The sequence below is a fragment of the Mus musculus genome, chromosome 5 (genome assembly GCF_000001635.26).
Source record: "Mus musculus strain C57BL/6J chromosome 5, GRCm38.p6 C57BL/6J".
In the NCBI taxonomy this organism is placed as follows: domain Eukaryota; kingdom Metazoa; phylum Chordata; class Mammalia; order Rodentia; family Muridae; genus Mus; species Mus musculus.
In genome coordinates this window covers 139,778,736-139,840,672 of record NC_000071.6, presented here as the reverse complement: position 1 = coordinate 139,840,672, position 61,937 = coordinate 139,778,736, and the positions used below count along the sequence as shown (strand labels likewise).

Below are 61,937 nucleotides of genomic sequence, written 5' to 3'. Positions count from 1 at the left end.
GAGAGACCCTGTCTCAAAAAACAAACAAAATCAAACAAGCAAAAGCTGGTTTAAACAGCTCAGTAGATAAAGGCACTGCTACCAAGACCGAAGAGTTGAGTTCACTCTCCGGGACCCACACGGTAGAAGAAAACTCTCTTCTGCAGCCTCTGCACATGCACTGTGGCGCACACACATTAATTACAAAACAAAAGAAAGAATTTAAATGTGGTGGCCAAGGTCCGTCATCCCAGCTTTACTCAAAAAGTCTGCAACAGGAGGATTGCAAGTTAGAAGCTCCCTTGGCTGTGTGTGAGTTCTTGTCTCAGTAAAAATGAGTGGCTGAAGAGATGGCTCAGCCCTTCTGTGCTTACTGCACAAGCCTCAGGACCAAGCCACATCCCGGGACCCATGTAAAAAGCCAAGCATGCTGGCACACACTTGTAATCCCGGTACCAGAGAGGCAGAGACCGGCGAGCCCTGGGCTCTCTGCCAAGCCAGCATAGCCCATTTGGTGAGCTCTGGGCCAGCGAGAAACCCTGTCTCAACAAACAAGGTGGATAGACCCTGAGGAGTGACAATCAAGATTGACCTCTGGCCTTTGTGTGTACACATGCCAGCAAACACATCTGTGAGAGCAGGATACACACACACACACATCCCGGAGTATAACAGCGAAGCCAGGTCTGATGGCTAGGGTCTACCATCCCAGCTGCTTGGGAGACTGGGACAGGAAGATTTCGAGTCCTGCCTGGGATACACAGCAAGATCTCAAAAAAAAAAAAAAAAAAAAAAAAAAAAAAAAAAAAAAGATGGTGGCACACATTAATTCCAGCACTTGGGAAACATAGGCAGGTGGATTTCTGAGTTCAAGGCCAGCCTGGTCTACAGAGCACATTTAATTGAGTCCTTTGGGGATGCTGCTGGTGGTATCCACACAAAGCTATTGGAAACAAAGGTAGGGTCGGGGGTGGAGAAAGGGCTCAGCAGCGGCACTTCTAAGTGGCTGCCTAGGGTAAGGTACAGAGGAAACCTGATGACCTTTAATTGCCAAAAGTAGGCTCCATGTGGGGCCCTAAGGTGGGACGATGGATGGAGGTAACACACGGGCCACCAGCAGACACAGACAGACTGGTCAGAAGGGAAACAACACAGTACCAATCTCAAGCCCCACTAGAAAGCTGGCAGGTAGCAGGACCCCCTTCCCCGGGGGCTGGGGGTGGAGGCATGCAGGAACAATCACAGCTTTGTCCTAACCACAAGAGAAAAGTAAAACTCAAATGTAGATCCTGAATGAACTGGTTGGTTGTCATGGTGATGACATCCTGTGTGATGACAGAAGGACTGACTGCCCAGTGTCCACGGTTCATCTAATGACATTCTAGGGCGGATCTGGAGCTTGACCAGGGCAGGACTGGCCTTGGATGTAGGAGGCTCTGGGTTCCACTCCTAACACCACATCAACTGTGATGAGTAACTTATGCCTGTCATTTTAGCACTTGGGATATGGAGGCAGGAAGATCATGCATTTAAGGTCACCCTTGGCTACATAGCAAAGTTAAGGCTACAAGAGACTCTATCTATAAATAAATAAATAAATTAATTAATTAATTAATTAAAGGTAATACTCTAGGAAATGGGACTAGAAAACCCAGAAGGGGGTGCTGGAGAGATGGCTCTGTGGTTAAGAGCACTTGCTACTCCTGTAGAGGACCCAGATTTGGTCCCGAGCACCCACACAACAGCTCACAACCATCAGCAGTTGCAGAGAAACAATCACTCTTTTCTGGCCTCCTTGGGCACCAGGCACACGTGTGGTGCACAGACATACACACAGGCAAAACACTCACACACATAAAATAAAATAGATTTAAAACAACAACAACAACAAACCCAGAAAACACAGCAGGGTCACAGGGAGCCAGGGACTGGCTGCCTGTGGATTCACAGGTTTCCCAGAGAGAGAGAGAGAGAGAGAGAGGAAGCTGATTCTCAATTCACAAGGGCTGGGGATTGGAGGTGGGGGGGGGGGGGGGGATGCTTCACTATTCTGTGGCCTCTGCTGCCCCCTTGAGGTGATGTCTGATAATACATGCTCTTTACCAGGCAGGGGACCCTGAGGCTTTTTTTATTCAGGATGCCTGGGTCCACCCTTACTCCCTCCCTAGGTTCACCCAGGCGCTTATGAATGGACCCCCAGGCTCCAGGTCTGTCATGATTCCAGCATTTTTTTCTTTATTTCCCTCTTTTTCTGATTTCAAATAAATTATTACCTACATGACGGTGTGTGCCTCTGTTCCCAGCACTTGGGAAGCAGAGATACGTGGCTCCCTGTGAGTTCAAGGCCAGCCTGGTCTCCATAGGGAATTCCAGTCTATCCACAGCTGCATAGTAAACTCCCATCTACAAAATAAATGGAAATCGTAGCTATTCCACCAAGACCAGAAGTGTGAGAGCCCAGTTGCCCCTGTGGGCACAGAACTGCTACTGCCCAGGCTGTGCCACAGTAGACTGCTTGCAAACTGTAAGCCAAAACAAATGCTTCTTGCTCCAAATACATTGTACACACACACACATACACAAACACACACACACCCATGTGCCTGCATGCAGGACACTCTTATGTAGCTCAGGCTGGCCTCAAACTCCCTCATAGCCAAGAATGACCTTGCACCCCAGATTTTCCTGCCTCCCCTGCTAAGTGCTGGGATCACAGGACTGCAATGTCACATCTGGCGGGAACAAGCAGGTAGCATACATGTGAACATGCAATTGAAGACTCACCTGATTTCTGCCCCCAGTGAGCCTCAAATAATCTTGGTGGTATAATGCCACCACTAACCTTATCCATCAGGCAGGAGGCCCTAAATCTCCAAGACTCCTGGGCTTCTTGACGTCTCTTCTCCTAGGGATGTATTCTCTCCGTTCTTCTTATCCTTATTGCCTGTTGGTCTGGCTGGAAGGGGACTCTTACTGTCTTCACCCCACACTGTCAGAACCTGTGGCCACCAGCTCGGTATCTGTCAAAAGCCTGTAGAGAAGTGGGTGCGCAAGGCAGCCCTTAGGCCAGGGCCTCTCACAGAGTGAAAAGCAGAGCAAGCATTTCCCTTCTGGGTGGATAAGTGACTGGATGGGTGGGTAAGTGGATGGATGAATAATGGATACATGGATGAAGCAGGCAGATGGATGGCTTGGTGTGCTGTGTGTTGATGGGTGTGTACATGCATAGATGGATGAATAATGGGTAGCTGACTGGATGTGTGCATGGATGGGTGGACAGATGGATGGCTGGATAGGTGCATGGATAGATTTCTGGATGGATGGGTGGATGGATGGATGGATGAATGGATGGATGGAAGATGGATGGATGATGGGTGGGTAGGTAGATGGGTTAGTGACTTGAACACTTTCAAAGCATGCTCCCAACGGTGCAATGTAGGTACAGCCATAGCAAAGAGAGCTGTGTACTGAGGTATTGAGGCTGAGGGAATGTGGGCAGGTAGCATGTGCTATCAGAGGCCAGTGCGCATGCACACATGCAAACACACACACACACACACACACACACACACATACACACACACAGTGCTCTGGGATCTCTTATGGCACAAACAAACAACAATAACTGCCAAAGTCGGTTCACAGAGGACTCTGAGTTAAAGCCTGGGCTCCAGGGTGATCCCACTTGGGGATGGCGGGACATTTTGGAGGTCTCTGGGTCACTGGGGAGCATGCTTTTGAAGACTATGGGACCCCGGTACCTCCTGCCTCTCTCTTGCCTTCTGGCTCATGAGGTAAGTGGCTCTGTTCCACCATAGTCTCGGTCACTGCTGTGAACATGGATGTGTGCAAATGCCTCTCTGAGATTCTGTTGCAATTCTTGGTATGTCTACATTCATCTATGGGCACATACGTGTCGAGGTCAGAGGTCAATCCCAGGGTCGTTCATTAGGTGCTATCCACCTTGATTTTGGGGGCAGAGTTTCTCCCTTGGCCTGGGACTCACCAGTTCAGCTAGGCTGGCTAGCCAGTAAGTCGCAGGGATGTTCCTCTCTGCTTGTCCAGTGTTGGAATTATAGACACATACCTCCATGTCCGGCCTTTCTATGCAGTTTCTAGAGCTAAATCAGATCCCGGTGCCACAAGTGCTTTTTCATCTTAGTTAATTTTCTGTTGCTTTAAAAAAAAAAAAAAAAAACATACTCTGACAAGATTAACTTAAGGGGGAAAGGTTTTATTCTGGCCACAGTGTACAGTCCACTGAGGCTGGGAAGTCAAGGGTCTTGCAGCTGATGGCATTGTCCAGTCAGGAAGCAGAATGCCATGAGTGCAAGGCTGCCACTCTGCTCCCTTTCTCAACCTAGCAGAGGATGTAGGCTAGGGAATGGCACCGCCCACAGTGGAAGTCTCCCTACCTCAGCTAACACACCCAAGATAATCCTGCTCAGGCACGCCCAGAGGCCCATCTCCAGATTATTCTAGAAGGCAGTGGATGGTGTGAGTTGGTAGACTACCTACCTTTACCAACTTTAGTTGACTAAAGTGCATGTGGGAGACTCTAAGTTCAATGCCCAGCACTGACAAAATAAACCACCGAAGCAGGATTGAAGGTGTAGCTCAGTGGTAGAGCATTCGCCTCCCATCTGTGAGGCTCTGAGTTCTATTCCCAGCACTGAAAACAAAGCGAGACTGGTTACCCAACTGCTTTCCAGCACGCCAGTACTTCTTCACATGCCTGCCAACAATAGTAGGTGTTCCAGTTGACCTGCACCCTTGTTAGCTCTCAGCACCACTGGCTTGCCTTCAGCACCGTGCTTGTTTTGCACAGGCAGGGTTTAGCAGCAGCTGTCTCATGGTTGAGCATTTGGCGCTATGCTAACTTGCAACGCTGTCAACACTGGGATGTGGGAAAGCCTTCCTGACTCTTTGCAAAACTGTAGATATTCAAATGTGGGGAAAACCTTCCAAACATACAAAGACAGAAATCCCTTTTGTGAGTCCTTCTTCCATATAACCCCTGGGGTTCTGTTTCGTGACCAGAAAGCCCTGTGCTGAGCCTCCACCACTGCCACATGCACCTCTGCACCAGCCTAGGGACACACATGGGCCAATTTGAAGAGTCACATCATACTATCTCACTTCACAACACTGCTTTGCTCTGGAAAGAAAAAAAAATCAGTTTTGCAGCTGGACCTGCTGTCCCAGGCCTGGAATCTCAGCTCCTTGGGAAACTGAGGCAGGAGGATTGCAAGCTCAAGGCATACTTGAGCTACACAATGAATTCAAGGCCAGCTGGGCAACTCATCCTGTCTCAAGATAGTAAAGAGAGGGCTGAAGATGTAGCTCAGTAGTAGAGTTCCTACCTAGAATTTCCCCAGAGAGGAGCAAGGAACATGGCACCACAATAGATCACGCGCCCAGACTCCCCCAGTGAAGGGCTGGAGGGATTGATCAGTAATAGAGCCTTTGCTTAGTTGGCCAAGCATCTGGGTTCAAACTCCATCATAGTGGGTGGTGGAGGTGACCAAACAGGGCTCCAAAGCTACAGCCTGGGGCAAGGAGGGGGAGAGACATACATGGCGAATCCTTCTGTCTTGGAGATAGCTTTCCAAGGTTCTAGAATAATTCTATTGTCTTCTGAGGGCCTCTGTTCCCTCGTCTGTGAAATGAGCAAACAATAAGATGACCCAAGGTTTCTATGATTGCCTCAGTCCTAAGCAAATGTAAACTTCTGAGCTATGATCCCAGCCCCACTTTGGGGGAATTCTAGGCAGGGCTCCTGGAGCCACGCCTCAGCCCCTCCATATCTCCTGGAGGGGAAAAAGTACACTGCATTTAGACTGACAATCTTGACAGAGGCAATGAGAGTGGGCTTCCATGACAGGGAAAACAACGGCGGCCGCCTCCTCCTCCTCCTCTTCCTCTTTCTCCTCCTCCTTTTTTGGTTTAATTGTTTTGGGGTTTTGTTTGTTCGAGACTGGGTTTCTCTGTATAGCCCTGGCTGCCCTGAAACTCACTCTGTAGACCAGGCTGGCCTTGAACTCAGAGATCTGCCTGCCTTTGCCACACTAGTGCTGGGATTACAGGCACACCACATCCCAGCATGAAAAAAAAAAAAAAAATATATATATATATATATATATATATATATATATATATATTCAAATGCCTGGCCTCAAAGCCTCTGTATAACCCAGAGGAACCTTGTGCTCCTGGACGTTCTGCCTCTGCTTGCCAAATGCTAGGACTGCAGGTGTGCCACACCAGGCTCTGTTGTTTCTTGACTGTATGATAGGAAATGAAAATAGCCCAGGGCTGGTGAGATGGCGCAGCAAGCCTGCCAACCTGAGTCCAATTCTCAGGACCCATGTGATGGAAGAAAGGAATCAACCCACTCCTACAGGTTCCCCTCTGACCTCCATGTGTGCAGTGGCACAGTGGTCCCCATACACGTGTGTGTGTGTGTGTGTGTGTGTGTGTGTGTGTGTGTGCGCGCGCGCGTGTGGTGTATGTGTGTATGCACACATATTAAGGTCAGTGGTCAGAGCCAGGTGATGTGGAGGGTGCCTGTCATCGCAGAATTGGGATGTAATTGGAAATAACTAGAAGGCGAGTCATGAGTAGATCAGTGACTCATCGCCATAGGGATAGATGTTGCGATCTCTGACCCTCTGCAGGTCAGATCAGACCTAGTATGTGAATGTGCCTTGAGTGTAGGACTTAGCCTATTTCTGATTAGTCTCTCCCTAGAGCAGCTGTTTTCAACCTGTGGGTTGTGAGAACCTTTCACAGAGGTCACTTAGGGTCATAGGAAACACATTATGGCTCATAACAGTAGCAAAATTACAGTTATGAAGTAGGAATGAAAATAATTTTATGGTTGGGAATCAGCACAACAGGAGGATCTGTACTAAAGGGTCACACATTAGGAAGGCTGAGAATCCCTGAGCTAGAGCTTTATAAGCTGGACTTGGTTCTAGTGGAGTCCACAGTTCCACTCAGTGAAGCCCAGAACATCTCCGAGCAGGAGACAGGCAGGGCATTGATGAAGCTGAGTGTCAACTGCAGAGCCTGGAATGGGAGTGTGTGTGTGGGGAAGACATCCATGTACCCCCATTTATCCATCCATCTATCCATCCATCCATCCATCCATCCATCCATCCACCCATCCATCCCACCCACCTATCCACCAACCCATTCATCCATCCATCCATCCACTCACCCACCCACCCACCCACCCATCCATGCACCAACCAACCCACCCACCTATCCATCCATCTGCCCTCAGCTGCAGAGTGGCTAGCAGGAAGAAGACTCCTAAAGCCTGACTCCTCCTGTGTTACCTCCCTCTAAGCCATCATCCCAGCAAATCTGAAGGATGGAGCTGTGTCTCTGAAGCTGCTTTAAGGCTTACCAAGCATGGAGTGGGAGCTACAGAGGCCGTACGTACGGTTCCCACACTGCCAGCCCTTGTCCTTCTTTGAATTATTTTTATTGAAAAAAAAATTTTGAAACAAGATGTTTAAGTCGGGATTCTCTAGAGGAACAGAACGGTTTGTCAGTTTTATGTTACAGGGAGACTTACCAGACTGGCTTATATAAAGTGGTCTGGGAAGTCTGGCAATGACTGGCTCACTCCGAAGAGGATGAGAACTTGATACCCGCCTTGTCCATGCCCAGGCTGGATGTCGCCGCAGTCTCAGTCAGTGCTGAAGGCAGAGGGGTTCTGCAGAGGTCTTTGGTCCATGCTGGAAGGCTAAAGAAGCTGGGTTCTGGTGGTGGTGGCCGCAAGATGACAACAAAGTAGATGTGCTTGCTAGTGTGGCATGAAGGTGAGCAGGCAAAAGAGCAAACGCTTTTCTTTCTCAGACTTCTTTTTGTCTGAACTGCCAACAGAAGGTACCACCCACTGGCAGAATGGGTCTTTCCACTTCAATTAAAAGGATCGAGGCAGTCCCTTACAGGTGTGCTCAATGGCTTACCTGTTGGCTGATTCCAGACCCACTCACATTAACAATCAAGAATGATCATTTCTTTAAAGAGTCTCAACTAAGTAGCCCAGCTACCTAGAACTCATGCTTCTCGTGTCTTGGCCTCCCAAGTTCTGAGAATACAGGCGTGCCCACTGGTCTGACTCACCATGCTTCTGCTTGCAAATATTCATGAATAGAGACATCAGAGAGCAAGCCACAGATGTACTCCTGGGTCTGTGTGTCCAGCAGCAGCAATGGCTCTGTTGACCCGGGAAGGGATGGAAACTCTACCAAGCACATCTTGGATGTATCAGGTCCCCCGAAACGAAGCCTTTTGGCAAATGGTGTGTCATTTAATCCCTGAAAGGAGGAAGTGCAGTCACGGGCCACGCTCTGAGAGAACTTCCTAGCTTTGGTGTTCAGTGAAGAAGACTGATAAGGAGCATTACACGTAGGAACCCTTTGTATGAACTGACTGGAAGAAGTTGAATCACCGACAGGAAGCTGATGGTGGGCTCCAGGGACCTCTAGAAGCACCCAGGCTGGCTAACCTAACCTACTTAGTGAAGTCCAGACCAACAATACACCCTATCTCAAAACAAAAGGCGAAGGGGGCCCAAAGAAGGACACCTGAAGTTGTTCCCTGAAGCCATTTGATTGAATATCCAACGATAAAATAAAAAATTTTTAAAAATAATAAAAAAAGTAAATAGGTACAAAATCAGCACACTCCTCTTTATACAGAGTTGGAAAATCCTACCGGAGGATCATGGTTGAACTACCATCCAGGTTGTTATAAAAAAAAAAATTGTGACCCTATAAACATGCAGATCAACTCTGCAATTATTGTTATTTCTGTAGGTTAATCCTGACTACATTCATAACTAAAATGTCTAGAGTATTAGACAAATACTCTATTATTACCAAAATAAGGCCCCGGGCTCTGCTGAAACTGGAATCCTGGGAGCTTGTGAGTCACAGGCTATGGGTTCTGGGGAAACAGCCAGGTTCACTGTGGAACCCAGTTCTGCCTCTCAATCAGCTTATTTTAATTATTTTTGCATTTTTAATTTTTTGTGTGTATGGGTGTTTTGCTTGTATACGGGTGTGTGCACACGCCTGCCTGGTGAACTCGGACACCAGAAGAGGACACTGGACCTCATGGGGCTGGAAATACTGAGGATTGTTAGTGACCCTGTAGGTGTTGCCATTCAAAGTCGGTTCCTCTGAAAGGGCAGCCAGTCCTCTTGCTGGTTCAGCCATCTCTCTAGCAACCTCATTTTCTTTTTGAGACACGATCTCACGCATCCCAGGCTAGCCTTGAACTCACTATGTGGCCCGATCCTCCTGCCTTGACCTCCCAGTCAAGCAAGACAGACAGACACTATCATGATCTGTTTAAGCAGTGCTGAGAATCAAACGGGGCGGGGAGGGGGGCTGTATGCACGCTAAGCAAGTGCTCGTCTATCAACTGAGCTTCGTCCCCAGCCTCTCACGTCGACTTTCAGTCAGTCAGGGTGTCATTCGACAGCCTCAAACTTGCCATCTTCCAAACCTCAACCTCCCAAGTGCTGGGTTACAGAAATGGTCTACCACACTTGACCTTTATAAAACTCTCCGCCCCCACTATTGACACTATTAATTCCACTGTTGTCTTACTTTGTTTTTCTGTTGCTGTCATAAAATACCCTGACAAAGTCAACTTAAGCTTACAGTTCCAGAGGGATAATGCCCACTGTGGTGGGTTGCAGGCAGGGTAGATGTGGAGGCAGAAGCAGGATGCGGACCTGTCACATTGTATCCACTACTCAAAAAGCTGAGCATAAAGAGGAAGTGGAGTCTGTCTATAAAGCCTCAAGGCCCGCCTTCTGTGACCCACTTCCTCTAGCCAAGCTCCACCTCCTTAAGGCTCCTTAAGCATCTACTGCAGACCAAGTTTTCAAACACATGAGCCCAAAGGGGATATGTGGGTCCTGGGACCCACACAAAAAACAATAGGAGTGGCAAGTGCAGGCAACCACTGAACCATCCCTCCGGCCCCAGCAACAGCCATTTTAAATATGATTACTTAAGCTTCTTTCTAGCCTGGCCTTGTGACACACACCTGTAATCCCAGCACTTTGGAAACAGAGGCAGGCAGATCTCTGTGAGTTCAAGGCTAGCCTGGTCTACGTAGTGAGTTCCCCAAGACAGCCAGGGAGACATAGTGAGATCCTGTCTTGAAATAAAAATACATAAAATAAAACAGGGAAGGAGATGTCTTTCTTTCTGGTGCAACAATCCCTCCAACACACGCTGGAGAACAGCCAGAGACGCTATCTTTTGCATTTTAATTTATCCGTGTGTCTGATGTGTGCCTGGGGAGGTTCTCATGCTGTGTCACATGCTGAAAGTCAGAGGACAACCTCAAGTTTTGATTCTCACTACCCCCCTCCCTCTTGTTTGAAGCAGAGACTCTTGTTTGCTGCTGCATCCGCCCCTCGGACTTTTACGGGTTTTCCCGTCTGCACCTTCCATTATTCCTGAGAAGCACCAGGATTCCAAACACACATTACCTCACCAGGCTTTTACATGGGTTCTGGGGATTTGAACTCAGGTCTTCAAGATTGCAGAGTAAGGGCTTTTCCCACTGAGCCCTAAATGTGTGAACTCTACCACTCACCAGGTTAAACCATGGGGAAGTCCTTTTCCTGAAACAAGGCAGCTCAGCCCAACACACCCTTTAAAAACAAAACAAAACAAAACAAAAAAACAAAAAAAAAAAAAAAAACTCCGTTTTCCTTCAGACTTCTTCTTTATCATCAATAGCTCAAGATCCAAACCAGTCCAAAGCGGAGACCCCTCAGAGCTACTTTATAATGTGACCAGAACGCTGTCCACTTTCTTCTCCAGCCTCCCTTCTGCAGAGGTGATCAGCATGTGTCCAGGGCTTCCGTGTGCTGGGGAGGCAGAGTTCCTGGACCTCTGCCACAGAGAGAGAAGGCATACCAAGGTGCATCAAAAGCTTTTCAAGATTTCTCCAGGCAAAGCAACACGCCAGCAATTTGCTTTTGCTGTGTGTGGGCGGACGGGTGTTTAAATTTAGAACCGACAAAAAGACTTTGCTGAGAAATCTATACGCTCCTTGCTTCTTGAGTATTAGTGGCACGAAACCCTAATCTTCCCTCTTCACGTGCCAACTGTGAGAACGCTCGGAAACTCGTTTCCTCCCGATCTCTGTCTACTCCCATCATGCTTTGTATGCATGTCTTTTCTTTTACACCACCAAGAAATCATTTTGGAAGAAGCGAGCTTCACACGACTCAATGGAGCTTGGATAAGGAGTCATTAACTCAAGGAAAGAGAGGATACATTTATTGAGGAAAAATGCTTGAGCTGTCTAAGGACTTTAGTGTGTAAGCAGAAGTGTGGCTTTTTTCAGAACCGTCAGCAGCAGGCACAGAAAGGCTTCTGGGATGGAGTTTCCAGGACTATCAACCTCTGGGGAAGGGGCTCCAGGCTGCAGTTTCTCCCAGTATCTTCCCAAGTCTTTCCCAGTCAGTGAAACTTCTCTCAGGGAGACATGGTGGGGTTTTCTAGTTTGGGTGCAAGACTCACCCTGCAGGACAGGGCTTCCTCCTACTTTCCCCTGAGCCTCAGTGAGGATCAGGGGTTCCAGGCATTAGCTGGGACCTGATAAGGGTCAGTGACCCAGGTTCCAGCATCCTTTGGGTCTCAACAAGAGTCAGGGAGCCGGGCCAGGCATCAAGTTGAATGTCCAGGAAGGTGAGGGTGGGGTCAAAGCATTTTATTTTCAAAGGGCACTCACGGTGTTTCTGTCTTAGGGAGCTGCAGAGATTAAATGATCTAGGCATACTACAAAGGAATGGGTAAGGAAAATATGTAGTGTATACACAGTGGGGATTCAGCCATGAAGAAGAATGAGATGGGTCTGGGGAGATGGCTCAGTCAGTTAAGATCTGGCCTTGCAAGCACACACACACACACACACACACACACACACACAGAGAGAGAGAGAGAGAGAGAGAGAGAGAGAGAGAGAGAGAGAGAACCAAAAACCCAAAACAAACAAAATAGAGGCCATATTGAAAATCCAGGAGGTCTGGTACAGCCTACAATCCCAGCACTAGGGAAAGGGAACAAACCTAGACCTGATCCCCAGCCTTGCCGACAGCCAGCCTATCCTAATTAGTAAGCTCTAGGCCCTGGCTCAAGAAACAAGGTATAACGGGCATGGTGGCAGCCACACCTTTCGCCCAAGCAGAGGCAAGTGAATCTCTGAGTTTGAGACCAGCCTGGTCTACGTAATGAGTTCCAGACCAACCGAGGCTACACAGTGTGATTCTGCCTAAAGAAAGGAAATAAGAGAGAGTGGGGAGAAGGAGAGAAAAGAACAAAAGAAAGAAGAAGGGTAGAAGGGGCCTGAGGAAACTGACCTCTGACCTTCATACATATGTATACACACACACACACACACACACACACACACAGGAACCCACACACAAAAGAGTGAGTTTATGTTATTCTTGAAAGTAGATGAAACCGAAGATAATCGTGTTAAGCAAATTATGCCAGTCTCAGAAAGACAGACACCATATGTTTTCTCTGACTGGTGGGGCCTAGATTTTACATAGTCACACTGAACCGTGTGTGTGTGTGTGTGTGTGTGTGTGTGTGTGTGTGTGTGTGTGGTGTACATTTAAGAAAACAAACAGGAAGGAGGGGAGAAAAGGGAAGATAGAGGGAAGGGGGATATGCTCAATTTACAGTCTATAATTTTAAGAAAAAAGTGCTTTGATTTAACAGGTCACCATTAAGAGCACCACTTGTTGCTCTTGCTGAGGACCAGGTTCAGTTCCCATCACCTACATGGCAGCACATAACTGTCTGTAACTCCAAATCTAGGAAACACAACACCCTCTTCTGGCCTCTGTGGGTACTGCATGCACATGACACCATATACAGGAAGGCAAAAATACTCATGCAAATAAATAAACAAACAAACAAATACTGTTTAATTCTTTTAAGTATTCTGCAAGATGAACAATAATTAGTGTAAATGAGACTTGCTCCTCGATACCCACAAGAAAAAAGGAAAAAAATGAAAGAAAGAGGGAAGGAGAAAAAAATGATGGTTGGGATTTGGCTCAGTTTGTGAATGCTTGCGTAGCATACATAAACTCCTGGATGTTATCCCCACACCAGCAAACCATGTGTGGGGTGTGTTCCTGTCATCCCTGCACTTGGAAGGAGAATCAGGAGTTCAATATTTTCCTTGATCAACCTAGGGTACTTGTGACCCTGTCTCAAAAAACAGAAGAGGAGGGGGAGGAGGAGAAGAGGAAAAGAAGGAGGAGGAGGAGGAGGAGGAGGAGGAGGAGGAGGAGGAGGAGGAGGAGGAGGAGGAGGAGGAGGAGGAAATAATCCTAGAACTCGGGAGGATATGTGAGTTTGAGGCCAGCCTGGTCGACATAGTGAGTTCCAGGACAACTAGGGCTACACGGAGATACCGTGACTAAAAGAGGCAAAACTGACAGACAAACAGACGAAACAAGTTACTGTATATTAAGTGTGCCTTAGCCAAAGCCAGGTACACACCAAGTGAAAACAAATATTAAAATATTAATAATATTAAAACAAATATTATTTTGTGTCCACAGCTAGGACACAAAGCTCCCTACACAGGTGGTCAAGCACCGCCACCGAGATCCTGGAGCTCGGAGAGGCACACTGTCCCTTTAACACGAAGCCTGGACGGCTCCTTTGCAGCACGGAACCTTAGGCCCTGGGACTGCCGTGGCCTACGGACCTTAGGCCCAACGGACAGGAACCGGAAGTTCTCGCCGGGACTTCTGCTAAACCATTGCTGGCTTAGTTGCTCCCTGAAACCGCTTTCTGGCGCTGCTGGTGGGGTGAGCGCTGGTTGCCGAGGGTTTCGGTCCCAACTGCTGTCAGTAGTGATCCAGCCATCCCCAGTCCTGCGCCGTCGGGGCTCCCCGGTGAGCTCGGCCGTTTTCCTCATCCCTGATAATCTGGAAGTGGGACAGCTAGTCGCGGGGATGGCGGTCATCGCAAGCAGTGCGGCGGGACAAAGACGCTCACAAAAGCCCGCACGAGCATGCGCGCACTCGCTTTTGGGTTGGGGCGTGGTATTGATAACAGGGTCTCCCCCATGTAGCTCAGGCTGGCCTCGAACTGGGACTTCTCCAGCCTCAGCGTCCCCTGTCCTGGGATGGCAGACATGTGCCACCACGTGCAGCTTGGAATGGGCCGCTTGTCATTTCTGCTGTCGAGCTCCAGGTTGTGTCCGATTCTGATTGCTCCATCCCTTGTTTTCTTTTCTTTTAAAACTAAAGCCTCCGCTGAAGAACGGGACCATGGAAGACAAACCACTGGTAGTATCTAAACAGAAGACAGAAGTGGTGTGCGGTGTGCCCACCCAGGTGGTCTGCACGGCCTTCAGCAGCCACATCCTAGTTGTGGTGACCCAGTTCGGGAAGATGGGTACGCTAGTGTCCTTGGAGCCCAGCAATGTGGCCAATGACATCAGCAAGCCAGTGCTCACCACGAGAGTCCTCCTCGGGCAGGACGAGGTAATGGGAGTTGAGAGCATCTTTTTTTCTGCTGTCATTTGTCCATAGGGATATGGGGTGCCTGATAGGCACAACTCCATACGTACCCAAACTATGCGCAGTGAGCATTTTCCAGGGCCATTCTGGACTGAGGGTGTCCTGGCTGGCTCGAGTGATGCTTTTCCCAGCGTGTTAGCATTTTACTCAACACTCGGGGAGGGATTGATTTTTATGACATAGCCATTTCCTCAGTTTGACCCTGTCCTGATGGCTCTATGTTTATGTCTGCTTCTTGAGTCTTGACAACAGTTCCCTTTGCAGGCCTGTCTGTCTTGATTAGGAGTAACCAGAGAGACGGTAGGCAGAGGTACCAAGGAAAAGTCTTAATACTGCCTCCTGGGCAGTTCCCTCTGTCTGCTTTATGCAGTCCACGTGGTGCTCTGAATCACTGTTGTCCTAGCTTAGGGGGTTTGGGGAAAGCGTGAGACGCTGGCCTAGGTCTCTTAAGGAAAGCATTAGGAGCAGACAGTGTTTGTCCCCAGTGTGACTATACACACCTGTAATCCTTTCAGGGGGAGGCTGCGGCAGAAAAATTGCTACAAGTTTGTGATCAGACTGAGCTGAGGCCAGCTAAGGGATAGACCTTATTCTCCCTGCATAAGCAAAAAAGAAGGAGAAGAAATAAAGCAAACTACTGGTTATGGTGACATGCTGGCTGCTGTAGTCCCAGCACTTGGGAGGTGGGATCAGGAGAATCAGGGTTCAGTTTCATTCCCATAAGGCTTGCTTGGGCTACATGACACCCTCTGTTAGAAAGGCAGGGAGCATTGAGTTGGCTCAGGGGCTAAAGGGTATGCAAGCCTGATAGTCTGAGTACAGTCTCACAATCCCACAGTGGACAGAGAAAGCTGACTGCTACAAGTTGTATTCTTTTATATGTGTGTGTATATGTGTATATATATCATAAATATAATATATATAATATTATATATGATATGTTTATTATATTCTATATAGATACATAAAGATATCTATATAAAATGTTATAATAGTCATTTATAATTTTAGTAGAGCCTAATTAGCCATGTGCTCATGTTTAATCTTGGCACTTGGGAGATGATTGTAGGCCTAATCTCCATGGCAAGTTCCAGATCAGACAGGGCTACGTAGTGAGCTCTCATCTCAACAGCAATTAATACAGCTGTACATAGTAAGCTCTTGTCTCAACAAAACCAAATGAATGAATGACTAAGTAGCTCTCAGCAATGGAGACTGAGGAAGTGGCTCAGTTCATACAGTGCTTGCAAGCACAGCCTGAGAGTCCTCAGAACTCACAAGAAAGCTGGGTGTGGGGCTCAGCGTGGTGCAGACCTTTCCTCCCAGCGCTGGGGGCTGACTCAGGCCGGTCTGTGCAAGTGTGCGGCCAGCTTCATCTACATACCAAGTTCTAGCAAGGGCTGCTTGGAGAGACCCTGTCCCCCAAAGGGAAAACGAAGAAACCCTGCGGCGAGGGCGGGGACAGGAGGATCCCGGGGCTTGCTGGTTAGGCAGGCAGTTGGGCCTAATTAGTGACTTACAGGTCAAGAAGAGATGCTGTCCCAGAGTAGACGGCTGGTGTTCAGGATGATTCCTGAGGTTGTCCCCAGGCCGCCTCAGACGTGCACATGCTCACACTCAAAAAAAAAAAAAAAGGACAAAGAAATGAAACTGGATATGATAGCACATGTCCAGAAATCCCAGCTCTCAGGAGGCTGAGGTAGGAGGATTGCCATGAGTTCAAGGCCAACCTGGGCTAAATGAGTTCCATGATACTACAAAAAATGACAACCTGTCTTTAAAAAAAAAAAAAAAAAACAAAACAGAGCCAGGCATGGTGGCGCACGCCTTTAATCCCAGCACTTGAGAGGCAGAGGCAGGTAGATTTCTGAGTTCGAGGCCAGCCCGCTCTACAAAGTGAGTTCCAGGACAGCCAGGGCTACACAGAGAAACCCTGTCTCAAAAAACCAAAATAAATAAATAAAAACAGATGAGGTTTCCTGCAGTCACAACCCTGTCTTCCTCTCCCTCCCTCCCAGCCTCTCATCCATGTCTTTGCAAAGAACCTGGTAGCATTTGTGTCGCAAGAAGCAGGAAACAGAGCCGTCCTGCTGGCCATGGCTGTGAAAGACAAGAGCATGGAGAGGCTCAAGGCATTGAAGGAAGTGATCCGGCTGTGCCAGGTGTGGTGACCTGCCGTTAGCAGTGCCAGACACAGACGTATGGACGCTCGGTGAGCGGGGCCTTTGAGACCCATCTTTCCAGCGCCAGGAGAGAGCTCATTCCAGGGCCTTTAGTCCTCAAAGCTGGAAACAGCACTCAAGTCTCAGGGACTCTCCCTGCGTGGCTACTGTGTTCTGCCTTGGGCACTGGAGCGGGGCTGGGCTGCAGCAGCTGCATCCACTGAGTGGAAATGAGCGGCCGGTTATGAGGACAAGTAATCCTGGGTGTGCAGGAGCACTTGTGGGAAGATTTTTTTATTAAAAATAAATCTAAAGTACTTGGCTGGCCTTCTCAGTGATCCTGAGACATCATGGGCATATGTTCTAGGTTCACTTCAGGACACCTGAGGTGGGAGGGAAACCTGTTCGGCAAAAGTACAGTACGTGGTTGCTGGGTGTGAGGTAGATCCTAGGTGTGCATTCAGCCAGCATTGGGTGCCGTCCCTCCCGTGCTGGGGGCATGGACCAAGCCTCAAGTTACAGAATATGGTGAGAGACAGACATGCAGACACTGGACATGCAGCAAGCAGAGCAAAGGTGGCCATGCTGGTGGGTCCCTAAGGATGAGCTGGGTGGGAGAGCCTGGGATGCGGGTGGCAGGCAGAGGCAAAGGGTGACCCTGAGCTCAGAGAGGAGGAGGGGTTCCGACATTAGGCTGGCATTTGTTCCGAGTTGCCCTGTTGGTGCCCATCCCTCTGAAGAGTGGCATCCTGAGACCTGGGGTCTCCGGCCACAGGGATGGGGGTGGCCCCTGATCACAGTTGAGTGGGAATTTCTGATTCCAATGGAGAATCTGCTCTGACATTCTCATGGTCACCAGTGGAGAGGAGACCACAGAAAGGCCGGGTAGAGAACCTTTCTCTAGGTCCAGGGATGACCAGTAAGCTTGGCTGGCCACTTTCCACTTAGGTTAAGTCAGGACTAGCTGGCCTCAAGTCTTGATCCTCGTGCAGGTCGATGCCTGCTGTGTACTGAGTCCTGTTCCCCTTGGGAAGCTTGGGACCTCTCCAGGGATAAATGAGGAGGGCTGTAGGCTGAAACCAGGTCACCTGGGATGGGAGTAGGGACTGCAGACTTGACTCGGGATCACCCTTTGGTCTCTTGCCTCCCAACACCCCACGGATTTCCCATCCATCGGAATCCACCTGCATGGCCACCTTTTCTCTGCTTACCACATGCCCAGTGTCTGCCAGACTTCTGGAAGGTGTCACTGCCTAGAGCAGGAGTATCCCAGAGCCTCTGAAGGCCCTGTTCCTACCGCAGCTCCCAACCACCACCTCATCACACCCCCATTCCTGATAGGCACCTCCCTCACACCTCTTTCCCCTTAGTCCATCCTTTCCCAGACCCTGGGTAGGCTGGTGTTGGGGTCTGGCACCCACCCAGGTGCCCCTTCTGTAACCTCTTACCCATCACTCCCAGTTGCCATCAGCCTCTGGAGAGCATGGACCACCAGGAATCTCCCAGGCCACTCAGATGAAGGAAAGACCTGCATTGGGTACACACAGTTGGCAGATCCAGCCAAAGCAGGACTTGCTCAGGGAGCCCTGTGCGGTGGCTCTGTACAAAGGTCTCTGGTATCAGCCTGCGATTATTCAGATAAACAACCAACCTGCTAGCCCCAGCCTCACTATCTTAACAGATAGCACTCTGGGCGGGGCTCAAGGCCAGGTCCAAGTTCAGGTTTGTGCCTTTCTAAGCAGACAACAAAGCCAGATCACATGGCCCCATCTGGTGACCCATCACATCCCTTTCAACAACTTATCCCTGACATCTGCCTGCCTCCAAGAGGCCAGGCCTTGCAGCAGCTGCTCCCAGGTGGAGCAGCTGGACACTTGCCCTGTTGCTCCCAGCCACGGGGCCCTGTGACAGCTCGGGTGCTGCTGCTAGCTCCCTCGGTTAATAATGCTCAGGAATGCTACTTGTGCCTCCAGGCTCCTGGTCCTGTCTCAGCCATTTCCTTTCTAGCCGTCCTCTTGGGTCCACCACCACCCCAAAAAGCAGGTGGTGGGAACACCTGATCCTTAGGGTCAGAGTGTATTCCACATAAGTGACAGCTGTGGACATGAAGGGAGCTTCACTCCATTTGTGTGTAGGACTAGAGGCTGCATTCCCCGGGAAGGGGTACTGAAACTCTCCTGTAATTGAATCTGTTCCCTCTCCAAGCTGGGCAGTATTTACAGCTGCTCCGAGCTGTCTGTTGGCCATAAAACAGACCAATACCAGATGCCTTAATCATCTAAGCCAGTGCCCCTTGCCCAGACCTGTGTGTAAATCAAACAAGCTCTACTGGAGAAGACACTTGGCCAGGGCTTCCTCTGCTACCACCATAACTCAGAAGAGATCCGTGTCACCCAGAAGAGATCACGGTGCCAGCAATTTCTGGGTAGAAAGTATTTCTGTGGATAGAGGGCCCGCATGTGGCGCACACCCAGGGTACATCTGTAAACTAGCACATGAAAGCATGAACTTGGGTTCCTGTGTACCTGTCACATGCTACAAGGCAGGCTGCCTCCCAGGGATTAGGAAAACTGTGCCCATCCATGTTCAGCCAGTGAGTTGGCATTGTAGAGGTGAGGAAAAGGTAGCTGTCCTTGGGAGTCCATGCAGGTGCCTTTCCGGGAGCTTGACCAAGCTCCACCCTGCCCCCAGTGATCAAGTGAGCAGCACACAGGGCAGGCCAGTGAGCTGGTCTAGCTTGAGGTTGAGGACTGGCAAGGCAAGAGTTCCAGAGCTGGGGTGAAGGGCTTACCAAGCATGAGGGCTGGACTTCAGATCTCCAGTACCCATGTAAAAGCCAGGCAGATGAAACAGCTGCCTGAAATGTGTGTGTGCGCGCACACACTCCACATACAGAAAGGGGGGGGGGGAGAGGGGGGAAGGAGGGAGGGAAGGAGGATGGATGGGTGGGTGGGAGGATGAATGGAGAGAGAGAGAGAGAGAGAGAGAGAGAGAGAGAGAGATGGTAAGCCTCAAGTGAGTACTTGGAGCAGAGGTCAATGGGGAGTAATGTCAGGAGCCTACATGCACAGGGCATTACCACTATAGCTTACAGTTTGTCACCACATGTTAGGCTTGTCTGTAGGGTCAAAACTGTTTGGGTCAGCTGGAAGTGAGAATAAACAGACTGTACAAGAACCAGGAGATGAAAGACCCCAGAGCCCTGCTCAAGTAGGAGAAACCATTAGACACAAGCCGGGCTCAGTCAGGCCCCAGGCCCCAGAGCCCACTGCAAAGTAGATAGATACCTTGCATAAGGCTGCATGGAGCCCTGAGCCCATCTCCACCACACAGACACAAAGGCCTCCATCATGGTGGGCCTGAACACAAATAAAGGCACAGGGATAAAGAATGATTGGAAGGAGCAGGGAGATCAGGCCTGGTGGCAGGCACCCTTTTATCCACTGAGCCATCTTGCTGGCCCAGTACGAAAGATTCTGATAGTGCCCTGACCCACTCACCTTCAAAGTTCTTCCATGCCCCTGGCCCTAGACAACCATGGTAGGCACTTACTTAGCCTATGTCTCCTGTTGCCAACTGTCCTGTGACAGGTATCAGCGACCTTGATCAGAGGTTAGAGGTGAGGTAGGCCCTCTACCTCCTTCAGGTGCTTCAGAGGTGAAAGGAGAGCAAGCCATGTGCATAGAGGGAAAACTGGAGTCATCTCTACCCTCAGTATATGTCACCAGCATCATGACCCTACCTGAGAACCCAGGTTGAATCTGGAGACCAGCTCCCACCGGGTTCATGGTCACAAACCTGTCTAGGCATCACAAGCTCTATGGGCTAGGTCTGAGGGCACCACTGACCGGGACAAGTGTAGAAAGGCTGATCCCAGAATCCTGGATGAGAGAAGGTGTGGCCTGGTGAAGGGTGTAGTCCAACAAGGCTGTTGGGCAGGCAGGGCAGGCCAGGCAGGACTGGGAGGAGTTTCTGGGCCTCTGAGAAGCCATGCTTGGGCAGCAGCAATAGTGTCCTAGGGGCCTGGGCTGCCCCAGGTGCTGAGACGGAGGACAACTGAGGGCTGGAGACCACACTGAGGCAGGACTTCCTCCAGCCCAGAAACTACAGACTGTGTACCGAGAAACCAAAGCAACGCACCAGCCCAGTGGGTCCTGCCAGCCGCCCAGAGCCACCAGGGAGGTGAGCTGTGTGGGTGTGGGTGTGCATGCTTGTGGGGCTGGCTCAGCAATAGAATGGTGTCCGAGCCGGGGCCCCATGACACCAACAGGGTGGGGTGAAACTTGCTGCCAAGATCCAGTAAGCACCATGCCCTCCCGATCCAGCCTTCTCCTCCTGTGTCCCAGACACCCCACTTACCACAAAGGGTCTCAGACACAGGGCAAGGATTTGCCCATCTCTAAGTGAAGGGCCCCCAGGTCCACACCCAAGTCTGGCATCTGGCTCTGGGGCAAAGTCAAGCACAGACAGGCCCTGACGGATTCTCTAAAGACTATGAGGAAGGTCTGGAGAGGAAAGGTGGGCACAGGAACGAGGAGGAGGCACAGCAGGAAGATGGGCAAGGAGCAGTGTCCACACATCACCAGGATGGCCTACCATGGGGTCGAGGGCCATGGGACACAAACAGGCCATAGTCATTCCCATGGATGGAAGCCAGGACTCCACCTGCACTCCATCTGATACCAGGGTGGCTGAGCTGCCTGGACCGAGTCTCATGTCTTCACTAGCCTGGTAAGAGGGCTGATAGCCATCTGAGAGTAGCAACCTAAGTCCCCACACTGAGTGCCCGGACCCCTGTAGGACCATAAACAGAGATTCAGATACCCTGGGGAAACTGAGGCAAACCTTGGTCGTGTCGAGCTTTCTGGGCCTTCCTCCTTTTCTCAAGGCTGATCCCCTCCAAGAGAGAGGCCACATCTGGCCACCAGGAGGTGCTACATATGCATTCTAGATAGACTCAGGCAGGTATACTGGGAAGCCTCAGGGCAGAGGAAGCACAGGCAGAGAGAGGGAAAGGGAGGCTCTATGGTTCCCCAACATGGAAGGCCACCAATCTGGACTCATCACCCAGGCTTTCTGGAACCTATAAAGGTAGAAGGGGGCACAGAGAGACACCCATGACCTCTCGACCCACCTGAGCACCTTAACCCACAAGAAGCTAGCTCCTGGCTTCCATCTCCACCCTGCCACACCTCCAGTGTGAGTGCTATTTGAATTGGGGCCAGAGCACTAGTGGGGACAATCTCCCTGTGGTCATAGTGGACCCTAGCAGAGGATCCCGAGGATTGGGAGGCTAGCCTGGGGTCAGTGGATGCCAAAGTTGTACTGCCCGCTCTGCAGGACCTGACCTGGACTTGTCGGCTCAGCCCACTGATACCATTGGCAATGGTTTCTTAGGAAGTGGCCCCGAAGCCCCAGGGCAAACAGAGCCTGGCCCCTACTCTGGAGAGGGACTAGATAGCTAACAGGAGACTTATCACTGGCCAGCCTGAAGCCAGGAGTAGGGGCCTCAGCAAGCATCAGAAGTGGAGGCCATGGGGCAGGATTGAAAGTGAGGGACAGGCAGAGTGGCTCTCTGACGTCCCCTGTTCTCTCAATACAGCTTTCTAGATTGGCCAGGACTCTGGTGTCCTGGTCACAGGGAACAGTGGTCAGAGGTTCCTCTGCCCTATCTAGGCTAGCAGGTCTATCCTGATATGCGCGTGGCCAGGGTCCAGCCCTCTATCAGTATGGCCTATGATACTAGCCTCTGGTGAGGCCTAACTCAATAGAGTGTGAAAGAACAGGAACAAGAAGCTAGCTAGCTTCTCTCCTGCTGCTCTGCCCTGGGACCCCTCACTTTGTCAGTCCCAGCTCCCTGGTGGTGTCTGAGCTCAGCATGACACAGCTCCCCCCTCTCCGGAATGTGAGCCTATGTGGAGAGTATGGACCCCCCTCTCCAGCCAAATTATTTGGCAAGCCCTTCCCTGGTCGCAGAGCCAGGCAGCAAAGATGGTCCCAAGCCCTAGCCATGACAGAGATGTATGTACCAAACACACACTGTGCACCCAGCAGGTCATCTCTACCCCCACCTCACGTGCCCCAGTTGTGAGGCAGGAAAGGGGATCCACCACATGATGGAGATGAAGGGTGTCATCACCTCCATTAAAGCCCATTTCAGATCCTGAAAGTGGTGGCGCACACCTTTAATCCTACCACTTGGTTGAGATAGAGGCAGGTAGATCTCTGAGTTCAAGGCCAGCCTGGTCTACAGAGTGAAGCCAGGACAGCCAGAGCTATATAGAGAAATACCCTGTCTCAAAGGGGAAAAAGAGCCCATTACAGAAGTGGACATCCTGACCCCTCTTATCATGAATGATACCCTCACAGCTTGCCCAAAACCATAAAGTTCCACGGGGAAGATGCTGCAGTGACTACAGGTGTCCAGCAGGGGGCAGGCACTGCTGAGATGAGGTGGGGTTTGGGGCAATCTTGACATCCAAGAATGGGTGGGATTTCTGTGCCTTGCCAAGAAGGTGGGTCAGACTGTATCTCATCTTTTCTTTTCTTTCTTTCTTTCTTTCTTTCTTTCTTTCTTTCTTTCTTTCTTTCTTTCTTTTTTTTTTTTTTGGTTTTTTGAGACAGGGTTTCTCTGTGTAGCCCTGGCTCTCCTGGCACTCACTTTGTAGACTAGGCTGGCCTCGAACTCAGAAATCCGCCTGCCTCTGCCTCCTGAGTGCTGGGATTAAAGGCGTGTGCCACCACGCCCGGCTTCATCTTTTCTTTCCAGCAGCCCAGAGGCAGTCATTGTTGACCTATCTTGCAGATGGAAAAACTGAGGCCCAGTCACACCCAGAATTCTAGAGTGTCTGACAAGCCTGATGATCAAAACTGTCCCCACATTACCCTGCCTGGATAGAGTGGACAAGAAACAACAAACAAACAAACAAACAAACAAACTATGCCAATGGGAATAGAGGCCAGTTGGGCAATCCAGTTCCTGACTAAACCCACTTTACGTGTGGGAAAACTGAGGCCTAGAGAGGCAAGGGGGTCCATGGTCATGGGCAGGCAGGATAAGGCTGAGGGCTGAGGTCACTTCTGGAAAAGACTGCATGAAGTTGGGTAGAGATGGCAGGGGTCCTCACAACTCTTGCCTTCAAGGCCTGGGATAGGTTTAGACAGACTCTCCAAGGCCTTCCTGGGATGACAGAGCTAAGCATGAACACAGCAGGCATAGGACATCTATGAGGACCATAGGAATGCCCCTGGGTCTGGCCTCCACACTGGCAGCCATGACTCAAGGGGCTTCCCAAGGGTCAAGGACACCTTTTTGGTGCTACTGGCCCTGTTTCTAGCAAGCAGGCCTCCCTGCTTCCCAGGCAGGGAAGTCCTCCTGATGTCAAGTCATAGTGCTTCCTGCTGTTGCCTCAGTCATTCTGTCCATCTGGCCTGAGGTAGAACCTGGGGTTCATTCATCTCTTGTGCTGGGTTCTAGGAACAAACCTTAACAAGGTCCAGAGAAGCCTCAGTTTCCCTTTTTTTTTGCAGCGGCAGGAGTGGTACAGCAAGGTGAATCGCAGTCCCTGCAAAGCCCGAAAGCCATTGATGCCATGGGCAGAGCTGGGTTTGGCCTTCAGCATTGTTCCCAAGGATGACAGCCTGTCCCCACACACTGAATGGTGTCTCTGTGGGGTAGAGTGGGACTAGGGGTGGGGGTGCCTTTGGCACAGTAGCAATTCCAGCCAGGAAGAGATCCTCAGGCCAAGGCCATCACAACTGGGCCATCCAGGCACAGTGCCAGATTCCAGAAACTCCTACTAAGGACAGATAAACACACAAACGGATCTCAGAAGAAAATGTACAGCGATGGGATTGGGGAACACGGTGGTTAGAAGTGACAGTTTCCCTGTGCAGGGGCAGTTGTATCTGGGAGGAGAGCCAGCCTAGCTGCCGGAGCCATGGCCCATGCAGGGCCTGCGTGTCAGGAGTGGATGGTGCCTAGAATCTATGGTGGAAACCATGGAGGGAGCAGTACGGGAGCAGGGAATTGACAGAGCTCAGCCTCAGACTGTTGTTTGCTTCTGGAGTTTCCCAGACACGTGATAACACACACACACACACACACACACACACACACACACACACACACACACACACATACACACCCCAGTGTCCACACCACAACTCCAAAAGGAAAGTGGCCTGAGGTTCTGTCTGCTAAGTCACCAGTAGGGCCAGATGGTACAAAGGACCAGAAGAGGGTGGGTACATCATGACAGTACCCAGAGTGGTATGGCCTACATGGGCCCAGAACAGACCTGAGATATGGCCAGAGCCCCCACCTATTCTAGGAACCAGGGTAGATGAGCCTCTCTCCATAGAAGTGTTACATGCCAGATCCTTCCAAACCCATTTTGAAGTGCTAGAGATGGAACCCAGAGCTTGAAAGCTAAACAAGTACTCTACCACTGAGCCACGCCCCAGCCCCTCACTGGGGGATTCTAGGCAGGGGCTCTACCACTGAGTCATGCCCCAGCCCCTCACTGGGGGATTCTAGGCAGGGGCTCTACCACTGAGCCACACCCCAGCCCCTCACTGGGGGATTCTAGGCAGAGGCTCTACCACTGAGTCATGCCCCAGCCCCTCACTGGGGGATTCTAGGCAGGGCTCTACAACTGAGCCACACCCCAGCCCTTCACTGGGGGAGTCTAGGCAGATGCTCCAATAAGATAGGACTAAGTTGTCCAAGCTGGTCTTGAACTTGCTCTGTATCCCCTAGGATGGTCTTGAATTATCAGTCTTGTCCCAGATTCCCAAGTGTCTGGGAAGACAAGCCTGTGTCATGAAGTTTGGCTAAACTAACCTCTCCACCCCTTTTTTGTTTACTCTTTTGTTCATTCATTCATTCATTCATTCATTCAGTGAGACAGACTTTCATATAGCCCAATTAGTCCTAAAACGGTATGTAGCAGTGATGACTTTGAACTTCTAACTCTCCTGCCTCTACCTCCCAAGTGCTGGGATAATAGGCATACACCGCCATGCCTGGTTTATGCAGTGCGGGGAATGCAACCCAGAGCTTCATGCATGCTAGGCAAGCACTCTACCAACTGAGCAACATTCCCAGTCCTGCCCAGTTTTAAGTGCGCAATTCTGGAGCAGTGGGGACACCCACACTAACCACCACCACGTCTAGCTCTAAATCAGGGGTTCTCACCGTGAGCCTTGACCCCTTCGAAGTCAAATGATCTCTTCACAGGGGTGGCCTAAGACCATCACAAAACATAGATACTTACATTACAATTCATAATAATAACAACATTACCGTTATGAAGTAGCAACAGAAATAATTTTATGGTCGGGGGTGGGGGGTCATCACAGCATGAACCGTCTAAGCATGGAGAAGGGTAAAAAAACACTATTCTAGACCTTTCTCACCACCCAGAAAGCAGCACTGTATTGGATGGCTCCTCGGGGACTTCTCCCTGGAGCTAGCATAGCTTATGCAGACCCTTTGTCCTTCCTGACCCTGCCTGCTAAACTGCCTGACTACCTAGTGCCAGCAGGTGAAAGGCACCTGCCAGCCTCAGTTCCTGGAAGCCAGCTGCTACTGGGCAAACAGTCCCAGCGGGATAGAGTGTCGCCAGGGGCGGGGACAAGCCTCTGCTTCTCCTCCCTCCGCCCCTCCCTCAGCCTGAAGCCCAGGTGGGCCACTGGCCAGGTGAGGCCCTGTGTGCCTTCCCTAGCCTAGCGCAACCCTCCCGAGACCAGCCTTGCCCCAACCCGAAGCTTGGCCTCCACTGGGGGCCACATGACCCAGTGAATGACCAGCCAGGCTGCCCCAGAGGAGGCTAGGCCTCCAAGGCCCGGTCCAAAGAGCTTCCTGCTCACAGAGGTAGGCTCCCGCCCCCATGACGGACAACTGAGGGTAGCAAGGAGGTCCAATGTCGCTGCCTCCCGGCAGGCGCACACTCTATCACTTGCCGCGGGAGCTTCTGAGACCCTAAGGAGTACCTGCAGGCGGGTCAAGGGGGGGGGGGAGGGTTGGGCGGGGGCGGATGGCACCTGAGGGGGAGGAGGGGGGAGGAGGGGAAGGGCTGGATTGGGCAGAACTGGCCCCAGGTAGGTGAATCCCCACTGCCCAGCCGGTGGTAGAAACAAGCTTTGGGGTTTTGTTTGTTTGTTTGTTTAAGTTTAAGTTGTTTTGGGTTTAAGTTTCTTTTTCTTTTCTGAAACAGAGTAACTAGGTAGACCAGGCTGGCCCTTATACTCACAGATGCACAGTCCACCTGCCTTGGCCTCTGAGTACTGAGATTACAGGGGTGTGCTGTGGACACCTGGTTAGGAGCAGTCTTAGACTTCTATAGAGTTGCTGTCTGAGAACCAGGGTCCGAAGGAACCTGAGGGGGTTTGTCACCCCAGGATCTGAGCCCCAGGCTGGAAAGCAGCTAGGCCCCTGTTCAAGTGTGAGCCCACAGCTGCCCAGAATCAGGCGAGCTGGTGGGAAAATCAGACCCAGACTCTCACAAAGGGGACAGGTGGCCGTGGTGGGCCCCCAGGGAAGCTTCTGTGGATGATGGTGGTAGGGGCGGTGGCCAGGCAGGCAGAAAGTGCATTGGGCAGAACTGGCCCCGAGGTGACACCCACCCCGAGGTGACACCCACACGGCCTTGCCCACCTCTGGCCCCACCTCCTGCCCCTCACACTCCCACAGAAGCCTTCCCTGGCTTCTCACTCCTCTGCTGGTTTCTGCAGATGAGGAATGCGTCAGGGTTTCTGAAGACAGCCGGAGCCCCCCTCGTGTCAGCGACCTGGCTTCCACCCAGCCCCCCTCCGGCAATGCCCACAGTGGCAGCCGGGCCACAGATGGAGCGCGTGGACAACGGCTCGCAGGGGGCCCCCCAGCTCTTCCTCACCAGCGCATTGGCCCGAGGCGTTTCAGGCGTGTTTGTATGGACTGCTCTGCTGCTAACCGGCCACCAGGTAAGCACCTCTTGCACCCCCATCCCCGCTGAGCCTGGAAGTTGCTATGGGACCTGGCCCAGCTCAGATGGGCCCCGTGGACAGATGCTGTGATCATGGGACCTCCAGGGACAGCTCCCAGCACCAGTCACTGAGACATGGTAGGATTCTAGGCATGGTGTTCAAGGGTCTATGGCCCTTCTCCAGAGCTAGCATGTCAGAGCCAGGCCTAAGGAGGGAGATCTCTGCCGAGGTGAGGGCAGATTGCTGGGTGGGTATCCCCAGTCACGTCTGAGGCCCCTCACTCTACTCCCTGAGGTCAGAGCTTAATCCCAGTTCACAGACAGGAACACGGAGGGGTTTCCCCGGGCTCACACAGTGGGAGGAGAAAGGGCCTTTCCCCTCCAGAGATGGCGAAGGCGTGGACCTTGCTCTATAGAGAACCTCAAGCCAGCCAGACAGGGAGTTTGGGGAGGAGGGGTGGGGACTGAGTTGGATAGGAACTGGAACAGTGGAGAACAGGAGGTGTGTTGGGGGTATGAGGGGAGAGATGGGGAGCTACGAGAATAGGGGGCAAGGAGCTGGGGGTGGAGGGTGGGTAAGCAGGAAGCAGAAGCCAGGCATCTAGAATGTGGCGGGGTAGCTGGGGAGCTGGAGGTTGGTTAAGGGAGCTGAGAGCCACGGGCTCTCTGGAACACCCACTTGGCACAGTGGGAGGGCCTGAGTCAGTAGGTGAGCTGGGGGCAGGAAGCAAAAGCAAACACCTCGGCTTGTGACATTCACCTGCTGGCTGGTACCTGTCCAGGTGTGCCTCAGTAACCAGGATACAAGGGAGAAAGATCCGTGCCCGAGGGCAGGCCAGGCACATCCTAGCCACAGAGGTGGCACGAGGCACGCTCTTAGGGTCAGCAGGAAGCCAGAGAGACCAACCTCCATTTACCGGTGGAGAAACTGAGGCAAAAGAGGAAGCAGCTTGCCAAGGTCACCAGCCATATGGTACCAGCCTGGGAAATGTCTCTTGTTGGCTGATCACATTGTGTCCTCCCTCCACAGAGGCTAGGGAGGGAGGAAGGAGCAGATAAGGAGCTGGTCTCTGACCTCAGCAGCCTTCGCACCACCCCACGTGTCCCCTGCACACACACACACACACACACACACACACAGCTCCCTCTAACAGTGACCTCCATGCCACACAGGGCACCTCGTCGCCACGGTGGCCTGGAATCGGGAGGAGGCACCCAGCTCCCAGCTGGCTTACTTTGAAAGACTAGAAGCGTAGGCTGATCCAAGAGGGTCACTAGTGAAGGCTACCCTGAGATCCATATCATGTTGAAGACCAACCTGAACAAACCAGTGAGAACACACACACACACACACACACACACACACACACACACACATCTCAAAATAGAACAAAGGTAAAGGGACTGGACGCAGAGGTCTGGGCTCTGTTCCTAGAACTGAGGTGGGGGTAGGGCACGTCCCTATTCTGTTTCTTGTAGAAAAATCCAGAAGGTCAAGACAGCTTCAAGGTGAACAGTACCTTCCTGGAGTTTTGTTTTGTTTTGTGACAGCATCTTGTAGTTCAGGATGGCCTCAAAGTCCTTATGTAGCAGAAGATAACCTTGAACTCCTGATCTTCCTGCTTCTACTTCCCAAGTACTGAGATGACAGGTGTGCACCACTTACCCTATTTCTATGGGGCTAGGGATAAAGCCCAGGGCTTCCTGCATGCTAGGTAGGCACTCCACCATATCCCCAGCCCTTTCCTTCCATTTTGTCAGGCACGCATGACACCTGACACCCTGTTTCGTTTCCTACTCTGATCTCCGGTACCTTATCCTATCAGAGGACATCTCACAGAGCTGTGTGGCTGTACATCGTTTTTACCAATTCTATAGTATTCCTTTATACATGGGCTTATGGTGTAACCAGTCTGGCCCTCCCACGATGAGCGTAGCCGCAGTATTTGTTCCTATATTTTGCTGTGATGAACATCTTTGCACACAGTTTCTTTCCTCTTTATTTCTGGATATATGTATTCGGTGGGGTAGATTCCTAAAAGGGGTCAAAGAGCATAAGGTCTTCCATGGTCCCCACACTGAGACCTACCTGTGTTACAAGGGACCTTTCAGTCTGCAGGACCCAGGAAATTCTTATTGAATAAATGAATGAATGAATGAATGAATGAATAGCCCAACTTCCAGAATGTTCTTCAAGAACTACAGAGTATCAAAATATGTTGCAGGCTTGAAAATGCTGAAGAAATGAATTTTAGGCCTGAGGTGATGGACAGACTTGCCCACTCAGTTTCTCAACATTCCTCACGCTGCCAGCCTTTAACACAGTGCCTCCTGTTGTGGTGGCTCCAACCATAAAATTATTCTGTTGCTTCTAGCATGAATCTTTTTTGTTGTTGTTGTTTTTTTGCTTGTTTTTTCCAGACAGGGTTTCTCTGTGTAGCCCTGGCTGTCCTGGAACTCACTATGTAGACCAGGTTGGCTCGAACTCTGAAATCTGCCTGCCCTCTACCTCCCGAGTGCTGGGATTAAAGGCATGCGCCACCGCGACCGGCTACTGCTATGAATCTTAGTGTAGATATCTGATGTGCAGGATACCTGATATACAATCTTTAAGGAGGTCGAGACCCACAGGTTGAGAACCACTGGACTATATAGTGCGGCACCCCCACTCCTCCATCTCAAAACCAACAACAGCAACCTTTTTTTTTTTTTAAATTTCTTTCCTTTTTAAATATTTTACACTGTATTGAAGAAGCAAGTTAGAAGAAAGGTTGTCTGGTTTTCAACCTTTTTATTTATTTATTTATTTATTTATTTATTTATTATTATATAAGTATACTGTAGCTGTCTTCAGACCCTCCAGAAGAGGAGGTCAGATCTCATTACAGATGGTTGTGAGCCACCATGTAGTTGCTGGGAATTGAACTCAGGACCTCCAGGAGAGCAGTCAGTGCTCTTAACCTCTGAGCCATCTCTCCAGCCCCGGTTTTCAGCCTTTTACATGTCTATCAAAACAGGAGATAGGTTAGTAGGGAAAGTGCCTGCCCTGTAAACCTGAGGACCTGAGCTCAATATAGCACCCACCAAAAAACTCTAGGGACAGTGGGACACGTCAGTATTCTCAAGGAGGGCTGACCAACCAGATCCTTGAAAGTCATCGGCCAGCCATAAGTTTAGCCACATCGATAGCTCCAGGCTCAGGAAGAGATTTTTGTCTCATAAACTACAAGGGTGGTGTCAGAGGAATGATACTGGAGGTGGCAAGAGGAAAGGAGGACTAGAGGTGTGGCCTGTGGTTTTGCGCATGTGCCTACAGGAGGAGCTGCAGAGACAGCTTGGCAGTTAAGAGCACTGGCTGCTCTTGCAGAGCACCCACATTGGGTAGCTCACAGCTGCAGGTAACTCCAGAAGCACGGGATCTGACGCCCTCTTCTGGTCTCCATAGGCACTGCATGCATATGTGGCATACACTCACACAGATGCCAAAATGCATAACATTTTTATTTGTTAATCACAGATTTTTTTTTTTTTGTCTTTGTGGTGCTGGGGGTTGATCATGCCAGGCAAGCGCTCTCCCAGGAAGCCACACCCCAGCCTCAATACAGTTTTAAAGAATTGAAGATATTGTTCAATGGGAAATCACTTGCTTAGCCTGTGTCAAACTTTGGGTTAAATTAAATAATAAAGGCTGGCTATGGTGGCTCACACCTTTAATCCCAGTACTTAGGAAGCAGAGACAGGCAGGTTTCAATTAGTTCAAGACTAGCTAGGTCTACATAGTGAGTTTCAAGTCAGCCGGGGCTACATATACATAGTGAGATATATACTAACAATATATATATATATATATATATATATATATATATATATATATATATATATATATATATATATGTTTAGTATATATTTGTATATATTAAGCATTATTTAATTTGGAGGGGTCATGTTCTAGGGATTGAATCCGGAGCCTTGCTCTTGTTAGGCATGTACTCTACCTTAGACATGTCTCTGCCCCCAATCCTCCTGTGTGTGTGTGTGTGTGTGTGTGTGTGTGTGTGTGTGTCTTTGCACTTAGTTTTTTGCTCATGAATGCTGGGGACTTGAATTTTGGACCTTAGGTTTGCAAAGCAAGATTTTGCCAACTGAACCCCTCTCCAGTCCCTTTCTAGATGGAGACAGGGATGCTAAGTTGGTCTTAGCGCCCATGAAGCCCCTGTCATAAGCGAGTCTCACTTTTCACCTAATATATGTGCTACGTTCCCTCTGATTACTTCCTGTCCGTACTGGTCCTGTGCTCGGTAGAACATTAGGCAGTGTAGGAGAAAGAGCATCCTGGCGCGCCACCCGGCTCTGGTCCTCTCCCATTTGCCTGGCACCCGTGCAGTGGACAGCCGGGCCAGGAACTGGGGCAGAGGTGCCACTGGAACTCTTCTGCCGCAGATCTACTCCCACCTACGTTCCTATACCGCCCCGCGAGAGCAGCGCTTCGTCATCCGCCTCCTGTTCATTGTGCCCATCTACGCCTTCGACTCCTGGCTCAGCCTCCTCCTCCTTGGGGGCCATCCTTACTACGTCTACTTCGACTCTGTGCGAGACTGCTACGAAGGTGAGACCCCAGGCTGGGCCCAGGGGAGCTGAGCAGGGGTGGAAGACCCTCAGCTTACACACATGCACGTGCACGCGCGCACACGCACACGCACACATGCGCACACTTCCCCTGCAAGATGCTCCACTCACTTCCTTCTCTCATCTGGGACCGGCTTCAGGGGTTGTCCTGTCCGCAGCCTCCATGCCTAGGACTCGTCTGAGTCTGCGCACTCGCTTCCCCAGGTTTGCCGACTGTATCTGATGGGAGTCTTGCTTGCAGGGGGGTTCCATGACTGACCCTCACTGTCACCCCTCTGTCCCCTTGCAGCATTTGTCATCTACAGTTTCCTGACCTTGTGCTTCCAATATCTGGGGGGCGAGAGCGCCATCATGGCTGAGATCCGAGGCAAACCTATCAGGTAAACCCATCGGCACTCGGCCAGGCCACACTGGAGAAGCCCCGGTTTTCTTACCAGTAGCCTTACCGATTTCTTCCGCACACCCAGGTCCAGCTGCTTCTATGGGACCTGCTGCCTCCGTGGTATGTCCTACTCCATCACGTTCTTACGCTTCTGCAAACAGGTGAGGTGGCCTGCCCACGCCCACCCAATGCCCTTGCTCCAGCCCAACCCAGCCCAGCCTCACTCCCTTCTCCCCCTCCCAGGCCACACTCCAGTTCTGCATTGTGAAACCCGTTATGGCGCTGATCACCATCATCCTCCAGGCTTTTGACAAATACCACGATGGGGACTTCAAGTAAGGGGACTGTGAGCAGGTGCCTCATTGGGGGCCATGGGAGACAGGGGTCCCACTTCTTTAAGCGGCCCCGACTCCCATCCCTGACAGTAGCTCGGTTGGTAAAGTGAGTCTCTGGGTTCCATCCCTAACTGTTATAAACCGAGTGTGGTGGTGCACACTTGTCATCCGAGCACTTGGGAGATAGATGTAGGAGTGTTAAAGCTGGGGGTTATCCTTGTCTGTATAACATGTTTGAGGCCAGCCTGGGCTACATGAGGAAGGTCTCACAAAAACAAACAAACAAACAAACAAACAGACATTGCTAAGTTTGTGGGAATGCCCAGGATAGGCATCAGCTCTAGGAGAGGGGCCTAAACCATACCCTACTCCTGACAAAACCCCAGGCCCCCAATCACTGTGCCCGTTGATACTGCCTAAGGCCCTGGGGAGAGGACCTAGGTAGAGCTGTCCTGGGGTTGTGTTGCCCAGCCAGAAAGGGGACAGGCAAAGGGGATATCTATGAGGAGCAGGAACCACTCTAACCAGCAGTTCCTCTGGCCCAGCATCCACAGCGGCTACCTGTACGTGACCCTCGTGTACAATGCCTCGGTCAGCCTGGCTCTCTACGCTCTGTTCCTTTTCTACTTCGCTACCAGGGACCTCCTGAGACCCTTCGAGCCGGTACTCAAGTTCCTCACCATCAAAGCCATCATCTTCCTCTCCTTCTGGCAGGGTGTGTGAGTCGGGTAGGAGAGGGTGTGGGGCCAGGACTGGCATCCCTGGAACCTGGGTCTGAATCTTACCTCCATCCCAGCCCTGTGTGCCTCAGCTTCCCTGACCTTACCAAAAGTCAATGACTCAGCTGCTCAGCTTGGAGTTGGGGACACGGTGAGGTCTGTCAACAGATGGGGGCTGTGCCTCGGCTTCCTGACTGCTTGGTCCCTGCCGAGCCCCCAGCAGTCCATGAGAACTCAGTCCCCAATGTGGGGCGAAAATGGAAGAAGCTGGCCAAGAGCAGGAGTCCCCTAGCCCGAATTAGATATGTCAGGGAGAGCATCCAGGAACCCCGACTTTGAGGTACTCGGCCCTTTTCAGTGATAATGTCCACCAATGAACTCAGGAGCAAAGAAGCTCCGGGATCAGGCTAGCCCAGGCTAGCCCAGGCTAGCCTTTTCCCTGCATACCCCGGACTTCAGTAGGAACTGTGGCAGGGCTCAGCTCCCATCCACGGATGGGGCCTGAGGGGTTGTCACTTCCCTAGGAATGCTGTTGGCCATCTTGGAGAGGTGTGGGGTCATCCCTGAGGTCCAGGCCGTGGACGGCACCAGGGTTGGGGCTGGTACCCTAGCCGCTGGCTACCAGAATTTCCTCATCTGTGTTGAGATGCTGTTCGCCTCCCTCGCGCTGCGTTACGCCTTCCCCAGCCAGGTGTATTCAGAGAAGAAGAACTCACCAGGTGAGCTGGGCCCCACCAGCAGGGGTGCCATGGCTCAGCTGTGATATCCCCACGGGTGTCTGAGCCAGGCAGATAGGAGGATTATGAGCTCTGAAAGATGTGGGTGGAGTCAGCCACTGTCTTAGGAATCCTTGGTGCTTGGGAAGGTGTCAAGAGGGGCTGGGTTGGCTACTGTACTGTGTCCACCATATTGGCTACATGGCTGGGTTCCACTTGCTCAAGGTGAAGGGCTTCCTCTGGACAGGAGTCTATTCAAGGATAGGCCCAGAGACCTGTGCTGAGATGCAGGAGCTGAGACCTGGACATGCAGGATCCCCAGACCCAGAGAGCCCAAGGTGGCTTGAGAGAGACAGGGAGGGCTAGGGGGGTGGGGTAGATGAAGTGGGGTGCTGTGGGCTAGAGGACCTAGGACTCAGGTCCACACACCCTGTACCCTCCAGTCCCGCCAGCACCTATGCAAAGCATATCCAGTGGCTTAAAGGAGACCATCAGCCCACAGGACATTGTCCAGGACGCCATTCATAACTTCTCGCCAGCCTACCAGCAGTACACACAGCAGTCCACACATGAAGCTCCTGGGCCTGGCCAGGGTGGGCACCCAGCACCCAGTACCCACCCCGGCCCAGCCAGTGGCTCTGGAGGTGGTAAGAAGAGTCGCAACATAGAGAAACGCATGCTGATTCCCTCAGAGGACCTGTAGGGGCGCAGGGCGCGTGGAACCTAGCTGGGGATCCAGCTTGCCTGGGTTTCTGGGGTGGTAAACAGGGACCCCCACCTACCAGCATCTCTTGACAGAGGCCCAACCTCTCCCGAGAGCCTCACAGGGCCTCTGTATTCCATGTACAGCCCAGAGTGAAGTCACCTGGGCAAATTGGACCAACCAGAGGACCCAGTGGAATGTCTTAATTATAGCCTGCAGGTGAAGCTGTGGGTTGGCCATTCCTTCCATGGACAGAAGAGACAGGTGGTTAGATCTTACGCTGAGCAGCGACAGAGAGGGATGGCCAGGCAGGATGGGCCCAGTCACTGAGTGCTGGGGAGCCACATAGCCTGGGCCTGGCTGTGGCTATCTTGGGTGAAGAAGATCCCTTGCCCTTGCATTCTAACCTAGAAAGTTGGCGAGGCTCTCGCAGGGGCAGCCTAGCCTATTTAGCACAACAGAGTTGCCAGTGCGCCAGCCTACCAGCAACTATCTGCTTATTTATAGATAAACACCTTGCATTTTCTAGACTTTGTTGGGCTTTCTGTTCTTGTGGGGGCCTGTCTTCTGAATGATGGTTCACTGGGGCCTATGGAGTGAGTGGGTATCGGGAGCAGCTAAGACAGGCATCATGATGTGGCTCTGCACAGTATACGGCAAAGAAGGTGGACTTTGCCACGAGATGACCAGCTCTGTGCCACGGTGGGAGCTGGAGCAGTCACCTCCCTCTGAACTTCAGGTCGGCCCCACCCTAAAGTGGTTTATGATTCCCGTGGCACAGCCTAGCGTGGCCTGGTCCAAGAACTCAAGCCTGGGGGCCTGCCTTCTCTCTTGTCTCTTCCTGTATACCAGGTCCAGTGCCCAGGGAGGCTAAGATAGACTCAGTATTCCAGCCACACCGGCCTTGGAAACATGGAGACAAAGGCAGACAGAAATGCCACCCACCCAGGAACAGTGTCACTTGCCTAGTTGTTAGTTCCCACAGCCCACAATATCAGACAAAGGGGGTGGAGGGGGTGTTTTTCTGTCTTATTCTCAGGGCCCAGAGACAGGAGGAGGCAAGGCCATTAGCTTCTCCCTGAGCCCTCTGGGCTGATAAGATAGGCTCTACTCCTTCCTGCCTGTAAAAAGCCACCCACACCTACTTATCTGACTTCTGGGACTGGCAGGCACAGAGGGTGGCCCCGCAGCCCACACAGTCAACAGGGCTGGGAGGGGCTCTGTACGCCCAGAGACCTACACTCTAGAGCCCATGCCTGCCGGTCATCAAATACAAGAGGCTTAGGGCTCAGCCAGCAGGGGGCTGCCTTCCTCTGCCCCCGCCTTGTGGCTATGGACAAACTCGATAGGATCCTCGCCCACAAGTCCAGATACAAAGTAGGCTCCTGGGCCTCTGACAGTCAGTTGACATCACTAAATACCCACACGTGCACCGGGAACCTCTGTACCTAGGCACTGGGAAGGTGTGCTAACCAAAGATATTAAACAAGTTGCCAGCAAGGGATGTCAGTAGGGGTCGCTGCACCTTGCTTCCCTCTCCGCCACCACCTGCACTCAGAGGTACATCAGTTGAAACTTGCTACAAAGAAAAGCTGGGCCAGGCATAGCATGTCCCCCAGGGCCCTGGTGGCTACAGACGGACTCAGACGGATCTAGCCAGGCCAAGCTGCTCAAAGAATGCTGGGATGCGATTGGAGTACCAGGGAGGGGGCGGGGCTTCAGTCTCATTCAAGTCCAGCCCATGGGGTGCGAGGAGTGGGCTGCTTGCCAGGCAGTAAGTGGACTTGTCCTGGCACAACCTTCTGCCATTTCACGTGCAGGTGTGTATGCACGTGTGCACATTTGTAAGGAGGCCAGAGGGTCGATGCTGGGTGTTTTCTTTAGTTATTTTTCCAGTAAGTTTTTAAAGTTTTCGAGACGGGGCTTCTTAACTGAACCGTAGCGCTTCATCAATTTGGATGAAGCCTCAAGAATCTGCTTTGACCCCTACAATTGCTGGGATTATGCCAGTGTTGGGATCTGAACACAGATCCTCACATTTACACAGCAGACTGCGTAACAGCCATTTGGAACTTGTGCTGATCACTGTGCCGAGTGGATCTGGTGTGGGTGTGGCCTCCTTTTATAGTCTGTCTACCCAGAGGCTGATTGCACCCAGGGACAGAAGTAGGCTATAGGCTGGGGACAGGGGATGCTGGAGTCAGCTGTAGAGAAACCTGGTCTCACTAGAGGCTGTTTCTGACTTGAAACTCACCAAGTAGGCTAGGCCTGCTGGCCCGTGAGCACCCGAGGCTTATTTCTCTCTGCGCCTATAACACTGGGGTTACAAATATGCACCTGGCTTCCTAGGGATTGAACCCAGGTCCTCATGCCTACAAGGCAAGCACTTTAGCAACTGAGCCATCCTCAGCACTAGTCCTTAACGAGTATTCTGTTAGCGTCACTGAGCTCTGCCCCACACAGACCCTGGCCCTCTTGCAATGTCCTGCATGTTCACCCAAGAGAGGCCAGGGACCAAGCAGGTGACATGGCCCACCCTACAAGGATTACTCAGGTCCCTGAGGCTCCCACAAGTTGCCCTGGCCATCAGAGGTCTCTAGTCAGCATATCCTGGACACTGAGGGGCATATCTGCAGATGATCTAGGAGTGCAGGTAGAAAGGTGTCACCTGGCGATAGTCCCCACATCTTAGGAGACCAGTCTGGGATTGTAACCCGACTCCCAGGGGTGGGGGGCCCAGGTGTGCAGACTAGGAAGCCAGGCCTCCTCAGGGAAGGGCCAGCCCAGGCTGCATAGTTCCCAACCACAGCACCATCCAGACACCAGAAGCATCCCAAACAGGAAATTCTTTATTGCAAAGATACAAAAGCAGTCACGGCAACATGTACAGCAATAAATTAGGTGGTGGCCATGAGGCAGGGGGCAGACAGGGGGCCAACAGTCTGTGATCTTGATCTTTTCTCAATAATTTATAACATGGTAGGGAAAAAAAAGCACAAAAAAATAAATATTGAAATGAAATTGCCAAGTGGCAGGTGGCTGAGGATGCCAGGTCTCTGCGTGGTCAGCATGTGTCCCTGTCACCTTTTGAAAAAGTTAAAGCTTACTTTCAGAAGTCAAAGGAACAAGACAGAAAACTCACTTTTATCTTTAAATAAAAATGTCCATATATTAAATTGTGACAATGAAATTTCAGTGACACAGTGCCATGGGGCGCACTCACACCCTTCCCAGCCCCTCCAGGCAGGTGCCCTGCACGGGTGCTCCGGGTAGCACTGACAGCCCTGTCTACCCTGGAGGCCAAGAATATGGAGCCTCCGCCCAGGAAGACCACCACAGGCCAGGCGTGGGCAGCAAGCCACAGTCAGTGGTCATCTGCCTACCACTGTACTCATCCAGTGTGACACGTGCTGGAGCAGGCTTCACCAGTGGCCCAGCATGCCCAGTGCCACCACAGAAAAGATGACAGTCAGTGGTCATCTGCCTACCACTGTACTCATCCAGCGTGACACGTGCTGGAGCAGGCTTCACCAGTGACCCAGCTGCCCAGTGCCACCGCAGGAAAGACTGAGGAAGGCTGTTGGCACCCTGGGCCTTCGTTCCCCACCCCACCGTCCAACCTACTCTGCATTAATAAAGATCTACAGTATCAAACTGGGAAAGAAAATTGTTATGAAAAATCTGTACGATAAAATGTGTGTATAATTATATATATATAATATCTTCTCTCTTTAAATATCCATGGTCCTTATTGATATCCAATATGGATTACCTACCAAGGCTATGGTTCCAACAGTGCTTGCTTTCTAAGTGCCTGGCTGTGACTCAGCCTGCCCCTGACTCCCTGTCTACCATATTCCCCAGGACCTGGAGGACACGATTCCTTCAGTAAAAAAGCGCAAGATGTCCAGTGGCCCCAGAGCTCTATGAAGGAGGAAAAGGCTTAGGTAACAAGTGGGCACCAAAGATGCAGAGTATTTGCAACTTACAGTCTGCCTGGGGTCCTTGCTGACCTGCCTACCATGGGTGTGTCCACAAGGCCCTCCGGACTCAGTCTCTGTCCCTTAATACTATGCCTCTCAGGCCTCTTCCACATCCCCTGGACCTCGACTGCCAGGACTCCGCACTATCCCTGTCTACTTCGTTCCTGTTCTTTTTGCAGCAACACACGTCTCACCTGCCAGCGACATCTCTCAGCACCTCTCAGGCTTCACCTGCTCCTCTCTCTCTCTCCCCTCTGCTAAGCCCCAGAGAACCCCAGCCTGGCTGTTTGCTGGCTCTGTGGACAGGCGGCCCCTGCAGCACCACAATGGGCAGTCTACCAGACCTCCAGGGACACTCCATGACATTCATGCAACCCTCGGCGCACATACTGGACAGGCTCTCCCATGTGGCCACCTGGCCATCGGTTTCCAGTCTCCACAGGCTGTGATGGTAGCCTGTGTACACACAGGAACACAGACATTAGCCCCTGCAAGTGTTTCCCAGGACATGAGCCTGGCTCTAAGAGCTAAAGCAGGTTGTAGCGCCCTTTGATAAGGACAAGAAGGCCCAAGCCCAGAAAGGGACAGGCAGAATGGTGTCTACCCCAGCTGGAGGCCCTTAGAGGGGACGGCACCAACGGTGCTGACAAGCAGGCACCGGAGAAGTGGAAGACCGAGTCCTCACACTCTGCTGCAGGGGCCTAGAGTTGTTCATCCTGGTTGGCCATGTGGTTCCTGCCAGCTCCTAAAAACACACCCCCAGGGGAAGGAGAGATTTGAGAGGGCGTTGCTTGAGGCACTGGCTCCTGAGAGCTTCCCTTTTATCCTGCATCTGCTGTCCCTGCTGTTCCTGCTGTCCCTGCCCTCAGCCCCGCAGGGTTCACAGTGGGCAGGTAGACATGAGGAATCTGTGCCAGGGAGCCTGGGATAGGCATGAGGGCTGTGCCACTGCCCGCACCCTGCCCGGCCCCAGCAGACACTAGGAGGCGGCTGAGAAGGGTACAGAGGTGGAGGAGAGCTCGGCAGATTTGACGATGGTGATGACACTGGTGGTGGCCACCTTGGTGGGTGTGACAGGCCCTCGGGCCACGGTGCGAGCGAAGGTCTGTAGGGCCTCATACTTGGAGCGCAGGGCATCTAGCTCCAGCCGCATGCTGCTGTTCTCTCGAGCCAGCTTCTCCACCTCCTGCTGTAGCTCCACACGCTGCCGTTCCAGCTCCTCTTTCTGTGTCACACGCTTGATGCGACAGCTAGCCGCGTAGCCTCTGTTCTTGAGTGTGCGCCGCCGCTGCTTCAGCCGAGTGACCTCCTCCTTGGTGAGCCCCCGCAGGTGCTGGTTTAGCTCCCGCACTGACATGGACACCAGCTCATCATCGCTAAGAACAGGGGCGTTCTCACCCGCCTCCTTCTTGACCTAAAGAGCCACACGAGCAGCGGTCAGAACAGGGACACAGAGTTCATGGGACGGGCACACAATCACCAAAGGCTAAGATCTGACACAACAAAGGCCTAGCAGTGCCTCTCACCTGCCCTGAGTTCCCATTGTGCACCAGGGTGGCAGCATGGGACTCCAAGGCTACGCCCAGGGCAGGGTACCCACAGACAGTCCCGCTCCTGTCGCTATGACACCTCTTTGAACAGGGAGGACCTGACAGCCATTCCCTCAGGAAGGTCTTGGTCAACTTCTAAAGCTTTCTGTGGACACAGGAACTGGGACCTTGCCCCCTCGGATGCTCTGGCCAAACACTTTTAGGTGAGGGACAGCACTGGCCTGCCCTTCCCTGACATCCACCCACTGGGGCAAAACCTGCATCTGGCTGGTCAGGGCTCGCTCAAGGGGCCCAGCACACAGTACCCAGGAGCCTCTGAGACAAGGAAGCTGACTCAGTAGCACTTCTGGTGATAGCGACATCGAGTAGTAAGGCCTGGCAGAAGGGACACCAGCTTACCTGAGGATGTTTACCTGGGATGGAGGGTGGGGTGGGGGTGGGGGACAAGTTTAGGCAGAGGAAGGGCCTGTGGATGCAGCCCTAGGTAGCCAGTATCTGTTCCACACCTGCCCTCCCGCCCTCCCACCTGTGAGCTGCCTCTCTGGGTATCAAGGCCACTGAACCGCCTCTCCTCCTCTTTCTCCAATTCCTGAGGACAAAGCTGACCTCATTTTCTAGGGCAGTGCTGTGAGGGGGCCAGGGGGAGGGCTTTGCCAGGGCAGGATGAGTTGCCCCTGTGCCATGCCAGGGCAGAGCCCGTCACAGCCCATGCTGGCCCTGCCCGCCTTACCTTCAATGCCTTGTTGGGCTTGGGATTAGTCGTCATAACCCGGGCCCTGTCACCAGGACGGAACCACCAGAAAATCGTAGCTGGAAAGACAGAAACGGTATGTTAGGACTTAGCAAGCTAGGATCATTACCTCTAAGTAACAGCACCTGGAAATGGGGCAGGCCTGCCCTTAAGCCTTAAGTTCTCAACCTCTTAATGCTATGACCCTTTAATATTCCGGTGTGACCCTCATGTTCTTGTGACCCCCATCCATGAATTTATTTTTATTGCTACTTTATATTTGTAATTTTGCTACTGTTATGAATCGTAACGTAAATATCTGTGAGTTTTGATGGTCTTAAGTGACACCCCCACCCCATAAAAAGGTTGTTGGACACCCTCAGGGGATCGCGACAAACAGGTTGAAAACCACTGCTTCAGCACATTGGAGCAGGCACCCTGGCCAGTTTGCCTCTGCCTAGCAGGGAGGAATGAGATCCAACCATGCCTCTTGCTCCAGCAACAGTCCCCAGAACACACAAGACCCCTACGTCCCTGGGGGCTGCCACCTGGTTCTCCCATCCAGCTCACACTAAGGGATGCCATCAGCCCTGCGGAGTAACTGCAGTCACGAACAATTGTTGCTTTCTGCTCTAGGTGCCCTCCTGAACGCAGACAAGAAATTTACAGCCGGGGGGGGGGGGGGGAGGACGAGGACCAGGTGCTGCATGCATCCTCAAGACCAAAGGGACTTGCCAGCTGCATAACCAGCTCTATAAGCGGCAGTGCTCCACTCTGAGGGAGAGGGCCTTGGGGCAGTGTTTATCCCTTAGCAAGAGCTCCTGGTGTTCCCGTCTCAGCCTGGCTCACCAGGGAGAGAAGGCTATTTCCTGAGACCTCATTCACACCCCCACCCCTCCACAGCACCGCCCTCCTGCAACCCAAGGGACACCTACCTCCGTGAAGGACACTGCAGCTGTGACATCACCACTCCTCCCTGGCCACCCCAGCCCCTCAGAGTGACCCCAAGGCCCCTATGGGTGGGGTGGGGGCTACTGGTGGGTAGCAGGTTCAGAGGATCCAGCCAGAGACACGGGCAGAGAACTCCAGCCACCTGGCAGACTTACTGGGCTGTCTGGCAGGCCCTGTCCCCATGGCCAGCCCGCCAGCCCCCTTGCCCGCCCTTCTCATTCTCCAGTCTGCATTGTGTCACACACCCTCATCATTCATGAAAAAGCCAGCCAAAGCATCCCAAGCATGATTCCCCTCTGATAGTTGCCATGACGACCTTGGGATGTAGCCAACCCCCCACTGTCGCCATGGCAACAGAGAAGCCCAAAAGCATTTGGGACTTGTGGGTCAAGCCTGTGCGGAAAGACAACACGAGGTTCTCAGGCAGTAAACAAACCCATTCATTCCCTGACAAGTGGGGAAGGGGTAAGAGGGACAGGGACGCCTTTAAAGTGGGATACACCCCCAGCTCTTGTCTTTCAAACCCTGACAAAGATGGGCACAGAACAAGGAACATCAGGGAAATCACACAAAGGAGAGTGTGGAGGACAGGCATGAACAAGACAGTGGAGGACCTCCCTGTCCCTTCCCCCACAGATGTGAGGGGCCTTTAGGCTCTGTCTCTCTACACTGTGACCCCACCTCTGATGGGGTCCTGTCTCATTGCCCGCCACCCTTACTGCCCAGGAAGCCATCAGCGAGAGACAAGGTACTGACTCTGGTAGTAGATATAGTACCCTGGTGACTTCGCTGGTCATGCTGAGGGGCAATGGCAGTAGGCCGACCAGGACAGGGGCAGGGCCAGGAACTCAGGTAAAGCAGCATGCATCCTGTCACAGTATCCATCTGGGACCTGAGATGGACCAGAGCTTGTGAGGGTGATCCAATGTCGATGAGAGATCACATGGGGATACGGGCAGAGCATGTATCGTCCACAGATCACCTCCAGCTCCAGCCAGGTAACAGTGGCACTAGAGAGGTGCTGGGCTGCCCCATTAGGAACTCTCAGGAGCCAGGCGCCTAGGAGCCCCGGGAGCCCTGAGAAAGTTTTCCGTGTAAGGAGGGAGGAGGGATTGGGCATCTCTTCCAACTTGCAACTCCAGCGTCAGTGACATAGCTATGTGGTGAGTCACAGGCTGTTTACAGAGCCGGCTCACATTCCCACACAAGGACACCCCTCCCACCCGCATGCTCACGGGCCCCAGGGGCCACTGCCAGCGGAAAAGGAAGGTGCCTGGAAGAAGGGGGAATCAACTCAGACCCACGGGTGCCGAGACGTGCAGGCCAGCGCTCAGCTTGGAGCAGGAATCTTTCCATTGCCATAGTGATGGTACTGTGACAGCTGGGTGGCCAGGACATGCACGGGGTAGGGGCTTGCCCCCAGGTGACCCCACGAGAGTCAACTGACCACTGGATGGAGACCACCTGGCCAGCAGGAAGGGCCCCTCCCTGGCACTTTCCATGTATACCCTCTTTGTGGGCTTCTGATGGGGTCTGAGTTCAAGGATCCTTCTTCAGACTTAAGCTGGCTTAAAAATAAGTAAACCCCAGAGGCCATGGACAAATGCCAACCCCTTCAATGCTGGGGTCATTTCCTCAGAAAAAGAGGATGCGAGAAAAGACCCCAGAGATGACAAGTGGAGTCCTGAAGCCCCCACTCAGGAGTCCTGGGTGCACACTTAGACTGAGCTAATGTTTTTACCCCAGCCTACCCCGCCCCAGCTAGGCTTCAGCTTCTGGAACCCTGTTCAGCAGGAACACCTGCACCCCCTGTCAAAATAACTCAGACTCCATCCTTCATGACCAACATTGTAGAAGTCTGTCCAGGGGAAAGGTGAGGTGCACGTTTGCCCTGAGTCAGACAGAGGCATGCATGCCCTTCTGCCTGGTTGCAATCACGGGGGACGATCTAAGGGACAGAGATTTTCAGCAACTCAGTGTGTGTACGCCAAGCACCTGGGTACAGTCCCAACCTATCCATCGAAGGCCAAGCCAGGCCTGCCATCCTAGACCCTGGGAGAACTACAAGTTCAAGGCCAACCTGGGCTACAGAGTGTGTTCAAAGTCAGCCTGGACAACTTAGGGAGAAGCTACCCCTGCCCAAGCCCAGCTCCTCTGATAAACACGGCCAGCCAGCAGGGACAGGGTGGCCAGTCCTTCCACTTGAAGATGGACTGGGATAGAAGAGGCCCTGTGCATAAAGAGCAGAGAGGCACACTGCCGCAGAGCAAGGGAGTCCAGCCTGGCATCCAGAGACAGCAGGTAGCAGATGCTAGCAGACTGTCTTCCGTATGGGAGAGGGGATGGGGGTGGGGGAGCAGGCAGAGCATCGCCTATCCTACCTACTTTTGCTCCCCGGAAGCAGTTCCTCAGCACTCCACTGCACTGACTGCACTATTGGGGGCACTTATAGCATCAAGACTCTCTCCTGCACGACATCCTGGCAGTCCTAGCACACAGCAAGAAGGACAAACAGACAGGGAGCTACAGAGACTATGTACTTGCTACTAGTGCTATGGTGGACCAGAAAAGGTCTCAGTCTCAAAAGGTCTCCATGTTCCCCAGGTAGTGTATAACATGGATCACCCATCTCACTCTGCTGCAACTGTAACACCAACCTGGGGGTTCTGAGTGATACCCCCTGTTCCTTGGGGTGACAGCAACTCCAGCCCCCAATCCAGCTGACCAAGATGTGTGCTCTTCAGGTTTCTGGTCTCCCAGAATGGGGGAAGGGAGCAGGGTGGGTGTCGAGAGACCTAGTCTGTCCAAGGGAACAGGTTCATGCCCCAGACAGCAAGCGTCACCCTGACAGCAGGCAGCCACAGAACCTAAAGCCACTAAGGATGTGGCCACCTCTGTTCCGGAGCCTCTCACAAATACCCAAAGCCAAGCACCCTTTCCAGGACCCCGAGGACACATGGGGCTGACACATCCCCGACAGACAGTGGCCACATGCTGATGAACCACAACACAGCTGGTCAAATGAGCTCCTGCCACTGCAGACCACTAAGATTTCACTGTGCCGTCCTCCCACAGCGCGTGGCTGGGCATCTCCACCCAGCTCAGGCTGGCTGGCCGCCCTCCCATAAGCCACAACTGTCTGCCTAGCCTAGAGGACGTCTGGTCACCTTGCGCTTGCAATCTCAGGAAGCTGTGTCATCCCAGTTACATGCAGAGGTGACTCAAGCAGTTTCGAGGCTGACAGCAGGGTGCACGGCACACCTCCCTCAACTGTGGCTGCCCTCCCTCTGCCTCTAACCTGACCTCCTCTCCCTGACTGACTGAGTGGCTCTGGCCCATCGCTGGTGGTCCTGGGGCTCCAGCCACTTTCTACTCTCCATGTTTCACTGGGGATGTCCCCAGGAAACAGCTAAGCCCAGACATGTGTGTGTGTGTGTGTGTGTGTGTGTGTGTGTGTGTGTCTCTGTGTGTGTGTGTGTACTTGCCAAAGTGGGTGTGAAGATCAGAGGATAATTTTTGGGAGTCAGTTCTCTCTTTCTACAATGCGGGTCTTGGGGCTTTGAACTCAGGCCACCAGGCTTGATGGCAAGCACCTCTACCCCCTGAGCCACCCCACTGGGTATATCTCACTTGTCTGAAACCAGGACTCTCAGTGGCCCGGAACTAATCACAAAGGTTAGGCTAGCTGACCAGAGAGATTCAGTGATCTTCCTGTCTCTCCCTAGCCAACACTGGGATGACAGAGTATGCCACCACATCTAACATCTTTACGTGGGCTCAAGCAAACACTTTACGAACTGAGTTACCTCTCCAGACCTGCTTGTTTAAGACGGAGCCTCGAACAGCCCAGGCTAGTCTGGAATTGGTCTTCTCTTGCCTCAGCCTCCAAGTGCTGGAACTACAGAACCAGCTCTTGACCTACCCAGCCCCATGCACGGTCCAGTTCTTCTCTGGACCTTGGTGTAACAGATCCCCAACTCTGATCTTGGTGCCTCAGACTTAGTCCCACAGATAACATAGGTCTTGGGGTGCCCTTCTGAGCTTCCCTGTCTGGGCTTCCTTCTTTGGCTGGTGAGTGTTCCTGGCTATGATGGATATGGGGTCTCCACTCTAGCCTCAACTTCCACTTCTTCCTGAAAGCCCTCCTAATTGCTGTCTTTGGAAAGTCAGCCTTTTCCCTGGACCTAGACCTGGTTCTAGAACATTCTTTCAGCAGCTTCCATGCACAATCAACTTCTGTTAAGCAGAGAGCGTGTGTTGCTGATACCAGCTCCTTCAGGGTATCAAGGTCTGTTTTATAGACAGACAGAGGCGGGGACTCAGACAAAAAAGGAAGCTGAGCGGAGGGTGTGTGCTCTCCCCCTACCATACCAGACAGCCCCAAGGAAGAGCTGACAGGTGTGTCATCAGACACAACAGCCCCTATCCTCTAACCCTGACCTCTGACCTCAGGCCAGGCCATCAAGCAAGCAAGGCTGTAGTATCCTCCCCAACACCAAGCAGTGTGGTGTTTGATCACTGGGGCTCAGGTCTACCTCTGTGAAACTCTATAGGTTTTCAGATAACACTTTCAGTTTCCTGAAACTGCAGGAAAGAGGAAACAGAACGCATGTGTGTGACTTATAAAAAGCAAAAGTAAATATGAGTGACCAGGCATCTTCCCGGAGCGGAGCAGGGGACAGGGAGGGTGGGGCGGGAGAATGAGTCACTGTTTATAGCTCCAGAGATCGGCCACACAGAGAATTCTCCCAGCTGGCCTGATTTCCATTTCCCGTGTGGACTAGACCCGAGATCCAGAAAGTCCACCCCAAGAAACCTTTAGACTCAGAACAGCCGGGGCAAAAACAGACACAACTTCTTAGTCTAGACTGCAAGAAAGAGTTAGCAGAGACTGTAAACAAGCCCTGGGGCTGGTAGAGCCAGGGACTAAAAACTGAGGGTCCTTAGGAAGTAATGGCCAGAAAAGACTCACCAGAAGCCTTGAGGTGCTAGAGAAAGGGCTGGGACACAGAAACAGCAGACTCTCGGGAAAACAGAGCCTCCCCAGACCCTCCATCCAACGTCCATTTTTAGCAACTACCTGGAAAGTACACAGCCCTGAACTTGGAACAGGGCCCTGCAAGCCCAGCTCAGTTGGAGAACAAGAGGAGAATGTACTCCAGCAAAGCCTGGCTTTGTGTTTTGTCTAGTAAATCTTTTCTTTTGGAATCACAAGAAGTTATCACATTAGACACATTCCCTTTACCAAGGTCAAACACCACATTTCTCGTGATTTATCTAAGGAGAGAGGAAGGTTTTTGTCATCAGTGAGGGCTGTCCCCAGTGACATGGGCTGCAGGTAGGTCCTGCCTATACAGCTTTCTTGACTCCATCCACATGCTTAAATTCACACCTACTGTTTCAGTTTGGTTTTGTGTGACAGTGTCTCGCTATGTAACTAAGGCTGGTCTTGAACTAGCTAAGCAATCCAGGCTAACCTTAAACTCAAGATCTTCCTGCCTCAGACTCCCATGTGCTAGGAGTACAAGCATGTGCCACCATAACATAATGGCTTTAGACCAACACCTTTGAAAGAAGTTACCTGGCCCTAAAACACCAGCTCAAAGCATCAAAGTACCCACGTGCACTCCACCAGATACCTTCTGAAATGTTGCTGCCACAGTATGACCTCAGCAGTGCCAACCTCTGGGGTCCCAGGGCTAATTTTAGTGACTCCACAGGAGTGGAAGGGGTGAACTACCTACCAGCTGAGACACAAGCTAGCTTTTGAGGACTGAGTGTACTGAGTGCCTGTCCATCAATTGGAAGGCGAACTGTTAAAGTGCATCTGTGTTAGCAATGAGAGCTGTGTGAAAAGCGAGGCTCAGACTAACTTCCCTAGAGAAACAAGAGCACCAAGCAGCCTCACCTCCCAAATACCGACTGCGTTCTTACGGGGCAAGTTCTAGGAGGCTGGAGTGGCTGTTATCTCAAGGATACCAGAAGAGGAGTCTATCTCCCCCAAAGAGATCTAATCTAGGCACCTAGGACCCACGAGGCTTTCTTCACCTGTAATTTGCTAGAGTTTTTGCTTCTGATTTCTCGCCGCACGCTCGTAAACATGCACACTCTTAACACGCCTATCCGCTCACCCTACTAGGGAACCTCGCACTTCAGAGTTGGATGGGACCTTGGCCCCAGACCACACCTGAAGAAAGTGACGGAAGCGATAGGCTGGCCAAGACGGTCACCTGCCTCGCTCCCCACCCACAGCTTCCACATCCGGCACCGCTGGCCGGTCAGCTGATTAGAAAGTGACACCAGTTACTCAGGCCCTTTCGGGGTCCCGGCCGGGGGCGAGGTGGGGGCGAATTCTACGCCGACGGAAATGGCCAGGTGCGCACGGCTCCCGGGTGCCACTCTCCCGCACGTGGTGGGTCCCGTGTGGGCCTTGAGCTAGGTCCCGCGTGGCACGTGCTCGAGGCCCAGGCTGGGTCCCGCGGCCTTCGGGGTGCTCCTCCCGCAGGTGCACGAACTCTGGGTTCCCCTACCCAGTTCCCGAAGCCCCTCACTCACCCGGGTCGCGCGCGGGGCCGGGCGCGGCGGCTCCTTGCGGACACGCACTCTTCACAAGCGCTTCTGCTCTCGCGCTCCCCTTAGTCGCCGTCTCCGCCTGCGCGCTTCGGACTTCTCGTTCCGACTCGGCGAAGAACAACAAGTCCCTGCCACCCGCCGCCCGCCGCCGGCTCCCCAGTACTGACACCGCTTCCGGGATCGCGCGTCGAAGCGCGTCACCGCCCCGCCCCCGCGATGGCCACGCCCCTAGTGATCACGCCCCTGTTGCTCACGCTTCTTCGCTCACCAAAACCACGCCCTCTCTGGCCGCGCGTCGGCACCACGCCCCTGATGGCCACGCCCCTCGCTGCCCCAGTCCCTGGGTCCTCCTACATGCTTCCACGTGCAGTTGTCTCATTGCTGAGCTCCTGGCCCTGTCCATCCCCAACACACCCGGGGCGGGGTCTGTGCTCCTTTCCCAAGGTAGGGGGTGTCAGGCGAGCGTGACGCACACTGGGTATGGACCCCACGTTTCCTTGAACTTTCAGCCTGGGCATTATGTCTCTATGTCACCCACTGTCGTCTATGCTACTCACTGTGATCCTGAGGCTGCTGGAGCCTCCCCGGGTCTTGGCAGAGAGAATAGAGGCCAACTGGCTAGTGACCATGTTCTGGACCTAACACCAAGCCCACGTCAAGGTGGCGAAGTGGCTCAGTTACACCACATAATCAGCAAGGCAGATGCACCCTACAAAGGAGAAAGAGATATGTATGTAGCATCCTCTTCTGACCCATACCATGACCTTTTGATTTATATCTGAGACAGAGGTAAGGTCTCACTGTGCAGCTCAGAGTGGCCTGGAACACTTATAAAACTTTATTTTTTTTTTTTACTTATTTATATGTGTGTTCATATGTATGTGGATTGGTGTGCACACACTACCACGAATGTGTGGAAGTCAGAGGGCAACTTTAGGGAATCTGTTTTTTCTTTCCACTTTTGGGTTCCGAAAATTGAACTCAGACTTGGTACCTTTACCCACTGAGCCACCTCACTGGCACTGTCTTGAAGCTCTTAATCCTTCTGCCTTCACCCTAAGTGCCTTCACCTAAGCCTGCCCCTCCCCCTCCCCCTCCCCCTCCCCCCTTCTCCCTCTCCTCCCTCCCTCTCCTCCCTCCCTCTCCCTCTCCCCCTCCCCCTCCCCTCCCCCTCCCCCCTCTCCCTCTCCCTGTAAGCAATGGATAGTGTCTTAGTTAGGTTTTTACTGCTGTGAATAGTCACCACGACCAAGGTAACTCTTATAAGGACAACATTTAGTTAGGGCTGCCTTATAGGTTCAGAGGTTTAGTCCATTATCATCAAGGATCATGGTAGCATCCAGGCAGTCATGGTGCAGGCAGAGCTGAGAGTTCTACATCTTCATCTGAAGGCTGCTAGGAAGACTGACTTCCAAGCAGTAAGGATGAGGGTCTTAAAGCCCACACCCACAGTGAGACACCTATTCCAACAAGGCCATACCTCCTAATAGTGCCACTTCCTGGGCCTAACATATTCAAACCACAACAGACAGAAAGCCATATCTCTCTGACTTGGGGATGCATGGACATATGGCTGTTTTCCATAGGCTTCGGTGGGGGCAAGAGCACACACAGAACTTCCTGTACTCTAGCGCAGTGCAGCAGTTGGATTCCTAGATGTGCCTAGGAGTCCCAAGATGTCCTTACATGGGAGCCATCCCCCTTTTCCTGTCTCAGACGGACAAAACTGCAGGGTGTTGGTACTGCTACCCTTGGAGGGGAGGCAATGCCCAGAATGCAATTTAACGTCCTCCTTTCAGGCCGAAGTGATGCTCAGGGCTGAGAACGGGATGAGCAGGAGGCATCCCTGAGCCCTAGCAACATGGCTCTCAAGCCCACACACTGTGCCTTCCCAGGACTATTTAGAGCGAGTCTATGAGGCACTCTGGAAATATGTTGGAGGGTGACAGGCACAAGCATCCGGAAACCCGTGGTTTTCTGTGTGGTCAGTTCCACAGTGTAGCTCAGTGTGCTGCAGGCACTGTGACCTCTTGCAATGGGCCTCACATCTGTTCTTGCTCCTAAATGTCCTTCTGGTGTTTGCCACTAAGGGGAGCCACCCAGATCCGTCCAGGTCAGCTACAACCTGCCAAGAGCAGCTCAGCCTACCAATAACAACATTAGTGATGTCCATCTCACCAGGATACTCTCAGAGCTGTCCTCCAAGTTCTGAAGGACCCTTCCTTCATCCTCACTGCCACCACCATGCATAGCTGGACCTGCTCCAACTGGTCCTCTCGAGTCAGGCAGGTTTGCTGCCATTTATCTGAGTCCAATAACGCTATTTTCATGGAATTTTTGTTAGGATATCTTATTCTCCTTAGTTCCTTCAAGCAAGAGATTTATTTGAAAAAAAAAAAAAAAAAGCCGGGCATGGTGGCGTATGCCTTTAATCTTTAATCCCAGCACTTGGGAGGCAGAGGCAGGCAGATTTCTGAGTTCGAGGCCAGCCTGGTCTACAAAGTGAGTTCCAGGACAGCCAGAGCTATACAGAGAAACCCTGTCTCGAAAAACCAAAAAAAAAAAAAAGGCCCTGTGTGGTGGCTCATGCCTTTCATCCCAGCAGTGGGAAGGTAGAGGCAGAGGTGAATCTCTATGAGTTCAAGGCTAACCTGGTCTACATAGCAAACTCCAGGACAACTTACAGAGACCCTGTGTCAAAAAATAAAAATCCAGAAAAATAGGGGCAGGGCAAGCAGAAGGACTTGAGTTTTGACTACAGAACCCAAATAAAAAGGTGGGGTGCTGGGGAGATGGCTCAATGGTTAAGGGCATTTAAGAGTTTGCCCTCTCTCTCTCTCTCTCTCTCTCTCTCTCTCTCTCTCTCTCTCTCTCTCTCTCTCTCTCTCTCTTTCTTTTTGGCAAAGGACTTGGGTTCAGTTCCCAGAGCTCACAAGGCAGCTCTTAAACTCTCTGTGACTACAATTCCAGGGAATCCTACACCCTTTTCTGATTTTCAAGGGCACTTGGCACACATGGTACTCAGACATATATGAAGGCAAAACATGGTCACGTTAAAAAAATACTGGGGGCTGGAGAGATGGTTCAGCGGTTAAGAGCACTGACTGCTCTTCCGGAGGTCCTGAGTTCAAATCCCAGCAACCACATGATGTGATCTGGATGCCCTCTTCTGGTGTGTTTGAAGACAGCTACAGTGTACTTATATATAATAAATAAGTAAATCTTTTTTTTTTTTAAAGATTTATTTATTTATTATATGTAAGTACACTGTAGCTGTCTTCAGACATTCCAGAAGAGGGAGTCAGATCTCATTACAGATGGTTGTGAGCCACCATGTGGTTGCTGGGATCTGAACTCTGGACCTTCGGAAGAGCAGTCGGGTGCTCTTACCCACTGAGCCATCTCACCAGCCCATAAGTAAATCTTTTAAAAAATAGAAAAGAAAGAGAAAATACTGAAAAGGTAACATGTGGTGGTATACATGGGTTAGCCCCGCACTGGAGACGTGAGTCAGGAGGGTCTTTGGGGTGAGACAAGCCGGTGAGAGGCTCTGTCAGAAGAAACAAGGTGGGTGGCACAGCAACAACAGCTTAGCTTTCCCTCTGGTCTCAACATACACAAGCCTGTGCACACACAGAGTCACAGACGACACTGGTGGTACACACCTGTAATACCAATACCTGGGAGACTGAGGCAGGAGGGTCATGAGTTTAACAACCTGAGTTGTATATGAAGACATTGGAACTTGACAGTCCCCTGTCTACACCTCCGGAGTGTTAGGATTATGGCTGGGTGCCACGCCCGACCCAGTTCACATGGATTCAGTTGTTGAGCGGCTGGGGAGACCTGTGATTGTGGCTTGGCTTGCCCAGACAAACGCTCTCTTTTATAATGGCTTTTATGGGAGAGGCGATGTTGGTTACACCCTGATAATCTATCCCTTACTGCCCTGGGAAGGGTCCTGTCCCTTGGGTTAGAGCCGAACTCACCCTTCATCCCAGCTGTTTTGGGCTGGTCCTTAGGGAAGGGCAATCTATGTTCATAGGGAGGCTGGGAGTCCACACTCAAGTGCTCGCCCACACTCCTTCCTCCAGAGAGCAAGTAGGAACTCAGATGGCTCTGGCAAAGCTGGAGAAATGGAAGCAACCTGAAGCTAGCAACATAGTTCATTCAGCAGTAAGGCTACAGACAGGAGTGGGTCAGCACAAGCCTGATGGGAAAGGGTAGCGCCTTCACCCCATTGGTCCCCCTACAGACCCCTGAAAATGAAGAGGCCAGACTCCAGGATGTTGTATGGTGTCTCCTTAGAACATGACCCTCCCAGAGCTGATGGGGCAGCCAGCACCAGCCACTGAGGCCTGTGAGTTGGATGTCATGCCGGTGGAAGTTCCTACCGGTGCGAGTGCTGCCTCCTGCTTGAATGATGGATGTAGTGTTGTCAGGACTGCCCCCTTACCTTCATAGGGGAGAATCAATGAATGAACAGAGACTGCGCACTTGTCCAGCCACAGTTATGTCCTCAGGGATGTTTCTCAGAGTCAAGTTCCCTCCCAAAAGAGTGGGGCTAGTGAGCTCCCATCCCCAGCACTCTATGAGGGCTGCAGGGAGAGCTACAGGTATTCATAATGGCTTCCAAGGAAAAGACAATGCACTGGCTTTGGCTACCAGGACAAGGGGGGGTCTTAGGGCTGTAGAGAAGAGAGGCCTGAAGAGGGTGGTTAGAGTTTAGATTTCAAAAGCTCCTGACACTTTGTCCAGCTTCGTGGCCTTGGACACATAGTCACCAGATCAGTGCCCAGGGCCTCCACTTTAAAATGATAATCACTTCGATGAAAGGGGCCAGTAGAGAACAGGTGCTTCCCAGAGTGGGGATGTGGTTCAGCGCTTACACAAAGCCCTGAGTTCCATCACCAGCACCAAACGTGTGGGAGTACACGCCTATAATCCCAACACTAAGTGGAGGCAGGGGGAGCAGGAGTACAAGGTCATCTTTGCCTATCTAGCGAGTGTGTGGCCAGCCTGGGCTATATTAAAACAAAGTGCATCGTAACCTGCCCAGCATCCATGTTGCCAACACGACTGCATCTGTGTTCATCAAATAATCAAGCGACGCGTTGAGTGAGCGCGATTCTGGTGAGTGTCCTAAGGAGTGGCTAGAGAGATGGATGTCGTGGTGGGTAAAGCATGTGCGGCACAGGCATGAAGATCTGCACTCCGACCTCTAACACTCATAGGGAAACCAACACTCATAGGAAAAGCCTGGTGTAGCAGCGTAGGCCTGCAGGCCCTGTACCCGAGACAGAGGCAGGAGGATTCCTTACCAGGCACCCTACCTAAACAATGACCTTCAGGTTCAGTGAGAGACCCTGTCCCAGAAAATAAGGTGGATGGCCTCTGAGGAATGATGCGTGACTTCTGGCTTCCACACACATGCATACGCCTCTGTATTAGCACTCTCTCTCTCTCTCTCTCTCTCTCTCTCTCTCTCTCACACACACACACACACACACACACACACACACACACACACACACACACACACACACAGACAGTCCTAAGATGAATGCATCACCTGTCACTGCGCTTACAGCCACAGTGTCCACAGCGTCCTCTGTCTGCACAGCAGGCCAGGGCCCTTCCCTTTCTTGCTGATCACAGAGTGGGGATTTCCAGGATGGCTTAAAGCGGTGACCAGGTAACAGCCATGACCTGTCACTAAGACATCACAGAGACAATCACCCTATTTAAGATTTGGTTTGGCTTTTTTGTGTTTGTGGTTTTTGTGTTTGTTTGTTTGTTTGTTTGTTTGAACAGTTTATTGTGTATATGTGTGTGTAATATGTTGTATGTATGTGTATGTGTATATGTGTGTGTGTGTCACTGCACATGTGTATATGTATGTTGTGGGGGCTACGTTTATATACATGTGTGGTGTGGTGTGTATGTGTGTATGCATGTGTATGTGTGCATGCATGTACATGTGTGTGCCACTATATGTGTGTATGATGTGTTTATGTATATGTGTGTGTGTATATGTATGTTCATGTGTGTGTCACTACTTGTATGTATGTATGTATTGTGTGTGGTATGTTGTGTATATATGTATTATGCATGTGGTGTGTGTGTGTGTGTATGTGTGTGTGTGTGTGTGTGTGTGTGTGTGTGTGTGTGTGTGTATGTGTGTGTGTCTACCCATATGTGGAGTTCAGAGGACAAGTTTCAGGACTTGGTTCTCTCTATCCTGTGGGTCCTGAGGATTAAGCTCAGGTCATTGGGTTTGATGGCGAGGGCTTTAACCCTCTGAGTCATCTCACCAGCCCTTGATTTGTTTTTGTGCCCCTCTGTAGCCCAGTCTGGCCTAGAACTCCAGGTAATCCTCCTGCCTCTGCCTCCTGAGTGGGAGCCACTGCCTCTATTGTGTGGCAGCTTCCTTGGAATGAAAACATCTCCTTCAAGAAATTCATGGAGGTGAACACAAGGTCACTGTGTCTGGGAAAGTGAAACTTGGAAGGCTCTCACAGACCCCTCCCAGCTTTTTATAAAAGGAATAAGTAACTGCCGGGGAGGGTAATGTGGCCAGCTGACCTACTGAGAGGACAGAGTCTCAGGCTGTCAACTGCCTGTGTGTCGAGCTTGCAGAGAGTTTGCAGTTTTCCTGAGTTGTTGTTTCCTTTGTTGGGGTGGGCTTTTCGGTGATGCAACCGCTTTTGAGTCATCCTTGCTCCATAAGTAACACTTCGCCCATTCTCCTGTTAGTAAACCCAATGGAAGCTGATTAGCATACCAGGCTGGCCTTTCGTGTCATCATTACGTTGGCCTGGCCTGGAATTTCTTTGTAGGCAAGGATGACCCTGAACTCCTGGCTCCTCCTGCCTCTACCTCCGAGTGCTGGAAATGGAGGCCAGGGCTTCATGCATGCTAGGCAAGCCCTCTATATTCCCAGCCATGTTTTGGTATCTTAGTGGTAAAGTCACTTGTTTAGGGCCACTACCTTCTCAGTGGCTGAGGTCCAAGTCACTAATTCATTCCTACATGGACCTGTGGCTCAAACCCTTGTGAGTGACAAAGGAGGTGGACCAGTGGTGGTCACAATTATGAGACCACACCCCTACACTTGGGTATCTCAGCAGTGTCCCTGAAATAGGACATTCTCATTATCCCATTACCTAGGTGACACAGGAAGACAGCGATATTGATCACTTTGCAAAGGGTCAAAGATCTAGTGAGCTCTAATATAGATTTCATCTGGGGATGATTGGAAACCATGTGAGCAGGTGATTTTCCCAATCAGCTCTCTCTCTCTCTCTCTCTCTCTCTCTCTCTCTCTCTCTCTCTCGACAAGGCTCCATAGCTGTCCTCACACCCAGTATGTAGTCTATGATACCCATGATGCCATGATGGTCCAGCTCTATCATTCTAGCAAGGGGACCTGAGTTAGTCAGGGTTTCCTAGAGGAACAGGAACAGGGAAAAGTTTATACACTCTGTGTGTGTGTGTGTGTGTGTGTGAAAGAGAGACAGAGACAGAGAATTTATTAGAATGATTAACATGTCCTTTATATAGGCTGCCAGCAGAAGGTATTGCCCATATTAAAGGTGGACCTTTAACCCCACACTTGGAAGGCAGAGGTAGGTGGATCCCTGAATTCAAAGCCAACCTGGTCTACAGAGCAAGTTCCAGGACAGCTAGGGCTACATAGAAAAAAACCTGTCTCAAACCACCCCGCCACCACCAAAAAGTGGGTCTTCCCATGTCAAATGCTTTAATCAAGAAAAGAAAAATCCCTCACAGATGTGCCCAGACATTTGGGTTTTAGGTAATTCTAAGTATAGTCGAGTTGACAACTTAGAAGAACCATCATAGAACCTGAATTTGAAGACAGCCTGGGCTACATAATAAGACCTTGTCTCAAAATAGAAATGAGGTGGCTGGTGGGATGGGTCAGCCAGTTCAAGTTCTCACTACACTATTGCCTGACAACCCTGGAATGCACATAAACTGGATGTGGTGATGCACACCGTCAATCCCAGCATTCCTATGGAGAGATTGGAAGCAGAGACAGGAGGATTACCCAAAAGCTCCAGGCTAGGCAGCCTGGAATATGCAATGCAGCAGAAACAACAAGAGAGACCCTGCTGTAACATGGATGGATACCAAGAACAGACTCTTTTTTTGTTTGTTTGTTTGTTTGTTGTTTTTCGTTTTTCCAAGACAGGGTTTCTCTGTGTAGCCCTGGCTGTCCTGGAACTCACTCTGTAGACCAGGCTGACCTCTAACACAGACATCCGCCTGCCTCTGCCTCCCAAATGCTGGGATTAAAGGCGTGCGCCACCACTGCCCGACAAGGACAGACTCTTAAAATCTGGCCTCTGACCTTCAGATATGTGTCATGTCACAAGCATGCCTGTGTGTGCACTCACACATGTGCATTCATGTACACACACACACACACACACACAAATCCTTCCATGCTAATCATTTTTTAAGAAGAAAAGAAAAGCAGGCTGGAGAGAGAGTTCTATTGGCCCCAAATTCCATGTTTTAAACACACACACACAAGAAGCCAGGCACAGTGCCATGTGCACACACACAAGAAGCCAGGCACAGTGCCGTGTGCTTGTAATCCCAGCACTGGGGACGCAGAGACAGGCGATCCTGGTGGTTCACTGGCCAGCCTGTCTAGCAAACTCAGTGAGTTCCTAGCCAGAGAAAGACCCTGTTTTTCACAAACAAGACGGGACTGGAAGGATGGCTCAGCAGCTAAGGGTATGTACTACCCTTGCAGAGGACCTGGGTTTGGTTTCTGGCATCCACAGGTGGCTCACACCCACCTGTAACTACAGCTCCAGTAAGTTATGACGCCGCTAACCTCTGAGGGCACCTGCACACACATTCATATGCCCTCACCATATACATGTAATTAAAAAAATGAAAGCAAATTCTATTTAGTTATTTATTTTTGTTTTTTTCAAGACAGGGTTTCTCTATGTAGCCCTGTCTGTTCTGGAACTTGCTCTGTAGACCAGGCTGGCCTCGAACTCAGAACTTCACCTGTTTCTGCCTCCCCAGTGCTGGGATTAAAGGCGCGCATCATCACTGCCTGGCAAAAACAATATTTGTTTGTTTGTGGGGTTTTGGAGTCAGGGTTTCTTTGTGCAGCCCTGGCTGTTCTGAAACTAGTTCTGTAGACCAGGCTGGCCCCAAACGCACAGAAATCAGACCACCTCTGCCTCTTGAGTGCTGGGATTAAAGGCGTGCGCTGCCACCACCTGGCTACAATATTTTTTTGTTTTTTGTTTTAAAGGTGAATGAAGCCTAAGAAATGACAGTGAAGTTGATCTCTGGCCTCATACACACATAGGCACATGGACGGACACACATGCAGCTGCACACAGGAATGTGCACACACATGGGAGAGAGAGAGAGAGAGAAAGAGAGAGAGAGAGAGAGAGAGAGAGAGAGAGAGAGAGAGAGAGAGAGAGGAAAATCAAAGGCCATGTAGAGCAGTGACTCAGCTGTCAAAAGCACTTGCTGTTCTTGCAGAGGGCCCAGGTTCAGTGCCCAGCACCCACATGGGGTCTTACAACTGTCTATAACTCCCGTTCCTCTGAGAGCGTCAGACATGCACTTGGCGCACAGACATACATGCAGGCCAAACACTCCTACAGAAAATAAAAATAAATCTTCCAAAAAAAAAAAAAAACAAACAAACCAGAAAGGGAACCTGATGCCTGGAGGAGGTGAGCTAAGACAGACACACTGCAAGGTAGGACCAAATGTCTCCCAGCCGTGGCTGGTTCTTCCCCACCTCTCCCCACCTCCACCCTAGAGAGAAAGTCACATTACACATTGGGTGCTGCCCCTGGAGGCTCCTAGGGAGACCACTGACTCCGGAACCCTTCCCCCCATTTCTTAGTTCTTTCTTCTCAGGCATTTGGGATTCAAGGTTGACAAACCAATGCACAAAAGTCTCCTGAGGTCAGGAGGACTAGAGGTGCTTCTCCTTCACGCTACGAGCGTCAATAACTCTTCCTGTCCCACTGTCACTCCCCGTGACCATGACGGGGACTCATTTTCTCATGAGCTGCCTGGGCTATTTTCAGACAATTGTTGAAAAGCAGGTCTCAGGCCACCAGCCAGGGCTGCCTCCCTGGCCTTCTGTTTGACAGCCAGGGTTTGCCTCGTACTGGAGTCTAGCTGCCCAACAGGGCTCAGGTGTCAAGTGCACAACTTTCTGGGCCATCGTTGCCTGGCCCCACTTCTGCTCCTAGAGATGGAACCTAGGAATTTTCATTTCATTTCTTTTCTTTTTAAAAAAGATTTAATTCTTTATATGAGAACACTGTAGCTGTACAGATGGTTGTGAGTCATTGTGTGATTGCTGGGAATTGAACTCAGAACCTCTGCTCATTCCAGCCCCACTCACTCCGGCCCAAAGGTCTGTTTATTGTTATATGTAAGTACACTGCAGCTGTCTTCAGACACATGAGAAGAGGGAGTCAGACCTCAATACTGATGGTTGTCAGCCACCATGTGGTTGCTGGGATTTGAACTCAGGACCTCTGAAGTGATTCTAAACCACTGAGCCATCTCTCCAGCCCAGGATTTTTCTTGTTCTAGGGAAGTGATTTACCTCTGAGACATGGCAGACCTTCACTGGGGAATTCTAGGCAGGAGCTCTACCACTGAGCCATGCCCCTAGCCTCCTCTACCTTCTTTTTTCTTTTTTTTAAAGATTTATTTATTTCATTTATGAGTACACTGTAGCTGTCTTCAGACTCACCAGAAGAGGGCATCAGATCCCTTTATAGATGGTTGTGAGCCACCATGTGGTTGCTGGGAATTGAACTCAGGCCCTCTGGAAGAGCAAGGAGCCAGTGCTCTTAACATCTCAGCCATCTCTCCAGATCCCCTCTACCTTTCAAATCATGAAAAATTGGGAACATATTATCATTTAAAAAATACTTTGAAACAAAAGTGAGCCCTGAGGCCACAACAAACACTTTCCTGACTGCGACACATCTCTACTCCAGCCCTTGGCTTTTTGAGACAAGGTCTTGTGATGCAGTCCAGGCTGGCCCAGAACTCAAGATCTTCCTCCCTCAGATCCCTCAGAGATCATAGGCACGCACCAGCACTCCTGGCTCATAGGCCTCCTGAAGCTGTTGTTATTGACACTGCTGCAGCTGCAGCTTTGCAGCAGGGAATTTAAGTAGCCTACCTTGAACCCTCTGTTAAGAATATTCTTCCACAGAGGAAATCCTGGACATTTCTCTGGACTATGGATAGGCACCAGGCTGCTTTCTTGGGAGACACAGACATGTTGTTGGCTTGTCGCTCTAGGACCCAGGTGGTATGAGGTTTCTGAAACAGATTAGGCAGCTCTAAATTCAGTGGGCAGAGAGGCTGGGAAAGGAACAGCATGGCCAGGGCATCTGGGCACTATTCCAGATCTCAGCTCCCCTGAGTACCCATTTGACAGGTAAGTAAACTGAGGCCAGAGATAAAACTTACATAATAGTACTCAGCTGGTAGGTAAGTGTCGAGCCCCACCTCAAGACTGAGCATCCTGTGCCTAGTTGCTACCTTTGCATGAGCCCCTGAAAACTAGGCCCTCTCCTGGGTAGGTTAGTGGCACTGAACATAGCCATGAGGAGACACTAGAGGGGAGACAGTTCCAGGAAGCCTGCAGGTTATTCCAACTACCCTCAGATGTCACCTGCTGCCATTAACTAGCTGCCTGACTTTATTAATCAGAGTTCTCTGGAGGAACGGAATGGAAAGAATGAATCTATATATCTATGTCTATAGATATAAAGGGATTTATTAGAATGGCTTACAGGTTGTCTCAGTTAGGGTTTTACTGCTGTGAACAGACGCCATGACCAAGGTAACTCTAATAAGGACAACATTTAATTGGGGGTAGCTTGTGGATTCAGAGATTCAGTCCATTATCATCAAGGTGGAGCGTGGAGGCATCCAGGCAGGTATGGTGCAAGAGGAGCTGAGAGTTCATCTTGTCCCAAAGGCTGACTTCCTGGCAGCTAGGATGAGGGTCTTAAAGCCCATGCCCACAGTGACACACTTCCTCCAACAAGGCCACACTTCTTAACAGTGCCACTCCCTGGGTCAAACATATTCAACCACACAGATTGTGGTCCAGCTAGCCCCAAAATGGCTGCCTATCAATGGAAGGTCCAGGAATCCAGTAGTTGTTCAGTTAACGAGGCTGATGTCTCAGCTGTGACATGTGAATACGAATATTGCCAGGAATATGGAAAATGCCAGTGAAGGAACGGACTTGGTAGTGAGAGTGAGGACAGCAGCCAAGAAAGAACAAGCTTCCTTCTTCCATGTTCTTTACATAGACAGCCGGCAGAAGCTGTGGCCCAGACTAAAGGTGTCTCCTTCCAGCCGGGCAGTGATGGTGCACACCTTTTTTTTTTTTTTTAAAGATTTATCTATTTATTATATGTGATACACTGTAGCTGTCCTCAGACACCCCAGAAGAGGGAGTCAGACCTCGTTACGGATGGTTGTGAGCCACCATGTGGTCGCTGGGATCCGAACTCCCGACCTTCGGAAGAGCAGTCGGGTGCTCTTACACAATGAGCCATCTCACCAGCCCGATGGTGCACACCTTTAATCCCAGTGCTTGGGAGGCAGAGGCAGGCAGATTTCTGAGTTCAAGGCCAGCCTGGTCTACAGAGTGAGTTCCAGGACAGCCAGGGCTACACAGAGAAATCCTGTCTCAGAAAAACCAAACCAAACCAAACCAAACCAAACCAAACCAAAAGGTGTCTCCTTCTGTTTGAAAAGATCTGGATTAAACTGGGTGGTGGTGGCACACACTTTTAATCTCAGCACTCAGGCAGCAGAGGTAGGTGGATCTCTGTGAGTTTGAGGTCAGTGTTTGGTCTATAGAGCGAGTTTCAGGACAGCCAGGGCTAGAAAGAAAA

General features: G+C 51.4%; 3 protein-coding genes and 1 long non-coding RNA gene across 9 annotated transcripts; 2 read left to right on the top strand and 2 right to left on the bottom strand.

Moving 5' to 3' along the window:
- Positions 1 to 2,190: 2,190 nt before the first annotated feature.
- On the bottom strand, positions 2,191 to 4,146 carry Gm38727. The gene is made up of 3 exons (XR_868645.3): positions 3,986 to 4,146; positions 2,822 to 3,010; positions 2,191 to 2,382 (listed from the first exon to the last, which is right to left on the bottom strand). It is a non-coding gene; the product is annotated as a predicted gene, 38727 (long non-coding RNA).
- A 9,632-nt stretch (positions 4,147 to 13,778) lies between these two features.
- On the top strand, positions 13,779 to 17,060 carry Psmg3 (proteasome (prosome, macropain) assembly chaperone 3). Of its 2 annotated transcripts, none has more exons than NM_001356963.1 (3): positions 13,779 to 13,864; positions 14,309 to 14,545; positions 16,600 to 17,060. In NM_001356963.1, the coding sequence occupies exons 2-3, from the start codon at positions 14,330 to 14,332 to the stop codon at positions 16,750 to 16,752; spliced, it is 369 nt and encodes a 122-aa protein (NP_001343892.1). In that variant the 5' UTR covers positions 13,779 to 13,864; positions 14,309 to 14,329; the 3' UTR covers positions 16,753 to 17,060. The 2 variants fall into 2 exon arrangements, with proteins under 2 accessions (NP_001343892.1, NP_079880.1); NM_025604.4 differs by having other exon boundaries at positions 13,779 to 13,951.
- Positions 17,061 to 20,703: 3,643 nt separating this feature from the next.
- On the top strand, positions 20,704 to 35,722 carry Tmem184a (transmembrane protein 184a). 4 transcript variants are annotated; one of them, XM_006504670.4, is made up of 9 exons: positions 20,704 to 20,925; positions 27,481 to 27,708; positions 32,151 to 32,316; positions 32,626 to 32,716; positions 32,804 to 32,879; positions 32,962 to 33,053; positions 33,599 to 33,768; positions 34,297 to 34,491; positions 34,932 to 35,722. In XM_006504670.4, the coding sequence occupies exons 2-9, from the start codon at positions 27,481 to 27,483 to the stop codon at positions 35,189 to 35,191; spliced, it is 1,278 nt and encodes a 425-aa protein (XP_006504733.1). In that variant the 5' UTR covers positions 20,704 to 20,925; the 3' UTR covers positions 35,192 to 35,722. The 4 variants fall into 4 exon arrangements, with proteins under 4 accessions (XP_006504733.1, NP_001155020.1, XP_006504734.1 ...); NM_001161548.1 differs by lacking the exon at positions 20,704 to 20,925 and adding an exon at positions 26,390 to 26,620 and having other exon boundaries at positions 34,932 to 35,721; XM_006504671.2 differs by lacking the exon at positions 20,704 to 20,925 and adding an exon at positions 26,627 to 26,745.
- A 2,297-nt stretch (positions 35,723 to 38,019) lies between these two features.
- Mafk (v-maf musculoaponeurotic fibrosarcoma oncogene family, protein K (avian)) lies at positions 38,020 to 49,137 on the bottom strand. 2 transcript variants are annotated; one of them, XM_006504653.4, is made up of 3 exons: positions 42,390 to 46,966; positions 41,455 to 41,534; positions 38,020 to 40,588 (listed from the first exon to the last, which is right to left on the bottom strand). In XM_006504653.4, the coding sequence occupies exons 2-3, from the start codon at positions 41,488 to 41,490 to the stop codon at positions 40,154 to 40,156; spliced, it is 471 nt and encodes a 156-aa protein (XP_006504716.1). In that variant the 5' UTR covers positions 41,491 to 41,534; positions 42,390 to 46,966; the 3' UTR covers positions 38,020 to 40,153. The 2 variants fall into 2 exon arrangements, with proteins under 2 accessions (XP_006504716.1, NP_034887.1); NM_010757.2 differs by lacking the exon at positions 42,390 to 46,966 and adding an exon at positions 48,961 to 49,137 and having other exon boundaries at positions 38,021 to 40,588.
- Positions 49,138 to 61,937: the final 12,800 nt, after the last annotated feature.

Bases quoted from the DNA above. Each gene is read 5' to 3' on its own strand.
- Mafk (NM_010757.2), bottom strand. From the start codon at position 41,490: ATGACGACTAATCCCAAGCCCAACAAGGCATTGAAG. The intron at 40,589-41,454 runs GTAAGGCGGGCA...GTGGCTCTTTAG, and splicing joins AGCCCAACAAGGCATTGAAG to GTCAAGAAGGAGGCGGGTGA.
- Tmem184a (NM_001161548.1), top strand. From the start codon at position 26,549: ATGACCAGCCAGGCTGCCCCAGAGGAGGCTAGGCCTCCAAGGCCCGGT. The intron at 27,709-32,150 runs GTAAGCACCTCT...CTTCTGCCGCAG, and splicing joins TGCTGCTAACCGGCCACCAG to ATCTACTCCCACCTACGTTC. The intron at 32,880-32,961 runs GTGAGGTGGCCT...TCCCCCTCCCAG, and splicing joins TCTTACGCTTCTGCAAACAG to GCCACACTCCAGTTCTGCAT.
- Psmg3 (NM_001356963.1), top strand. From the start codon at position 14,330: ATGGAAGACAAACCACTGGTAGTATCTAAACAGAAGACAGAAGTGGTG. The intron at 14,546-16,599 runs GTAATGGGAGTT...CCTCCCTCCCAG, and splicing joins TCCTCCTCGGGCAGGACGAG to CCTCTCATCCATGTCTTTGC.